General features: G+C 36.0%; 2 protein-coding genes, 1 long non-coding RNA gene and 3 other non-coding genes across 7 annotated transcripts; 2 read left to right on the plus strand and 4 right to left on the minus strand.

The window, feature by feature from the left end:
• Positions 1-7935: 7935 nt before the first annotated feature.
• On the plus strand, positions 7936-12328 carry LOC114264783 (rop guanine nucleotide exchange factor 1). 2 transcript variants are annotated; one of them, XM_028205489.2, is made up of 6 exons: positions 7936-8090; positions 8171-8539; positions 9236-9352; positions 9440-9978; positions 10695-11048; positions 11677-12328. In XM_028205489.2, exons 2-6 carry the CDS (start codon positions 8251-8253, stop codon positions 12106-12108), a joined length of 1731 nt encoding a protein of 576 aa, XP_028061290.2. In that variant the 5' UTR covers positions 7936-8090; positions 8171-8250; the 3' UTR covers positions 12109-12328. The 2 variants fall into 2 exon arrangements, with proteins under 2 accessions (XP_028061290.2, XP_028061289.2); XM_028205488.2 differs by having other exon boundaries at positions 7966-8539.
• Positions 12329-12727: 399 nt separating this feature from the next.
• LOC114264852 (U1 spliceosomal RNA) lies at positions 12728-12891 on the minus strand. Its single transcript, XR_003630120.1, has one exon. It is a non-coding gene; the product is annotated as a U1 spliceosomal RNA (small nuclear RNA).
• Positions 12892-17787: 4896 nt separating this feature from the next.
• LOC114264853 (U4 spliceosomal RNA) lies at positions 17788-17939 on the minus strand. Its single transcript, XR_003630121.2, has one exon. It is a non-coding gene; the product is annotated as a U4 spliceosomal RNA (small nuclear RNA).
• Positions 17940-18251: 312 nt separating this feature from the next.
• LOC145815484 (uncharacterized) lies at positions 18252-18873 on the minus strand. Its single transcript, XR_014358403.1, has 2 exons — positions 18754-18873; positions 18252-18570 (listed from the first exon to the last, which is right to left on the minus strand). It is a non-coding gene; the product is annotated as an uncharacterized LOC145815484 (long non-coding RNA).
• On the minus strand, positions 18751-18868 carry LOC114264854 (U5 spliceosomal RNA). The gene has a single exon (XR_003630122.1). It is a non-coding gene; the product is annotated as a U5 spliceosomal RNA (small nuclear RNA).
• A 15810-nt stretch (positions 18874-34683) lies between the features above and the next one.
• LOC145815380 (transcriptional elongation regulator MINIYO-like) lies at positions 34684-43689 on the plus strand. Its single transcript, XM_082912005.1, has 10 exons — positions 34684-35063; positions 35616-36633; positions 36966-37093; positions 37213-37397; positions 38539-38644; positions 38728-38991; positions 39596-39784; positions 39945-42239; positions 42399-42608; positions 43397-43689. The coding sequence occupies exons 1-10, from the start codon at positions 34824-34826 to the stop codon at positions 43577-43579; spliced, it is 4818 nt and encodes a 1605-aa protein (XP_082768131.1). The 5' UTR covers positions 34684-34823; the 3' UTR covers positions 43580-43689.
• The last annotated feature ends 28400 nt before the right edge of the window (positions 43690-72089 follow it).

Consider the following 72089-nt stretch of genomic DNA (forward strand, 5'->3'; position numbering starts at 1 on the left):
CCCGGGTTTACCCTTGTTGTATAGTGATCCGGACATGTGTCCGTGGATGTTGGTGGTTGTTTATTATCTTGTTTACATCCTTTCTTGTTTTGTATTTGAGTTATAGGATGTGTTGAGCGGGTTTGTTACAGGTTGGTTGAGTTTAGAAACCAAAACTAGTTGCCCAGATTTTTGGCCTGTACGCTCGAGCGGAGGTGTTGGCGCTCGAGCGTAGATTACATCCATCCAGTATCTTGTTGTGCAGTGTTGTGAGCACGAGCGTAGGGTTGGGAGCTCGAGCGGAGGCCTGGTTCTGCAAAAGTGCTGGGCGAGTGCATTCTGCGCTCGAGCGGGAGGTTGGCCGCTCGAGCGGAAGTCTGTGAGTGGCCGCTCGAGCGGGGTGTTTTAAGCTCGAGCGGAAGACTGGGTTTAAGTCCCGAAATTGTGACTTTTCAAATCACTTTTTCACTTTCTCTTCTCTCTCTTACTTTTCCAAAAACACCATTGTTGAGTCTTTCTCTCTAGATACTACCTTCTCTCTAGGTTTTGATCTAGTAGGAGTGATTTACTCACCTTTGGCCTTTACAAAAAAGTTGTTGATCGTCGAGGGCTTCATTTTAATCTGAAAATCACGGGTTTTGGAGCACGTTGGGTTTTGTCGTCTTCTCCTTTGGGACTCCGAATTTGAGGTAGGGATATCCTACTCCTCTCTATGGGTTTTGTCTTTAAATTTTGGTATTTTGAGATGTTGGGCTTGGTTTGGTAAATTTGTGAAAGTTTGGGGCTTTTGTGTAATTTTACAAAAAGTTGGGGTTTTATTCATAATAAACCTAGATGCATGTTTGGCATAGAAAAATAGAATGATTGTTGAATCATTGATGAAAATGGGACCTAAGGGTTGAAATGGTAATTATGGAAAATGACCTAATTACATTGTTTAATTAATTGGGATAATTAATTGGTGAGAAATGAGGAAATGAAATGTTGATTGAATATCCATTTGTGCATTTATTTTCTGTTTTAGAAATAACTGCTTGGGGCTATCGGTGGAGGATAGTCGTGATTGTTGTAGACAATGTATGTTGATTAGGCAAACTGAAACTAATCAATGGAATGTGTTATGGAACTTGACAGTTGCTAGAATACATTAATTGTTTGTATTGTGTGATTGTATATAGAACCAATGTGTTTATATGCGTTATGTGTAGAGGAGGAGATAGGGGATGTACTCCGCGGTTTAGGGGAAGATAGGGGATGGACCTCTAAACCGGATAGGTATTTGGAGGAGATAGGGGATGTACTCCGTAGACAGAGCTCATATGCTTGTCTAGAGAAGTGAAGATAGAGCTCATATGCTTATCTTTGTGAAGTGAAGTGTGGATACAGCTTGTATGCTTATCTGTGGATATTGTTGATATACATATCTGTTGTAGAGTGTGGATACAGCTTGTATGCTTATCTGTGGATATTGTTGATATACATATCTGTTGAGAATGTGGATATAGCTTTTATGCTTATCTGAATGTGAGATATAGTTTTTATACATATCTGTGGAAATGATGATAGAGCTAGCATGCTTATCTGTTGAAAAAGGGAAAATGAAAAGTAATTGGGACTTGTAAGTCGTTGACATAAATATGTAATTTATGTGATTGAATCAGTGTTGACCAACTATCAATTGCTAATGTTTTAGTCATTGTCCATGGTTGGTTTAGTGTATTTCTACTGGGCTGTGGCTCACCCTATATGGGAATATCATTTTCAGGTACAGGAAGCATGCCACCTCCAAGGACATAGCTGGGAGGCTTGTGGCGGGCATAGTTTTGTCGCTTTACTTTGATGTATTACATGTAATTGCAAGCCAAGGGCTTAATGTGTAAACGAGTTAGAACTCTTTGTTGTAACCAAGTGTTAACTTGGAAAGCTGTAAGCCCGTAGGGCATTTTGTTATGAGATTAACATGTAATACTTATGTAATGGAATTCTAATGAATGATAGAAGGTGGTTAGTTTATCTATCAACGCTCGTCTTATTTGTTGGGTTTAATGTTATTATTTTGAGGGCGTTACAGTCGCCACCTAAATGTTTTATTTTGGAGAAATTTAGGAAACCCTGACTCGTTTGCCTAAGGCCACGTGTTCGTCATCACCAAAGTTACCTCGGCTCGGGAACTTGGGTACGATTGGGAAAGGTCACTTCGTGAGCACCCCCGCTCGCCCGATCAAAGATCGGCCTCTACTAACCATGATATCTATTTTTGAAAACATTATGCGTTCTTATTCCGGTTATTAGCCTAGATTTACTATGTGATGCGCACAGCATACAAGTATAGACTGGATCGTCTGAATTGGAACAAAACATTTCATGTTTATTTTTTAAAGTGGTTTGATGGCGCTACCCGCAAGTAGGCTAAGACGTGGATTTGCCACCCTCAGGTGGGCTTAGAAAAACATGATTTTGCCACTATCTAGTGGGCTTAAAACACACATTTGATGAATTGTTCCAATTCAAATAAGCCAACCTTCACCCACAGGCATTCAGGCAGTTATATCACATAAGCATATAGCCTCATGGTAAGCATGCTATTCATGACAGTCACTCACACGCATGCAAGGATGCTAAAGCATAAAACTTACCGAGTACTCCAAGCCAAAACAGAAGCTAATTAGAAATCCATGCATGATCCTAATTATACAGAAATGCCTAATGCAACACATGCAAAAATGCAACTATAGCAGGCTCGGCCATTCTAAACATGGCATATGAAATGCTACAGCTAACATGTATTCAACTTGGAATTGAAAATACAATGCAGTTAGTATGATGCGCCGAGCCTGGTGCATGCAAAACAAATGAATGAATGCAAACATGCTATCATACTGTATGCTAATTGAAACATGCCCTAATCTAACCATCATAAGCGGGTAAATAAAAGGGAGAAAGACGTGGGGTTGGAAGACATACATCACACACACGCACACTTATTACAACATTGCCCTCGCGCAGAGGGTCCGAATAAATAATATACAGTCCCGAATGAATATTACAGTCCAAATATGTACAAAACCCTAATTAATTAACAAATTAAATTAGGAAAGCAATAAATTGGCATGCAAGCCAGGGACTGCCTCAAATCTGCTCCGGATGATGAATGATACATGCTCGGGTTGCCTTGTGCGGAGAATCCCTCGCGATGCCCCGGTTTGCCTCTGTTTACAATTGTTCTCGGAATGCGTGCCAAGCTCCGGAAAGCTGTTGATTTCTGATTTGCTGCAACAGAGAGCAACAAAGGGGCATGGCAAAGTATTTTCGTATATGTATGCATGACTACTCTTCAGGGAGTGTAGTCCTCGATCTTTGTGCCACCAATCACGCATATCGATGCATGATGGCCGAGGAGTCGATTTGCATGACTCAATATGAAATGAATGCACATATAAACACAACAAGACCAAGACTCCATCATGGATAATCTGGAATGTCGGTGACTGGGAATTGAGACACGTTCCGTCACTCGAAGTACGAAACGTCCCTCGTTTCCCGTGCTCGGGCTAACTCTTATCCCAAGCACAATGCAATATGCATGACATGCATGAATGTAACTAATATAGAACCTAGCATGCACAATGCTATGAGATGGCATACACAATGCACGATGTAACAAGGCATACGCAATGCTCTAACATACAACCTACCATACGCAATGCTATAAAATGAAATGGCATACTCAATGCACAATGGACTTACACCAACATGAGTGGACCTCAGCCACACTCACATCAGTAGCCATTCGATGAAAATGAGACACTCGAGATGCGTACACACGTGCACACAAACCGAGGACTAAACCTAAGGCACAAATGCCACTCTAACAAAACATGGCAGGGCATGGAATATGACATACAAGCATGCAAATTTCAATACCGAAATATGATACAAAACAGCCCCGAAACATGGCAATATGGTACCGGATGCATGAAATGAGACCCGAAACGCAAAACTAGGCACACGCAATGGCTTATAGCTATACAAAGCATGCATTATTCGAACATGAAGTGTGAAGAAAGAATCAAGACAGTCCCAAAACAAGCATATTTACAGTTTTAAGTAAGGCCAAAAAGTGAACACAAATAGGGCTAAGTTAACATGCAAAAATGGCCCCAAAAGAGAGATAATGAAACAAGTAGCATCTTCTGGCCCTAAATGGCCAAGATCCCTTCAACAAAGTTGAAGAGGGGATCAAAATAAAGCACTTTAAAGTTTACAACAAGCCACGAAAACAAACACAAGTATGGCTAAACTATTGTGCAAGAAATGGGCCAAAATGGAGACAAAGAAGCAAGTGATGGTTTCTGGCCTCAAACAGAGGAGGACCCTTCAACAAAGTTGAAGAGGGGCCCAAAACATGGTATTTTACAGTTAGTGACAAAACCCAAAACAGTGCACATGCAAGCTTAAAATACTATGCAAAATAAGGCCTAAAAAGAGGTTTAAACACAAAGAGCAAAAAAGGAGCTTCAAAAATAAAAAGTCCCTTGATAAAACATGAAGAGGGGGTCAAAATAAGGCTATTTACAGTTCGGACTAGAGCCCAAAAATACAATCACAAGGGGCTAACAAAACATGCAAAAATAAGGCCAAAAGAGGGATAAAGAGGCAAGTGACAAAAGGAAGCCTCAAACAGTGAAGAGCCCTTCAACAATGTTGAAGAAGGGCTCAAAATAAGCCACTTTACAGTTTTTAACCAAGCTCAAAACAGTTTACAAATAGGCCTAAAATACTATGCAAGAAAGAGGCATACAAGAGAGGTAAAGAAGCAAGTGTAAAAAGGAAGCCTCAAACAGGGAGAGGCCCTTAAACAAACATGAAAAGGAGATCAAAATAATGCTATTTTCAGCTAGGGTCGGAGCCCAAATATGCAAGTAAGTATGGCTTAGATATAGAACAAAATAAAGCACAAAAGAGGGAGAATGAAGACTCACCCTTGTAGACCAAACTTCAGCAGCTCTTGGCTTGAGAAAAGGTGCTCCCAAGCTCTGGAAAACCAGCTCCAAGTGTTGGAAAGGATGGTGGTGGTGTGGTGCTATGTGGTGGTGTAGAAAGGGGTGTGGGATTTGAGGGGTTTTGAGGGTTGGATTGTAGAGAGAGAGATGCAATGCAAGAGCCTTAAAGCAAATTTTGTAACCCCCTAAAACACAGCTGGGGGTGCTGGTTATATAGGCAAAAGAGGGGGAAAAAAGGGGGGGAATGGAATTCAAATTTCCCCCCCAAAGTGCAGCCCCCCGGATACACAATTTGGGGGGAAACAAAATACAGATTTGTAATCTACCTGGAGAGAGGATAATGGCCGGCCGGTTTCCTAGGGTTTAGGTGGCCGGTCGGCCTTCTCCATGGCCGGTCGGCCAAGGGTCAAAAGGGTCAAGCAGTATTAGTGGCCGGCCACCCCAGATTGGTAGCCTCCCATGTGTGCACAACACAACCATGTGGTCAAAAACTGGAGAAAATAAACCAAGAGAGATAAAAGCCCACTTTTTGGAGGGGTTCAAAAGGGTCAAACACAATTACTGGCCGGCCATGTGATATTGGTGGCCTCCCAGGTGTGTACAACACAAATATGTGGTTTAGGGCTGGAAAAAGTGGCCTTAGGGTGGTCAACATTAGCTTTCAAGTGAGAAAAACGGGCGATGGAGGGCAATGGAGGAATAAAATTGGTTGTCAGAACAATTACTGACCTCCCACCCTTCTACGACCTTCCTAACAATGAAACAGAGGTCCTTGCCAAAAATGAACTCAAACCGATGCAAAATGGAGGTTCGGGGGCCGAAACGCGCAGCCCGAGGCCCCGAAAGCTGACTGTTAGGCACTGGAAGTGGTGTTCGACCACGAAGTTGGTTTTTCGGACCGCAGTGTCCTTCAAAAGGGATTAAATAAGATGCATGCCAAAAACCGGAGCAAACGGAGGTGGTTAAGCGGTCCCAAACCGAGGCACACGGCCGTCGGCTCCAAAAAACGGGAAACCGGGCTCCAAATGGGAAAAATGGCCTACGACTACGAAACGTAGCCTACGGCCACTGAGAGATGATCTACGAGACCTCTCCCTCCCTTCGGGAAGAGAAAACAGAGAAAACGGAGCCTGGTTCGCAAACCGAGGGAAGACACGAAAGAGCCCAGAAGTCCGGAGGCAAGGCTCGCAGCCGAGACTCTGAAACTTTTGAATGAGCACAATATGCACCATCACCGAGTGCTCAATCGGCGACGTCTGAGTCTTAAGGTCGGTCAAAAATGAGGTGTCTACATTATGGCGCTGCTATTTTGGGCGTAAATATGTCAGATTGAAGTTTCCAAATCAGCGATGCATTTTGTTTATGCTTTCTGCAAACACGTATCAAAGACATCGATTTTTTTGTGGGGTGTGACCATCGCAACGTTATACATGTGTTTACAAACCGCCGACATCGCGAACAACATGTCAACATTTACTCCCCCAAACTAAACCCATTAACATAACGAATAAATAACCAACAACATTACCGTTGCCGCAATCTAAGAACACAACACCATGGCCTTCAACATTGAAGCATATGGCTAACTACACCATTACACAACGCGCACGCCTTAACCCCCCTTCCCACGCAGCATTCAAATACTCATGAGCCTCGTCATCCCTAAAAATCTAGCCATACATGATCTTCCCATGTAGTGCACACCGAGATCAACGTAATCAAGAGAATTCAAACACCCTTCCAAAAAACGTTTCCAGCCACAAAAAAAGAAAAAAGAAAAAGAAAGGGTATATTAGTCACAAAATCCATCCTATAACCACATAGTGGGACCCTTCGGATCACATTACCAAAAAATCAGGACTTTGATATGTATTAATATAAAAAGAGGACTTGATAGACTAAAACTCTCCCAAATGGGAGTTTTCCATAATTTTCCCTTCTTAAATTAAGTTATATTTAAAATTAAATAAAAAAATATTACGTTAACTGTTATATGACATACAAAAATAAATTATTATATTAAATTATGAGTTTTTGTTAGAAGAAAGAATTATAAATGATAAAATATTTTTATGTCGCATAAATGTCAATATTTTTATTTTCTATTTAATTTTGGATATAAGTTAATTTTTGAAATAAAATTTAAAATATGAAGAGTTAAAGTGAGAAACAAAATTTTTTAGAGTAAATTATAAATATATCCCTTGATATTTCCTTAAAATATAGATTCACTCTAGTGATTTTAAAAATTCTATTTCGGCTTTTCAAGTTTCTAATCGTATAATAAATTATCAAGATAATTAACAAATTTAATGATGTTAAAAATATATTTTAATTAATAATTTAAGTAATTTTATTATTATATAGAATAATAATTATAAAATTAATTTTTTATTAATGTTATTAAATAAAAAAATTTGATAATAAATTATTTATAATTTATAAAATAATGAATGATAATCCGTATTTTAAAGCAGATGTATTTAGCCTCCGTTTGGAAAGTTAGTTTGGAGGCTTTTTTTGCTAAAATAGTCCAAAAAAAACACAAAATAAGTTTTTTAGCCTAATAAGACAAAATATCACATCTAACCCATAATCATTATATTATTTCTCTCACAAAAAAGTTAAAAAATTCAAAAAAATCAAAAGTCCTTTCCAAATCAGACTTTTTAGTTACAGACTAAAATAATCAAAAAAGTTAAAAAATCAACCCACTTTCCGAACGAGCTCTTATATTTTGTTCAAAATTTTAATAATCAAAAAAAAAAAATTATATGATGTTTTAATGGTATTTTGATCAGTGAAGAGAATGAAATTCTTCAACTTATATTGAGTGATTGAACAGGGACATTATAAATTATGATCAACTAATAATTTTATAATATTACGTGGCAGAAAATCATTGGATTAAGAAAAGTATAATGTCGGGTGACCATCGCTAACGCCAAGCTCTGCCGTTACGGAAAAGATTGGACAACTCTGCAAACGCCGTACCCTTTTACTTTTGCAGCTTCTGTTCATTACACAGAGAGAGAAAAAAAAAATTGTAGAGAGTGAGTGAGGACTTCTTTTGCAGTTTCATCATCATCAGGGAAAGAAGAGTACGTTGTGAGTAAACCTGCATTTTGCTTTATCTTCTTTTTACTTTTTCTCCACCACCACCATCACCATTTCTCTGCAATTCACAGACCACGCGAGACATTCATTGACGACGAGATGTGCATCTAAGCTTTCACAGAACAAGTCAGAGTCTTTTGATCGATTGTCTATGGGGAGTGTTTCGTCTGAAGATGGCTCGGATCGGCAGAGTGAGCTCTGTGGAAGTTACAGCTTGAGTGCCGATGTGAGTGAGTCCGAGAGTTCGAGTAGTTTCTGGTACCGCCTCTACGATGCCGATGGAGCTTCGAGTTCGATGCCATCGTCTCCGTTCAATTTCCGTCCGGTGACGGGAAATTCCTGTTTTCCGCCGGCGGCACCGCCGTTTATGTTTCCGGTGATCGGCGGCAAAGATGTGGTTTGGGGCGATAAGCCGGAGAAACGTGATACTGATTTGTCTGGTCAGCGCATTTCTTTTTTAAATCTATTTTACTGTTTAATTTGTGATTTTGATGCTAAATTGAAGCTAATTCGTGGTACATTAGTGAGTTTTAGATCTTACTAGCCTCAATTTTACAATTAATCTGTTAGATCTATGCTACCTGCATCGTAAATTAACAGGAACGTGGTACGAATTGTGTGCTACGATAGGTAGACTTTTATTTAGAGCAATTTTATTTTAACTACTATTAGACATCTAATAAATTTTTTTTTTTTTTCATTTTTGATGTTTTTGTCAAATCAAAATTTGTTTGGGATGATCTAAATAAGTGTACTTTTTGTCTTTTTATGAAAAGTTGTGCAGAAAAGTAAAGAGATGATGCGATGAAAAAAAAGATAAAAAAATAAAAAGTGTGTACTTATTTAGAGGATAGTCAAACTTGGCCTTATTTTCCTCCTAAGTTAACATTTAAGAAAATATATTGGAAAAATCTTTGAGGATAGCTTCAAATCATTAAATTTATCGTTTACCGTTTTGGAATAAATTTATTGTTTACAGTTTTGAAATAAAAGTGTAGCATACGTACCAATACATAATTTAGCGTTTTCTGGTAATACTGTGTTAGATTCATGTGTTATATATTCTACCATAAATCTGTGAGTAAAACCTTTTCTATGTATTTGCTAACTTTCTAGTTAATTTCATGAATTTATAGAAGTTGACATGATGAAGGAAAGATTTTCTAAGCTTCTACTTGGGGAAGACATGTCTGGAGGGGGTAAAGGAGTCTGTACTGCCCTTGCAATCTCAAATGCGATCACAAACCTCTCTGGTCAGACAACAATTACTCTTTGTGTGTGATGCTTGTGTGTATTAATGTTGCTTAGTCACTCAAATCTGCTTTTGTTTGCAATTTTAGCCACTGTGTTTGGGGAGATCTGGAGGTTGGAGCCATTGGCATCACAAAAGAAGGTAATGTGGTGCAGAGAGATGGAATGGCTGTTATGTGTGAGCGATTCAATTGTGGAGCTTGTACCTTCTATACAGCAATTTCCTGGTGGAGGAACATACGAAGTCATGGCCACGCGACCAAGGTCTGATTTGTACATGAATCTGCCCGCTCTAAAGAAACTCGATGGCATGTTAATTGGCATCCTTGATGGGTTTCAAGAGACAGAGTTTTGGTACGTTGACCGGGGCATAATTGTGCCTGGTGTAGATGATTGTGATGTGTATGTATCGGGCACATCTGGTGGGAGGCCTTCAATTAGGCAGGAAGAGAAGTGGTGGCTCCCATGCCCGAAAGTTCCTCCAAAGGGTTTATCAGAGGATGCAAGGAAGAGGTTGCAGCAATGCAGGGATTGCACAAACCAGATACTCAAGGCAGCAATGGCGATCAATAGCAGCGTTCTTGCTGAAATGGAGATTCCAAGTGCCTATTTGGAGACCTTGCCTAAGGTACCGGTTGCAATTTTGTGTTTGTTTAATTCCGAAATATATATTAGCTACATACATGTGTACATGTTGGCTCATTCCCTATTGTGTCTCCATATGAATATTGATAAACTTTATTGTATTACAATGTCTGTGCTGAACAATACTTTAATGATCATCAATTGACCATCATATTGGATGAGTATATATTGGATACTTAAAGAGAAGGATTCATGCTACATATAAAAATTGCAGGGTGTCTAAAATGCATGAGTATGAATTGACCATTACTCTGATGCAGATGATGAGACCTATAATTTGCAAAATTAGAAAACGTAACTAAAATGGTTTTAGGGTTCTCATGAATGAAAGGGCGGATGGGAGGTGAGAGAATAGGAGTTAAACACACAGTGAGTCTGACAGCGTAGAAATAAAAAAGAGAGAAACTTGTGGGTTTGTACGAAATTGTATCTATCAAATTACCTGTTAATCCTTATGTGATAAACTCATTGCACAAATGAATCAATCAATTTTTTAAGGACTGCTTTCAAAATAAAAAATGTGATAGGGCTTCAAAACAGTCTTCATAAAGTGGGGGTGCTGCCGTGTGATAATAGTATAGATTGAATTGAATACAGGTCTTACCATCAAGTCTATGTTATGCATCATAGTTATAGTTAATAATTAATAGATAGGAATGCATTTAACTTTTTGGTTGTCTTATTCAATTGTCATTGCAGAGTGGAAAGGCTTGTCTAGGTGATATCATCTACCGCTACATAACTTCTGAGAAATTCTCACCAGATTATCTTCTTGAATGCCTAGACCTGTCATCAGAGCATCATACACTAGAAGTGGTGAACAGGATTGAGGCAGCTGTACATGTGTGGAAGCAGAAAGACCAAAGAAAACATACAAAACACCCTAAAGCTAAGCGTTCAAATTGGGGAGGCAAGGTTAAGGGCCTTGTCTCTGATGGTGACAAAAGTCAGTTCCTGGCACAGCGAGCAGAGACACTTTTACGTGGCCTGAGACTGCGTTTCCCTGGCCTTCCACAAACTGCGTTGGACATGAGCAAAATTCAATACAACAAGGTACTTTACTCCCCTCTTTAGCATTTAGTGAGCAAAAACAGTTAAATGTCCAATTAGTCTAAGTATAGGTTAAAGAACAAGGAAAAGTTTGAACACTTGGAACATAGTTATCACATAGCTATTTGATTTTTATAATTGTTGAAGATTTGATTAAATTTAACAGGGGTCTAGTTCAGTGAGAGGCCTAGGGAAGCAGCCATATGATGAGCCTTTTACCAGCACAATCTACTCTACTCATTGCACAAACAGCAAGCATTTCCATCTTCCATGATGCAATAATAGTTTACTTGAAGCAGAGTCATTGAACAATTTGCTGGCAATACCTGATGAATTGCTGAATGGGCTGAATCTTGTTTATTTCAAATAGCAATTTGGATTTCTCTGTTTAACTGATCATTTAGTGCCATCTACTGTATTCTTAAGCCAAATATGGTATCATTTATCCTATCATAAACACTTGGAAATGAACCATTTGGCTTAGCCCAGTGTCAGAACATATGCATCTTATGAGGTCGAAGGTTTGAGTCTTCCCTTCCCCTCCAACGCACCTAAAAAAAAGAACTTGTAAATGATGTATCTGTATAACGATGTATTAATCAGCCTTATTTTTATTCTTTTTTTGTTGCAGGACGTAGGACAGTCGATTCTTGAAAGCTACTCAAGGGTAATGGAGAGCTTGGCCTTCAATATAATGGCAAGGATTGATGATGTCCTTTATGTAGATGATGCAACTAAGCAATGCGCTGTAGCCGAATCGAAGTCCTTTTTCAGCAGGGGAGGTTTGGGTGGTCTTCCCGTTCAAAAACGGATGTCGCCTAGTCCCTTCTCAATTCAGCATAGCCCTTATACCTCTGCATTTGCTACTCCAACATTCTGTTCTTCCCCTCCGCCAGTCCAAAGCCCCGGTAGAGCACCACAACTCTCAAGTAAGAGCAGTATTAAAGGACCACTTTGCCAGAAGTTGGAAAAACCAATGCCTGCTGAGTTGGAGAAATCTTGGTCATATTCTGGGAAACATAGTTCCAGAAGAATTTCAGGGGATGCTCCTGGGGGCGATTAAGTGAAATCTTAGGATGTTGCTTTACCTGATTAATGTCACTTATGGTGGTAGGGCTGAAGATAGTTGGCAGTTACAATCTTTGTATATTTGTTTTGGTAGATATAGCATGGTTTAAAGTTCTGACCAATGGGGTTTACCTGACTCTAGGATTATATTATTATTGTATTATCTTGACTTTGACTACTGATTATCGCTTTAACTCAAAATCGTTGACTATAAATCTGTTGCCAATTATTGTTACCCAGCAAATGATAGACAGAAAATAAAAGGAGAGTGACGTTATATGGTCAGCACCACCTCTGGCACATGTCAGTTAGTAATTGACTTGCAGCTTAGTAGAGAAGTGCACAAGATCAAATGACACAAGACCAACACTTGACAACCATGTGTACATAAATTTCATGTGCTACTACTATATGGTTTTTAAGTCATATACACGGCCTATTCCATCCCAAACCTGCATAAAGGTCCCAAATTTTAATGAACATATATACATAGTAGCAATAAAAAATTATTTTCACATGCCCCAACTTACAATCAAGAAATATAGTATATTTTTTGGAAGCCCAGACGCTGAATTTAAAGACCAATATTTGATGAGTTTTAGACTTTGAATTGAATAGGGGCCGCGCGAACGCAGGCCCCCACTGGCACAAATTATGACGTAGGCTCTACCAACTTGGGTAGACCTTAGGCGGACGCCCCTCCCAATTGTGCAATGGAGGTCGTCAACCTAGGCCATGGGCCTTCTTGATCACCCATTGACCCCGTCCAGGTAAGTATGTTTCTTCTTGCTCCTTTGCATCCTTATATTCACCGCCCTCATCCCACTCTCTCCCCATATTCCCAATGTGGGACTAAACTAGCTCAACAACACCCCCCCCCTTCTCTCTAAACCCCTCTTCAATCTGTCTTCTTTCTGGTTTCACCCAAGCACTGTAAAAACTCTCTGATTCAGAATCAAGTTGGTTGTAACAAAATTCAAATGTCAACTATACAATTGGCAAAAATCAAAACAATGTCCAGCGCGGAGAGGGAACTCATAAAAGTCTTGCATCTCACGTGGAAAGAAATGATGCTCTGCCAAAACTTGGTGCAAATGTGGTGTGGCTGCTGTGAACGGTGCAAAGCTAGGTGTTCTGTTACGAATCCATGTTCTTTCGACCTCCAACCACCATGTTAATGGAGCTGTGAAATGATAAGGATGGATGGCCGCTCCCCTCTTCTCTCTTCTGAGATCAAATCTTTCGGCCTTGAGAAGGAGCCTTTCATGGCTTGATATGCCTCATCAACATGTTTACAAATTTTTAGAATGAAATGAAGTTCAGTTCAAGTCCACAATTGAGTGAATTTAAGTGACCTTGGTGCAAAATGAGACACGGTGTTAAACTTGGAAGTGTTCTGCTAACAAGGATGTTTAGATGTAGCTGTGCAATGACAACTGCAGAAGTCAGTCTGTCTGTTGCACAACATGATTAAAGTTTATGAATGATTCTGTCATGGTACACAATTGGGAAGATATGTATGCCTCTTAAACTCAATTTATACTTCAATTGAATGGCTGCTTTGTTATCAATGAAATTCAGAGCCCTTTTGTGTAGATGAAGCTATGGCATAAACATGTATGAATAGAATAGAGGTCCACCCATGGGAGACACTTGAGTTTGGAGAGAGTCACAAAACAGAAAAAATAAACTGATAAATAAAACAGGATAGGAGACACGGTATGGTCGTGTCAGACCGTTGTAGCAGACAGTTTACGGGGTCATGTCGGACCGTTGAAGCAGACATTGTGTGGTCGTGTCAGATGTAGAAGACAGTTTACGGGGTCATGTCGGACCGTTGTAGCAGGACAGTTTACGGGGTCATGTCGGACCGATGAAGCAGACATTGTGTGGTCGTGTCAGATGTAGAAGACAGTTTACGGGGTCATGTCGGACCGTTGTAGCAGGACAGTTTACGGGGTCATGTCGGACCGATGTAGCAGGACAGTTTACGGGGTCATGTCGGACCGATGTAGCAGACAGTTTACGGGGTCATGTCGGACCGTTGTAGAAGACAGTTTACGGGGTCATGTCGGACCGATGTAGTAGGACAGTTTACGGGGTCATGTCGGACCGTTGTAGAAGACAGTTTACGGGGTCATGTCGGACCGATGTAGCAGACACTGTGTGGTCGTGTCAGACCGTTGTAGAAGACAGTTTATGGGGTCATGTCGGACCGTTGTAGAAGCTTGTGGTGGTGCACCAAGGGGGCGACTTAGGGAGTGCGCCATGAGGTGACTTGAACATGATACTGTGTATAACCCCCCCTCAAACTCAAATAGGTGTGAAGAGAGAAACCTATTTGAGGTTGAAACAAAGGGATTGATAAAGCTGACCGGTGTAGAAGACACTGTATGAGTGTGTAGATAGGCTGCCCAAAAAATATACATGTAGATATATATCGAGCCCTCAAAAGTCGTGCCCTCAAAAGGTGTGCCCGCACCCTCAAAAGGCGTGCCATCAAAAGGCGTGCCCGAATGCATCAAAAGGCGTGCCGTGAAAAGGCGTGCCAGTTTGTCGGCGAGAAGAGGCGCGCGATGCGCGTGGCTGCCTCGGCTATTTAACCAAGACGGAGCTGAGGCCGAGGCAGAGGCTGAGACAAGAAACTGAGAGAAACCTCTGAAGAATTCTGCGTTGTGCTGAGAGAGAGAGGCTGTAACACTGTTGTGCTGAGAGAGAGAGTCTGTAACACTCTGTTGCGAGAGAAAATGGCTTCGTCGTCCCGTAGTCTGCTGACTCTCTTTCCCGACCTCAACGAGTCAACAAGAGATATAGCGGGTGCGGTGTCCCGTGAACCTCAACCAAACACCACGGGGTTTGCTCCGTTGAACTTTCCGATGCAGTCGGTGGAGCAAAAAATGGCAGTGCAAACGGATGTGGAGGCTAATCAGTACACTTTGAAGGCATGTGTGGAGTCCATGACGGCGGTCACAAACTTGTCGCACCGGCTGCAGAGTAGGACAAATGAGGTGCAACAATTAAACTCCCAGCTGGCTCTGCTCCAACGCATGTATAAGGATGCGCGAGCAGAGATAAGCGTGCTAAGGGCAGAAAACAAGGAGCTGAAGCGGAAGGCCACCGTGATGTTCCGATTTGGAGGGCCGCCATATGCTGCAGTGGAGGAGTATGGGGGAGTGAACGTGCTCGGCGGCGTGGAAAACACGGAGGCAACACTGTCAAGGCCCGCTCAGGACGGAGGCAAGAAGAAGAGACCGGCGGCAGAGTAGAGATAAAAAAAAAATCCCACTGTGGGTGTGGTTGGTTTGTTTGTGGTTGTTTTTTTTTTTTTTTTTTTTTTTTTTTTTTTGTTGTTGGTGTAAAATGGTGAGCGGGGTGAGCCCCGACATGAATAAAATGAATTTGGTGTGCAGTCCGTCTTCTTCTTTTGGTTTTGTTGTTGTTTTTTTTTTTTTTTTTTTTTTGTTGTTTTTTTTGTTTTTTTTTTTTTTTTGTGTTTTATATATGTGGGTGTGGGTGGAAGGGTGGATAAAAAAAAAAAAAAAAAGGGTCAAAGAGCACGTGGAGTCTGAGTATGTGCATAATAAAAATAATAAAAAGAAGGAGTGGAGAGAGGGTTTGATATGTTGAAATAAAAGAAGAGAGTGGGGTGTGGTGAGAGTGGGGGAATAAAGTAAAAACATAACATAAAATAAAAATAAAAAGGAGGAGTGGGGAACCGAATGGGGGTGTGGTGAGAGTGGTGGAATAAATATATATATAAAAAAGGAAAATGATGGGAGCATTGGCATGTGTTTTCAAATTGCCAAAAGGAAGAGAGAGGTGTGGTGTTAAAGGAAGGGGAATCATGGATGGATATAATTAAAAAGGGGTCTAGTGAAGAGAAAGGGACCAAACCACCAACTCTTCTCGGCTGCATAACCGGCTTTAGCAGAAGACAATTCATCAAAATCTGCGCTGTCAACAATGCTAGTTGGTGCAGTCAAAACCGTGGCAAACAGATAGCCAGATTACCAGGACCAAAAGTAATAGGATTCCGAGAACAACCACCTTAAATTTTATTTTATTTATTTATTTATTTTTTTTATTTATTTTTTTTTTTTATTTTTTTTTTTGTTTTTTTTTTTTTTGTTTTGTTGTTTTTTTTTACTTCCTAGCTATGCACGTCTCTCCCAAAAAAAAAATGTGTTTGTTGGGTGTGTATATGATGTGTCTGCTGTGAGGGCCGTGAGGGAGAGAGAGGTGTGTGTTAGCTGGGTGTCATGTGCATGGGTGGGAAGATCTTGGGTGTGTATGGAGTGGGTGGCTGGGTGAGTATTGTGTGAGAGAGAGAAGCCTAGAAATCTAGAGAGAGAAGAGAGCTGGGTTTGGTGTGTGTTTTCCGGAAGAGAGAGAGTTGCCGAGAGGGAGAGAGCTGTGAGCAGATGAGCAGTGCGTGAGAGCTACAGATCATGGTCGGCGGTGGTGGTCCACCAAGAAGAGAGAGAGCCCAGGTGCAGAGAGAGAGAGGAACATGAATCCATCGTTGTCGCCGGACCTCTCGACGAGCTCCTGGAAGACGGGGTTGTCAACGACGTCGGAGCCGACGAGGTAGCGACGGCGAGACTTGCCGACGTAGACGGGGTGGAGGTCTCTGGAGATCTTGTCGTTGTTGTTGTGGAAAGAGGAGGAGTAGTCATCGTCGGAGGAAGAGTGGGTTGAGGACGAGGCTGCGGCGACGACGGAGCCGCCGTAGGTGGAGCTTGACCAGCCGGTGCGTGTCTCCATTGGATTATTGGATCGTGAAGCTGGCCGAGGGCGTTGATCATGGGTGTGAAGCTGGCCGAGGGCGTTGATCATGGGTAAGTTGCCTGCGTTGCCGATGTCCTTGATGTTCTCGACGCCAGAGGGGAGAGACGGGTGCGATGGGAAGGGAAGGACCAGGGTCTGGATTGAAGATGGGTGGTGGGTTGAGAGGAGAGGGTGCAGGATTGGGAGGTTCTTTGGTGTCACCAGAATGGTTATGGTGATGCCACGGAGGGCTAGTTGGTGGGTTAGGTCCAGCATGGGTAACATGTGGCCTTGAGCTGGGTATGGAAATATCAGGATATGAACTGGCTGTAACTGAGGATGGGGACGCGCAGTTATCACTGTAAAGTAGAGAGAGAAAGTGTGAGAGAGGTCTTGCGAGTTGACGGAGGTTTCAAATTGGTTGAGGTCCGGCAGGTCTCAAATTGGTTGAGGTCCGGCGGGCGGTCAAGGCAAAGTTGCCGCCCGCCGGAAGGCGAAAAACACCAAGATCTTTAACCTATAGCTCTGATACCATGTAAGATAAATTGATAGAGAGAGAGAGCAAGTGAATAAATGAGATGTATTATGATTGATATTCTGAATGTTGTGTATATTACAAGGATTTATATAGGAGAGGATTTGGGAGTAGGTGAAGGTGGTAGTGGAGGTGGTAGGTGGAGTGGGTGGTAGTGGAGGTGTTAGGTGGAGTGGGTGGTTTACTATTTACAATTTACATTTTACATTAACAGGCCCCCAGACTTTTCCGTCAGGACAACCCATGCATGGTCCAAGTTTTCAAAATCCAAAAAGCAAGGGAACCAAATTTAATTAAGACAGCCCATGGGCCTATATGACTGAATACTTGTCTTCAAGTGAAACATTTAAAACTGGTGCATTGTAGAGCTTTAACCCTTGGTTAGAGGGAGGCCCTTACAGAAATTCTCAGAGGCCCGGGCTGAACCCAGGCCAATGAGGGGGTTTGGAAATAGTTTTCAACCAGCAATTGACGCGCCTCGGTTATTACCTCACTAGCTGCGTCATTGCCCCAAGCGCAAAGATGCCTTCCTCTTCTCTCTTCTTGCTGTTTTTATACAAACATTCCTAACTCAGTCCTCCATATGACAAACCGATGCGGGACTCACTTGGTTTGGTCACCAAATAATACCCATCCATTAAACTCGTGGATTAATATACAGTAGTGTTACATGTATCAATTAATATACACACTAGTATACCAATTAGTGTTGTGATATTATTATTGATCATATTTATTATACGAGTTACAAATACCCAAAACCTACAAATGATATCACATTATGTGTACATTAATTAGTACATATAGTATTATTCTTTAATATAATAATAATCTCCTTTGGTACAAACTTGACTTGAATTCATTCACATCTTACTAGGATTACATATTTATTTGCATTATTATTGAGCAAATACAAAATATAAGTGCTTACTAAATCATATAAACCTTTGGACTTCACTCTGTGAATTGATTTCAGCCATTGGCATGCTTATGCTTTTTTTTCTTTTTCTTTTTTTTCCGACACGCTCCCATCGAGAATTAAAACTGAAAAAATCTCCATCCAGTTCAGTAGTTTTCTATTTTGAAAGAAATTGTCTGTAGTTCCCATGAAATTTCTCATAGCTTGGGCATTAACAGCATCTAAGTTGCAATCCCCTGCAGAAAAAATGAGCATAAACAATTACAACTCAGCTCTACTGAACATAATCAGCTTGGTACCCTCCCAAACAATTCGTGTGTAAATTCCTCATATTAAATAGCAATTGCAGGACATCATCAACCCATTCAGGTAAAAATTAAAGATCAAAAATTTTTAACTTGGAATTTTAGGGGACCAACCCTTCATAGGGAAGGAACCCTCCAAAAATGGGCGTATGCCGCTATTTGCGACGAGCACACGGTATTCTTTAGTAAAAGGCGAAAGAATAGTTCGCTTTGTGCTCACCGCGCGGCTGCGTGATTTTTTAATGTCGCCTCTCCTTCATTTTCAACTGAGTTCGTGGCCTCTCTGTTTCATCATTACTCGATGTGGGACAGAAAAGCAACATCTTCCACTTCTCACTTCTCAGTCTCTCTGCTTCTTTCACAAGCCCCTTTCTCCATCTTTGAGCCTTGTATTCTGTTTATACTCCCAAGTAATTCAAATGCGTTCTATTAATTGAGCTGATTTCCTACTAGGTTGTATATGGATTTGGGTAAATTCTAATTATTTCAGTTGGAACACTTTCATCAATTAAAAAATATATAATAAGCATATATTCATAAAAGACATTCATCATCATATCTACTCCAACAAAAGGAAAACTTACAAACAAACAAAAAAAGAAAAAGAAAATTTCATTAGGAGGAAAAGCAAAACTGGCCCATATTAACTAAATTTTGTTGGAAGAAAGAAAAATCTCTATAAGCTAAGATGGTCTCGGAACACAAAAAATCTTTCAACACTAAACGGAAGTGTACCTACATTAAAATACTATAGGAGATGGTCTCATAATTTGGAAAAAAAAAGAAAAAAAAAAAAAGAATGGAATTATGCTTTTCACTCCTCTTGTTAATCAATTTGTAATACGAAAATGTACCAGATGTGAAATTTAATCGACAAACTTTTAATAAGAAGGAATGAGATCATGCATGATTCAATGGGTTGTAGTGGTTATTGATTGTAAAGGAATTTGTGATGGTCAATAATAAAGAAATAAGAAAATTAAAAATCTTAAAAGATAATTGGGGCTACTATAGTGTGTGGGTGAAAATCTGATCACACTGCCCGTTTAGTGATCAGCTGGAGAGCACAGGCAGAATAGATGCCTTTAGCAACCTGTAACAGAAAGAAAAAGCTCCGGCGGTGGTTCTTCCACCCGGGGCACTCCGACGATCAAGTCAGTATATCTCTCAAAGATAATCAAGTGCTAAACTGAATACTCAAAACATAAATTACATACCTTAGACCCACGGGGGTGCCTCTCTTTTATAATATACTCAATCCAAGTCCCAATAGAAGTATGACTTCTATGAACTTCATCTCAATGTTTACTTTGGATTCTTAAAGAGATAAAGATAAACTCCCTAAGAGTTCTATCCTTATCCAAGGTCAAGTCCCCTCTCCGTCTTAGGACTCTTGTCCCTTATCTCGGATTCCGATATCCTCGGAGATAACCTCGGCTTCTCCAAGATTACCTCGGCTTAACTACCAGGGCACGTGGCACCTCGGCTGACACGTCGGCGTCACCATGCCACGTGTTGGTATTCAGAAAATACATCCCCACAACTGCCCCCTAGGTTCTATTACCTCGACATTTTGAGGTGATGGAACCTATTCCGATATTTTGTCACTTCTTTTCTGAGTAATGGTTCAAAAACTGATTAGCCAATATTATCTACTTTCAGCCGATGTGTTCTCTTCGGAGAACAAGGCTTCGATCGTACTCTCCCACGTGTATGAGCTGTCATGCATATCTAACCGTTCCTTTCACGTGTTTTGTCTTCATTGGAGCGTGTCAGTGACGCGCCTGAAGGCTGTCTGTTCGTTCGTCTGCGCCGTCTGACGCGTGCGTTGCTCTAGGCGCAATAATTGCCCTATTTTTGCCGCCGTTTCACGTTTTTGACAAAACTTTTCCTTTGCCTCTATTTTTCCCTTACTTTTTCATTCTGTCTTTTTGCTCTTTCTCTCTCTGAAAGCTCTTTCTTCTTCGAATCTGCCATTGCTTCAATCTCTCTTCTGGAACTGCCCTTAATCCCTCATTCTTGCGAAGCCTTCTTTGCTATTGCAACCAATTTCTGAGCTCGGCGAACACTGCCTCGGCTTCACTTGTTCCGGTAAGATTCATTCCCTTCAATGTTAATTTCTCTTTCTGCGCTTTTGTCTGCCTGTTGCCATTACTGATCTTGTTCGAAGCCTTGGGTTTATTTGTATCTTGAATTTGTGGCTATTCCTTGAACTTCTATACTTTTTCACCATTCTCTTTGCCACTGTTCTTGATTTTTTTTTTTTTTTTGTATCTTTATTGTTTCTGAGAGCTATACCTCTGTTCTAGAATCTGAAACTTCGTCTTTGTTTTCTCTTTTTTGTATCTGCCCCAGATCTGTGCCTTCAATCTTGGTCTTTAGAGTTCTTAGGTTTGGGATTTGTGCGTAGAACCTTCAAATTTAGGGAAAACTGAAATAAGCCTTACCAGCCATTTCTTAGATTTTTATCGAGGTTCTTGTAACCCTTCATAAAAACGCCCATCTTCTGAAACATATTTTAAATTGACATAATGGGTATGTGGAGGCATAGGGTAAATACCCCAACAAAACTTGAATACTTTAGGTAGGAATTCTCTATCCCAGCTGATGTTCATCTTAAACTAGCTGGGGACAGTGATACCATCATGCCCACAGACCATACGATGCCCTTCCCTATAGTAGCATTCACCGAATGTGGACTTCGACTTCCACTTGATCCCCTGTTTCGCGAAGTTCTTTACTTCTATAGGCTGAACCCCATGCAACTTATTATCAATTCCTATAGGGTAATTAACGGTATTATTGCTTTAGCTAGGCAAGAGAACCTTAGAATTACTCTAGCCGACCTTCAATACTGCTATACCATGTGCCCTCTTGACCTGAAGGATAGGGGTTTCGTTTATTACCTTAAACTGAGATCTACTCAGTATAAAATTGTAGCCGACCTCCCAGACTCCAACAAGGGGGCTGGAGATGATTTTCTCATTGCTTCTAGAAATTGGGAATTTGGCCCAGATGAAGATGTCCACCTCTACCCTCTTCCTCGAACAATTACAGAGGGCAAGAGTAAGAGCCTTGAGTCAACACTTAGTTGTTTTTATTTAAGTCTTTAATATTTTTTTTGTTTTTGACGTTTGTTTCTTTGTCCTGCAGATCTTCGTCAGCCACCGAAAAATTTTCGTCAATCCTTCTTCCCAGGAACAGATCTAAAAACACTCCTTAACCTTCCAATCCATAAACGAAAAGCCCCACTGTTACTAAACTTCATCCCTACATACAAATCCACTTTACCTGACGTCCCAAGAAAAAGGAAGAAGAGTCTTTCTCCACCCACAGCCACAACCTTAACTGCTTCTACATCCCGAACAGATCAAGAGTCCACATCTGACCCAGCCGATCTTCCATCAACTTCGGCCCCCTACTTAATACCAATTCCTGAACGTAAACGTCGACGAAGGCTTGTAAAGACTGCCAAGATGGTTCGTCCAAGGCCTGTCGTTCAAGACCTTCTCGCCGATCTTCCAATTGACGCCGAAGCCGCACCAACGCAATCAATGCTCCCACCCAAACCAAAGAGAGTTAAAAAAGCTCAGCCTAAAGCCAAGGCTACAGATGCCGAAGCTGAGGATGCTGCGCCTATTTCAAAGCTGGCAGAAAGCAAAAAATCAACCTCTGTTTCCACCAAGAGGTCAGCTGAGGGTCAACCCTCAGGGTCTACTCAATCAAAGAGGCCAAGGTCATCGTCTGCGACGACCTCGGCTTCAAAGAAGCCCGACGTCCCCTGGGCCCCTGATCTATCCCTAGAGGATAGGCCCATTATGGTTAGTGAAAGTGCTGACGACATTAACGTTGGTGTCACCCTCAGCACTGCTCTTCTCCTTCCGAATGACTTGGAACGAAATGCTAAGCTTAGTGAGTATGAGAATTACGCTCTCATGCTCCAACACTCCGTTCAAGTAAGTATTTCTGTTTGTACTTGTGATTTTTTCTTCCGTTCTTTACCGAGAGTACTATCTCACATTTCTGTTTTTTCTGCAGGCCATTCAGCATGCCCATTCATTTTCAATGCAATCTTTTGAAAATCGTCAAAGGTTGGTTGATATGAAAAGGGAAGCATCTTCCATGAAGAGAGAGATAAAGTCCCTTGAAGCAAAAATGAAAAAACTGGAGAATCAAGCCGAGGCTGCAACTAAAGTTCAAACTTTAGCTCTTGAGAAGGCCGAAGCTGCTGAGGCCGTTAGAAAAGTTGCTAAGGCCGAGAAAAGAGAGGCCGAGGCTCAGAAGGCCCAAGCGGAGAAGGAACTCCAGCAAGCTCTAGCCACGAAAGAGGCCGAAGTCAAAGAGGCCGATGAAAAGGCCTACGCCCAAGGTATGGCCGACGTCGCAGAAGATTATAAGCTTCAAGTCAGGCAGGCATGCAACAGGGGTTTTTCCCTAGGTTGGATGTCCCTGATAAAGAAGCTTGATCTCCCTGTTGACTCGCCCCTTCGGAATGCTGATGCCATCCCTTTGCCATTTCCTCCACCTCCACCTCCACCTGAAGGTGAATCAGAATCTGATGCTGACGCCGAGGATGAAGATAAGGAAACCAATGAAGAAGCCTTGGTGAGAAAACCCAAGGATGCCGTCGTAGCCAAGTCCCCTCCTCCTACTGAGCAGGTTATGGACTTAACCTTGGATGAGGAGGGTGATGAGGTCAAGGAGGCAACTAGGGAAACTGCTACTGGGCAGCTATCGTCCAATCTTCTCTTGATAGAAAGAAGTGTTGAGGAATCATTAGCAGAGATTGATGCCGAGATACAAGCGGATAAAGTGGCCGACGAGGTTCCACCAGAATCGTCCGAGGTCCCAGTCCCTGCAGTGGCTAACATTGAAGAAGCTTGAGAAAATTGCCTTTTGTATTTTTTCCTTCTTTTTCTGTACTTTGCACTTTTGTACTTTTCTTAATTTCTAGACAATGCAAAACTTCTTCTTATGGCCGACGTGGTTTTTTCAATATGTAATTGCAACTGTTCTTTTCTATGGATGTTTTAATCTTGTGATGTTCTGTTGACTGGTTTCTGCATAGTCTTGTATTTAGAAGTTCTTTGCATGCTTCTTCATGTTGCTTCCTTTGTGTAATCTTCTCGGGGTGACATACCTCGGGTATAACTATAAAATTTAAACTTCGGCAAGATACCGACCTGCAAACTTTTCATGAATTTCAACAAGTATAAAACATATATTTCTGAATGTAAATTTTGCAAGTTTCTTCTAAAATAAGTATCAAACAGTGATCTTGATCTATCTTACTTGTAAATTGTTACAAATTTTCAACAAGTAGTAAACAATATACTTAGCCTTTATGTCAACCTCTAAATTTCTGTACACCTCAGCGGGTGATCATATGTCGGCTTAACATAGACTTGTGAATTGCTACAAATTTCAACAAGTGTTAAGCATCTTCCCTAGGATTTAAGCAACCCACACATTGCTATGAGAACTTAAGCAATAACCTCGGTGTATCTTCGACTTGTAAATTGCTACAAACTTCAACAAGTGAAGATAAGGAATCAGCTTAATTCCAACTTGTAAATTGCTACAAATTTCAACAAGTGAATTAAGGAATAATCTCGGCTTAACTTCAACTTGTAAATTGCTACAAATTTCAACAAGTGAAGATAAGGAATCAGCTTAATTCCAACTTGTAAATTGCTACAAATTTCAACAAGTGAATTAAGGAATAATCTCAGCTTAACTTCAACTTGTAAATTGCTACAAATTTCAACAAGTGAAGATAAGGAATCAGCTTAATTCCAACTTGTAAATTGCTACAAATTTCAACAAGTGAATTAAGGAATAATCTCGGCTTAACTTCAACTTGTAAATTGCTACAAATTTCAATAAGTGAAGATAAGGAATCAGCTTAATTTCAACTTGTAAATTGCTACAAATTTCAACAAGTGAATTAAGGAATAATCTCGGCTTAACTTCAACTTGTAAATTGCTACAAATTTCAACAAGTGAAGATAAGGAATCAGCTTAATTCCAACTTGTAAATTGCTACAAATTTCAACAAGTGAATTAAGGAATAATCTCAGCTTAATTTTGCCTGAGCTTGACTTGGGTTCACATTAATTATGTCTTTAATACTCATTAATGCATAACTTTATCACTCATACATGTTGAAAGGATTCTGAAAAGACTTTATTGATGATATCGGCCAAACAATGATGTATATCTAATGATAGAAAAATTTCAAATTACAAGTATTCCAAGGTCTGGCAATGCTTTGCCCTCATTGTCCTCAAGCCGATAAGCTCCATTGCCTAATACTGAAGTAATTCTGTAGGGTCCTTCCCAGTTTGGGCCAAGCTTGCCCTCTCTGGGATCCTTCTTGTTCCCGACGACTTTCCTTAGTACTAGGTCGCCGACTTGAAAATCTCTTGGATTAACCTTCTTGTTGTAAGCTCTGGCAAGCTGTTACTGGTACACTGCGAGCTGAATTGCAGCTTTCTCTCTTCGTTCTTCCAACAAATCCAGGTTTCGGGCTAAGAGTATGTCATTGGTGCCATTCTCTACTCCCTGGGTTCTGATCCCTGGGATGCCGATCTCCAATGGGATGACTGCTTCTGTGCCATAGGCCATGGCAAAGGGGGATTCTCCTGTTGATCTTCTCGGCGTAGTCCGATATGCCCAAAGTACATTGGGCAACTCGTCCACCCACTTTCCTTTTGCTGCCTGCAGCCTCTTCTTTATTCCATCCAGGATTACTTTGTTGGATGCCTCTGCTTGCCCATTGCTTTGAGGAAAACTTGGTGTTGAGAAATAATTCTTGATCTTGAATTTTGCACAAAAGTTTTTGATAAGTTTGCTGTCGAACTGTGTTCCGTTGTCGGCAACTATTGCTCTTGGAATCCCAAATCTTGTGATAATGTTTCTCCATATAAAATTCTTGACGTCCACATCTCGGATTTTGGCAAGAGGTTCTGCCTCTATCCATTTTGTAAAGTAGTCTGTTGCTACCAGCAAGTATTTTCTCTGCCCAGTTGCCTGGGGAAGTTGTCCAACCAGATCCATGCCCCATTGGGCAAACGGCCAAGGGCTGGATACTGGGTTTAGGTCGGCAGCTGGCTGATGTATCAAAGGTGCAAATCTTTGACATTGTTCACACTTCTTTACATAGGCTTCGGCATCCTTTTGCATGTAGGGCCACCAATACCCCTGGGTAATGGCCCTGTGGGCTAACGATCTGCCCCCAGCATGGCTTCCACAAATTCCTTCATGAATCTCGTAAAGAAAATCTTCAACCTGCAAAGGGTGTACGCACCTTAAAAGTGGTCCAGTGAAGGACCTCTTGTAGAGATGACCTTCTGCTGTTAGACTGAATCTGGCCGATTTCAGTCTAATTTTATGTGCTTCTTTATGGTCTTCTGGCAGCTTCCCCTCTTTTAGGAATGCAATGATTGCATCCATCCAGCTTGGTCCCAAGTCTACGCACATTGCTTCTTGTTTGGTGCTTTGTTTGTCTATGCTCGGGGCCGACATGTAATCGATCATAATTGTCCTTGTTTTTCCAGTTTGAATTGAACTGGCCAGGTTAGCCAACGCGTCGGCGTGGGTGTTGTCATCTCGGCTAACTTGGAGTAATCTGCAGTTCTGAAATAGGGCTGCCAGTCGGACAACTTCCTTTGCATATGCCGACATTCTTTCGTCTCTGGCTGTAAATTCTCCTATTGACTGGTTAACAATGAGTTGTGAATCACAAAAAACAATTACCTCGTCTGCCTCTGCTGCTGCTGCTAGCTTTAGCCCTGCAATTAATGCTTCATATTCTGCTTCATTGTTGGAGGCTTTGAACCCCAGACGGATGGACTGTTCTACAATTTCTCCATCTGGAGATATCAGCAGTACTCCTGCTCCTGCTCCCAGGCGGTTTGAACTTCCATCGACGAATAGTCTGAATGAATCGCCGATGTAGATGCTGCATGGTCTGAGCTTTTCTTTCTCTTGCTTTTTTGTCTTTGACTGGGATTCTTTTTGTTTGTTGGGGCGATGCTCATCTCGGCTCGACGGAGCCCGAGGTGTGATGGCTTCAGGTGTGAGTTCTGCGACGAAGTCGGCCAAAACTTGGCCTTTTATTGCTGTTCTCGGCCTAAATTCTAGGTCAAACTGGCCCAGTGTTACTGCCCATTTTGCTATCCTTCCTGTTAAGTCTCCTTGATGTAACAAGGACTTTAGTGGGTGCTCTGTTAGGACCACAATCTTGTGTGCCTGAAAGTAATGGCTCAATTTCTTTGAAGCCATTACAGAGGCTAGCATTAATTTTTCCAGTGGTCGGTATCTTGTTTCTGCGTCAGCCAAAGTCTTACTTACATAATAGACAGCCTTCTGCTCCCCTTTTTCCTCTCGGATTAGCATTGCACTGACTGCGTGTTCAGAGACTGCTAAGTACAAAAACAATTCCTCCCCTGGAACTGGGTTAGAAAGGACCGGGGTTGTGGTCAAGTACTTTTTTAGGTCGGCTAAGGCAGCTTCACATTCTTCTGTCCATAGGAAGTCTGTGGCTTTTTTCACCAGGTTAAAGAAGGGTCTGCACTTGTCTGAGCTTCTGCTGATGAATCTGTTTAGGGCTGCGGCCCTTCCAGTAAGCACTTGAACTTGTTTTGCCGATGTCGGACTCTGTAGTTCCAGGATGGCCTTGATTTGGTCTGGGCTGGCCTCAATGCCCTTTCTTGTTACTAGATATCCTAGAAATTTACCTGACCCAACTCCAAAGGCACACTTCGAGGCGTTGAGTCGGAGTCGATATCTTTTGAGTATGTCAAAGACCTCTTTTAGGTCGGCAAGATGACCTTTTGATTCCTTGGTCTTTACGACCATGTCATCGATGTAAACTTCTACCATTTTGCCAATCAGGTGTTTAAACATCTTTGTCACTAACCTCTGATAGGTTGCTCATGCGTTTTTCAGCCCAAAAGGCATTACCTTGTAACAGTACAGGCCTTTCGGGGTGATGAACGCGGTCTTCTCCTCATCTGGAGGGTACATAGCAATCTGGTGGTACCCTCTGTATGCATCTAAAAAACTCATCCTTTCATGTCCCGAAGTGGCGTCTACCAGTTGGTCGATTTTGGGCAGAGGAAAGCTGTCTTTGGGGCAAGCTTTGTTGAGGCTGGTAAAGTCTACACAAACCCTCCACTTGCCATTCTTCTTTTTTACTACTACTGTGTTGGACAACCATGTTGGGTACTGAACTTCTCGGATGGCCCTGGCTTCAAGGAGTCTGTCTACCTCTTCCTCTACTGCTTCGACGTGCATCAACGTCGACCTTCTGGCTCGTTGAATCACAGGCTTTGCTGATCTATCGACATTCAGACTGTGGCAGGTGACCTCGGGGTCAATGCCAGGCATTTCATAAGGTGTCCAGGCGAACGCCTCTATGTTTGCCCTTAAAAAATCTTCCAGTTCTTTTTCCTCTTCTCTAGCTAAGCCTGAGCCGAGAAGAAAAAATCGTTCTTCGTCGCCCTCCTGGACGAGAATTTTCTTTAGCGCCTCTTCGCTTTTCTCGGCTGGTTCTTTCCTGACGTCTTCTAGGACTTCCATGTCCTCGTCTTCAACTTCTGCTTTTTTTGGCTCCCGTATACTACAAGTGGATTTTATTGCTGCCATGGAGCAAGTTTTGGCTTGTAGTTGATCCCCTCTAACTTCTTCAATCCCATGCTCTGTTGGGAACCGGAGTAGTTGATGCAACGTCGAGGGAACTGCCCTCATTGCATGCAACCACGGCCTTCCCAAGATGATGATATATGGTGAGGGTGTGTCAATTACCAGGAATTTCGTCCTGATCTTCTTAGTGCCGGCTTGTACTTCTAAGTTTGTTGCACCCAGTGGCCATGTCGGTGTTCCATTAAAGCCGACCATCGGGCCGCTTGATTGTTCTAGGTCATCGGGGTGAAGGCCTAGCTCTTTGTAACATCTGACATACATGATGTCACAAGAGCTGCCTTGATCTATTAGGATGCGTTTTACTTGGCACTCCCCAACCTGGAGGGATACTACCAAGGCATCATTATGCGGATGTTGGACCAGTTCTAAGTCGGCTTCAGTAAAGGCTATCATTGGCCCTTGGCATTCTTCTGGCCGATGTCTCTTTTCCCCGACTTGGTAGATATGTTGTAAATGTCTTACCCTCTGGGTTTCTCCTCTGACTTCGTTTTCGTTGACCCTTGAGTGGATCACATTAACCACCCTCGGTTCTCCTGCTTGTGGTAGCTGTGCTGGGGGAGGGGGTGCTGCTGGTGCTTAAGGCAACCTTGCCTGCTCTTCCCTTGTTCTGGCCTCATCGACCAGGTCCCTCAGAAGGCCTTGTCTTACCAGGTCCTCCAAGTGTGCTTTTAAGGCTCTGCAACCTTGAGTTGGATGCCCTTCTTCATTGTGGTAGGCACAACGTCTACCAACGTTCCTTCCCATGAATTCCCCCGGTGCTTTTGCCGGGGCCCTGAAATAAGGTTGATTTCGAATCCGATCTAAGATTTTATGGATTGGGATCCGGAATACCGTGGTTACCGCCTGTTTATTTCTTAATTCTATTTCTTGTTTGGTCGGCCCATTGTTGACTCGGCCTCGCTTTGGCTAGCCGTTTCCCTTTTCTTGTTTCACCTCTTTGTTTCCCGATGTATCTTCTTCGGCCCTGGCGTATTTCTCAATTCTTGCCATGAGTTCTTCCATGCTTTTTGGCAATGTTTTTGCCAAAGACTTCCATAGTGGGCAGTCATCTTTCAGGCCGTTCTTAAAAGACACGACTGCTACTTCCTGGTTGCATTCGGGTATTCGGTTGAACACCTCGTAGTACCTCTTCGCATAGGCCCTAAGGCCTTCTTCCTTGGTGATTCGTAGAGCCATCAAAGCATCAACCCTCAGGGGTTGCAGCTTGTTGGTCACGAACCTGGCCACAAATATCTCGGCCAAGCCTTCCCATGTCTTTATGCTTTCTTTTGGTAACTTATGGAACCAATCAGATGCAATTTCCCCAAAGGATGAGGGGAATACTTTGCAGAGCAACGGCTCGTTCCCGCTATATAATGCCATTGAATTTAGGTATAGCCCAACATGAAAGTTTGGATCTGACTTACCATCATAGATTTGAAACCTCGGCATACTGAATCTCTTAGGCGGTTCGAATTTGTCCAGTTCCACCGAGAAGGCTGTCTTCGGTTTTACTGGGAAGTTTACCTCGGCTTCTGCATTCTGCTGCCTCCTTTTGAGGTAGTCCCTTAGGTCTTCTTTGCTCCTCCCTGGAGCTCGGCTGTCTTTGGATTTTAGTCTTTTTGGTACACTGCTTTCGGCCTCGTGGTGGGTCCGTTTGGGTCTTTCTTCATGGGTTGTGTCAAAATGGAGTACTTGCCCCTGAACATGTCGATGTTCTTTGGGGTCTGGATTCTTCATGTGGTGTGTCCTTCGGGACTCTTCTTGCCTCGGCTTTTCCCGTCCGACTTCTCTGGAAGGCCGGTGAGAATGCCTTCCGCTCCTGGTATGCTGAGGGACCTCGGGGATTGTTTTTCTTCCACCCTTCTGAGTGTTGGTCGCTGGCATCGGCGTATCTTGCAGCGGGTATGGTGGCTGCATAACATTATTCTGCATCATGAAGTTGACGACTGACTGAAGGTCCGCCAACTTGTTTGCTAGTTCTTTCACTTCTTCATCCCTCTGTAGGCACCTGTCCCTCCATACCTGGAGGTTATCTTCATTGTAGTACTTTCCTCGGTTTGTTCTTTTTGACGTGTCGCCTTCTGGGATGACATCGTTCTCTCTGTGACCCTGGTCACGGGCTTCTGCATCGTGGTTGTCTCCTTCAATGTCAAGGTCAATTGGTCTGCCACTCCCAGTGGGGGCGTCATCCCCAATATTTTCCTGCTGTCCGTTACTGGCCATCTATTCTTCCTTCGTTCCCACAGACGGCGCCAAATTGTGTGGGTGAAAATCTGACCACACTGCCCGTTTAGTGATCAGTTGGAGAGCACAGGCAGAATAGATGGCTTTAGCAACCTGTAACAGAAAGAAAAAGCTCCGGCGGTGGTTCTTCCACCCGGGGGCACTCCGACGATCAAGTCAGTATATCTCTCAAAGATAATCAAGTGCTAAACTGAATACTCAAAACATAAATTACATACCTTAAATCCACGGGGGTGCCTCTCTTTTATAATATACTCAATCCAAGTCCCACTAGAAGTATGACTTCTATGAACTCCAATTTACTGCTTACTCTGGACTCTATAAGAGATAAAGATAAAACTCCCTAAGAGCTTTATCCTTATCTTGGTTAAGTCCCCTCTTTACCTTAGGACTCTTGTCCCTTATCTGCTTATCTCGGAGTTGCCGAGGTTATCCCCGAATATATCGGAATCCGAGATAAGCAGATAAGGGACAAGCGTCCTAAGGTAAAGAGGGGACTTAACCAAGATAAGGATAAAGCTCTTAGGGAGTTTTATCTTTATCTCTTATAGAGTCCAGAGTAAGCAGTAAATTGGAGTTCATAGAAGTCATACTTCTAGTGGGACTTGGATTGAGTATATTATAAAAGAGAGGCACCCCCGTGGGTCTAAGGTATGTAATTTATGTTTTGAGTATTCAGTTTAGCACTTGATTATCTTTGAGAGATATACTGACTTGATCGTCGGAGTGCCCCCGGGTGGAAGAACCACCGCCGGAGCTTTTTCTTTCTGTTACAGGTTGCTAAAGCCATCTATTCTGCCTGTGCTCTCCAGCTGATCACTAAACGGGCAGTGTGGTCAGATTTTCACCCACACATATAGTAGTCATTGACGACTGTAAAAGTTGGGGATTGTGATAATGGGAGATGGTTGGTAACTATGAAAGAAGGTTGTGACAATGGGGTGGTTAGGGGTTAACAATCATGGTTAACAATTTTAAAAGTTGCAGAGAGCAAAGCCATAATGAGGGTTGTGGGTAGGGCTGTGCAAAATACCTCCAAATCCACTAAAACCGTTCTGATTCGCATCTATCCGCACCGCTCTAACCGTTAACCTCGGTTTAAACTTTAAAATTTATAATCCGTCAACCGAACCGTTCTGCTCCGCTATAATTAATACATATATATTTTTTAACTTTCAATAAAATATCAATGTAAAAATGAGTGTGAGAGAGATTTAAGATATGAAATTTATTACAAATTAGTGGTTATATATATGAAACATATTATGTAAAATTACTTTATGTTATATATCTAACAAATATTATACAAATTGGTGTTATGTAATATGCAAATATATGATAATTAATTAGAATAAACCACAATTTGTCAATCTACTAATCCGCCAACCCGCCATTCGATTTGTAAATTTACTATCAACTCGCCCAAACTGCACCGCGCACACCCCTAATTGTGAGTTGTTGTAGCCAAGCTTGAAGATGTTGGTGAGGGTGGAATAAGAATATGGTGCCCATGCGTGATGGTGGTAGATGGTGGTGGTGGTGGTGGTATGCAATAGTTTTAAGGTCTCCTTTTGTTCTAAAATGTGAGAATATAGAGGGACACACAATAGTTAGACAAGGAAAATAGGAAGATGGATAATTTTAATATTTTACGTTTATGGAATTGCCAATGAAAATATATAAATGGATAAAAATAATTGTGTATTAGTTATATTTGTTTATATTATTATTACACTACAAGAATAACATTGCTATGTGTGAGAGGTAAAATCAAAAATCTATGCCACAACCCGTCGCCTAAAAGTTATCTCGCTAAGTGAGTTTGCTTTAAGGCTAAGAAGTTGGACAGACGATCTAGGGGATGGAGCAAGACAGATTGGTCGAGCTTAAATACTTTAAAAAATCGAGCAATACCATGTGTCAACTTGAATTTTGAAGCTAACTAGCTATTTGGATAGACAATTTAAACATTGGGAAACTAGGCCAACATCTAGGCCACTTATCGTGGACTTATTCACTCTTTGAAAATTGTGATCACAGAACATGATTTCATTCAAAATGGAACAGTAAAGAATTAGTGAATGTGATCTCTTGAGTACCCAATGACCATAAATTAGGCCCACATAAGCAAGTCATTCAAGCCTAAGAGGTACAAACAACATCAATGATTCTAGTTATACTCTTGGTGCACTTATTACGATTACTTAGGTATCGGATAATCTTGCAACTAACCATTCCAAACAGAGACTTACGACACTTGAACAACATTGTCAGATTATTCTAATTTCTCAAACAGAGAAATTAGGTTTGAGGTTTTTTTGGTTAAAATAATTATAAAAAAACATAATAGGTTTTTTAGGTCAATAAGACAAAACATCACATCAAATTCCATAATCATTACATTATTTCTCTCACAAAAGTCAAAAAAGTTAAAAAATCAATCATAAACGAGATTTTTTAACCCCAGATTAAAAAAACCAAAAAGCAAAAAAACCAATCAACCTCCCAAACAAACCCTTCGTTTTTCTCCACATCTCATGATAATCACATATTTATCAATTTTTTATTTATTTATTAGTACTTGTTTACCCACTATTGTTAACATAGGTGGTGTTATGAACTACATTGACTAAAATAATTAATAATACAAAATCTCATGTCTTATTCATCAATTAATCAATCAATTTTTCTCTCACAATAATTTATTAAATTTAAAAAAAAAAATCACAGATCATCCATAAACACAAATCAGCATGCTTGGTTATCATTTTTCAAAAACATTTTTCAAAAAATTATACTTTCTTATTTTTCTTATTTTTTTGTTTTTACTGAATTTTTTAAAATATTTTGAGCAATTTTTTTAACTTTTAGACATACCTAACATATATATACCTAAAAGTAAAAAAAATTGAAAAAAACCTTTTTAAAAATTCACTAAATACCAAAAATATATATAAAAAAAATTTAGTACATTTTTTTTTTATATTTTTATGTATTTATTAATTTTTAAAAATATTTTTTCATAATTTTTTTACTTTTTAAATACATTTAAGTAAGGTGCATCTAAAAAAGTAAAAAAATGTTTAAAATTTTAAAAGTATTCACTAAAAACAAAAAAATACGAAAATAAAAAAACTCAATTTTTAAAAAAGTTAATTCAAAAAACTCAAAGCAAACACATTAAATATTTTTTATTAACTAAAATAATCAAATAAATTTAAAAATTAATTGAAATAACCAACCTTCCAAAGGAGGAGTCCAGATCCCCTCCTTGAGCCCCTCCTTCATTCCCTCCTTGCAGGGGCATTCGGGTCCACTTTGAAGCCCAGTTTTGATAATCCGAACCGTTCATATTTTTAGATTTATTCAGTATAGTATACCTGTAAAAAATCAAGTTGATCGGATATCAGAAAGTATCCGTTCAGAAAATTGGGACTACAAACTATTTTTTAATAAACAGTTTTCCGAACACATACTTTTTGATATTCGATCAACTTGATTTTTTACAGGTATGATATACTGAATAAATCTAAAAATATGAACGGTTCGGATTATCAAAACTGGGCCTCAAAGTAGACCCGAAGGCCCATGCAAGGAGGGAATGAAGGAGGGGGCTCAAGGGGAGGATCCCAATTCCCAAAGGAGGGCATAGCCTTGGTAAAGTATGAGTAATGTAGTGTCTCAACCCAAAAGTTAATAATGTTTCGTTTGAGAAGTTGCTATTTTAGTTTTTGATTATTTTAGTAAGTTAAAAATTTTTGTGTTTGGGAAGATGATTGGATTTTTTTATGGTTGGATGTGATGTTTGTGAGACAAAAAATGAAATGATTATGGGTTTGATGTGATATTTTGTCTTATTAGCTATTTTAGCCTATTTTGTCTTTTTGTGAATTTTAGCTTAAATTAAGTTATTTTTTTTCTTCCCAAACAAATGTAGGGTTATTTTGAGAAAGTGATTAAAAATTAATTTTTTTTAAAAAAAATATGTATAAAAAAAGAGGTAATATAATTCAAAATAAACTAAAATTTTTAAGTTTTTGAGTTTCCAAATTGATCCTGTCAACCCGAAAAGTAAATATAAATAAACAAAACACTGTAAAAATGTTGGTTAATGTAATTTTGTTGAAATAATGGGATTACTTATATATTCCACAGTAATAAAATTCAGCAGAGGTGTAGTTCACATCATCGTGACTTCCCGGTCCTTGCGGCAATAGCTTCTACAGCCGTCTACGAAGTAAACAGTCTTGATGGAGAAAGCGATTCGCGGCGGCGGCGGAGGAGGAAAAACCCCTGCGAAACCCTCGCGGCAAAAGATTTTTGGAGCGAGCTCTCTTCAAACGTCAGAAGACGATGCTTCACACCTAGTTGGCAGCATAGTCGAGAAGGGAATCTCAGAAAAGCCCCAAAACCGGCCTATTCCGCCGACTTCGGCCCCTCGTCCAACCGTTCTTCCTTTTCCCGTGGCTCGTCATCGCTCTCATGGCCCTGTAAGCCCCTCCCTCCTCTGTATGGTTGCTGAGAAAGCCAAGGAAAAAGAAAGAAACTGAAAGAAAGGGTTTTTTTCTCAACATAGGCTAAAAAACTCCCAAATATAGGCTATAAAGTAGTTGAAAAAACTGCAAAGGGGTCATTTGTTTTGTTTCTCTTCTAGAAAATCCCCCAACATAGCCACATTTTAAATTTTTTTTTTTAATTTTTTATATCAGCAATTAAAAGGTGCATCTTATATCGATATTAAATGCGAATTAGATATTTTTGGCTATAGATTATCTATCAGAAAAAACAGAAGAAGGAAGTAAATTATAAACAATTCTACATTGTTGTGGGGTAAATATGAAGTTCCAAAAGTCAAAAGAGGTTGCGGCAAACCAGAGCACTGAAGTTATAAAAAAAACAAAAAAAAGTTTAAATTTTTATTTTTATTTTTTTGCAATTTTGATTTTTAAAGAAGCATTAGGAGCATCTTTTTTGTGTTTGTTTTTTTTGTTTTGATGGTTTTTGGTAGCTTCATAAAGTTATAAAAGAGTTTGGTTTTGCAGCATTGGGCTCCAATGGGTAGTGGAAACAGTGGTGGTGGTGGTGGTGGTGACGACGACGACGAGAATGATGCAGAAGATGAAGATTTGACCGAGTTTGATCCAATAGTAGTTTCTGCTAATCCAGTTCAAAGGAAAGAGAAGAAAAGTTTGGATTTGAGTCGGTGGAGAGAGCTAATGGCCAATGACAATCCTTACGTGGCTCAGAAAAACAACAATAATAGGTATTTAGTTTTGGAATCGAAAAAGCAGAAGAAGACTAATGAGTTAACTGAAAATTCCGACCAAGTAAGCAGCCGCGTTGGTGCCATGAATGGTGGACTGCCACAGAAAATGTCACCAGATAAGGATGCAAATTCAGAAGATGTGACTATGAAGGCGATCGATCCCGAATTGTTAGAAGAAGTTTCACAAAATGTGATTGCAGAAACAAGGGGCAAGGTTATGGACCCTGGATCGTTAGAAGTGTCCAAAAGGCAAAGGCGAGTGGATACTGAGAAGCAAAAGGTGTCAACATCGCATAAAACTTCCAGTCATACTTCCATCAACATGGAAGAGTCCACAAGTCTTGAGAGTCAAATTGATGCCGAGAATTGTGCCCAGTTACAGAGAATGTCAGCTGATGAGATTGCAGAAGCACAGGCTGAGATCCTGGAGAAGATGAATCCTGCAGTAATAGAGGCATTAAGAAAGCGTGGACAACACAAATTGAAGAAAGAAAGAGTCTCCAGCTTAGACATGGCTGCCAAAGGTGAGGTGGGTAATCTGCAGGATGAGAAAAAGTTGATCAAAGATGCAAAATGTTCTCCACTCTCTGAGAGGGATATCTCCCGTGATGTGACAACAGCGGCTTCAATAGATACAAGGAGCGGGCTGAGTTATAATGCTATGCAGAATTCGAGTTCCAGTTCTGGCAGTTTGTGGGATGCTTGGAGTGAGACAGTTGAGGCTGTCAGGGAATTGAGGTTTTCATTGGATGGTAATGTTGTTGAAAATAATTTTGCTGAGGTACCAAAGACTGGTAAGTCACTATATTCTGATTATTGTTGTGATAATCGTCCTTACTGTCATGGTTTTGATTATTACTTGCGAAACCTCTCTCTCTCTCTCTCTCTCTCTCTCTCTCTCTCTCTCTGTGGTAGTCTGTTGTTTGTCATTTACGAAATTATGCATTTTATGTCAAACTCTTTGCATCTTCAAGCAGTCAAAAAGCCTGAGTCTTAACTCTTAAACTACTATATTGTCACGCAGTAATTTATTTTCCAATAAAAGGACCTTTGTTCCCCCGTGTGTATCATATTGTAGCCAATGCATCTTCTTACAGATTCTTGCCCCCTACTTATCATATTGTAGGGAATTTATCTACTCAAAGTGGGTATAGCTCCAACAATGTTTCTGAACGTGATTTCCTTCGAACTGAGGGAGATCCTGCTGCTGCAGGTTACACCGTCAAAGAAGCAGTAGCTCTCACTAGAAGTGTGGTTAGTGGACATTTATCTTGGTGCTAGATTGCTTTTTTGTCAGTAGGTTTTTCAAAAGTGACTATATTTAAACAGCTATATATGTTTCCCCAACTTGTTTGTTCAAACACCAATTTCAGGTTCCTGGCCAACGTTCTCTTGCATTGCATTTACTTGCATCCGTGCTTGATAAAGCATTACACAACATTTGTCAAAACCAAGTTGGGTTAAATGTGAAAAACGCTGGCGCCAACAATTTTATTGACTGGGCTGCCGTATGGGCTTATGCACTTGGCCCAGAACCTGAACTTGCTTTATCTCTGAGGTAAATTCTCAATGCTTCTGTGATTCATTTTAATGACCCTTTATCATAATTGACTGTTCTGCTTCTAGCATGTGCCATTCTATCCATAAACTTGTTATCTAATAGTTATTATATGCTTATTTATTGGTTTCAGATTTAGGTTATATGCTAACTAGCTTGAATTGAACAACTATTCACCATTTATTACCTGGTAGTGAGTTCTAATGTCTTTATCTTGATGTCTCTATTCATAATACTTGCGGAAATGATATTCAAGTACAGCTGTTTTTGAATACTGTTTGGTTATAGAATTACCCTTGGTCAAAAGTAACTCATATAATGCACTGTAACTGCTGATTGATTACAGATAGAAATTATAAATAAATCATAAAAAGCAATCAAAACCAGCAAAAGGATCTGTGATTTCTTATCACACACCAAGAGGATTAAAAAAAAAAACTAACAATTACTCCCTCTGTCCCAATTTGTTTGTCCATTATAGGAAATCTAACTTATTAAGAAGATATGCAATCATTACATTTTAATTCAAATTTAGAAATATTTTTCCCACCATTGCCCTTCTACTTGAATTTTAAAATGTGTTTATAATGATTTATAGGGGGTAGTTTTGGAAGTCTAACAATATTTAGTATCCCGAAATAGAAAGTGGACAAACATTTTGGGACGAATCAAAATGGAAACATGGACAAACAAAATGCAACGGAGGGAGTAGCTACATTTATAAAGTCTTCTACTATGCTGCTTGTTTTGAGACGCTATGGCTTTGGGGGTCGACCCCAGTAACAAAGAAGAAAATTCATAAAAACTTGAGGATCCAAAATCTTTGACCTATTTTGGCTTCTCATAGTTCCGCTGGCATACACGTGAGATGATGGTATATGTTACAGTAGTATTTTACATGATACATATTGCTTAAAAAATGTCGATATTTAGACCAACTTGCATTTGTGATTTATCTTCTTTCTGGTTCAGAGTAGTGTCTTCCATCGTAGATAGGTGCATGAGCTTCAATAACTCGGTTAATAATTTTGTAGGCTTGTTTACAATTTGTTTTCCAATTTCTTGTCACCATCTATGTACTTCAAATTCTAAGTAGAGAAATTCTTGTTGCATTTTAACTGTACACTTACTTATCTTGTAGAATGTCTCTTGATGATAACCACAATTCAGTAGTTTTAGCTTGTGCGAAAGTTATTCAGTGCATATTGAGCTGCGATATCAATGAGAACTATTTTGACATCTCAGAGGTAATTTGCTTTCGTCAGGATTTTTATTCCCCTAACTTTATCGACATTATTACAAATTCAAGTTTGATGTATTCTGCTTTCAGAAAATAGCAGCTTATTCAAAGGACACATTTACCGCTCCTGTATTCAGAAGTAGACCAGATATTGATGTTGGGTTCCTTCAGGGTGGCTTTTGGAAGTACAATGCTAAGCCTTCTAATATTTTGCCTTTTGGTGAGCATATTGTGAATGACAATAATGAAGAAGGTGAACATACTATTCAGGATGATATGGTTGTAGCTGGACAAGATTTTGTAGCAGGTTTGGTAAGGATGGGTATCCTTCCAAGGATTTGTTATCTTTTGGAGGTAAGCATGATGTTGATGGATTTTTTTTGTTTTCTTTATTAATTTGAAAGAACTGCACAGGAATATTTCATGAATTCTGCATTTAGTAATTTGAATTTATACATATGTATATATTTTCATTAGTTGTCGATAATGGGCTGCACGAAATCGGGATGTATCCCTCTTCATTCAACTTTGTGTGTTCATGGAATAATTGTAGAAAGTAAAGAAACAAAGTTTAGGAACTTTAAAATAGTTTTAGTGGCATGAAAACACATGATTGTTTCTTCTAATGCATCTCTTTAGTTGGTGAGGGGAGCTCTTTTTGAATCTATAAATTGGAATTGGATAACCATAAATGGAAGTTTTGTGCCAAGTAGCACTAACCATGCCATTTTCAATTACAGTGTCTTACATGTCTTAATATATACATCTGTTATAAGAAACATTAAAAGTACAGTATTTGAATATGTGGGAAGACATGGTTACTGTGTAGACTTTCCGGGTTAAACATGTTTCTTTTAACCTGTTCTCTGATTGCTTATATGATTGTGGCAATAGTTAACAGATTTGTGTGGTTGCTGGTTCTCTAGTTTTACATGATATATTGATTTTTATGGTCCAGACAGACCCTTCTGCAGCTTTGGAAGAATGTATTATTTCCATGCTTATAGCAATAGCGAGGCATTCCCCTACTTGTGCAAATGCAATCATGAACAGTGAAAGACTTGTTCAAACAGTTGTGGACAGATTTACAACAAAAGAGCCAATGGAAGTCAATCCTTCTAAGATAAAATCGATTACCCTTTTGAAGGTAAGCAATTTCTTGCTTTTACTTTGAACAATCTGTCTTTATGTTTTAATATATATATATATATATATATAAATATTCAGGTCAATTACTTTGGCATTTAACAGAAGGCATATTCTTACACTAGTGTTCTTTGTTTTTCATTTTTTGGGTAAACAAAAAGGTGTTGGCACGATCCGATAAGAAGCATTGTATTGATTTTATGAAAAATGGAATTTTCCGGAATGCAACATGGCATTTGTATCAATATGCATTCCCGCTTGACCAGTGGCTAAAATTGGGAAGGGAGAATTGTAAACTCTCATCAGCATTGATAGTTGAACAGTTGCGCTTTTGGAAGGTCTGCATTCAGTATGGATATTGTTTATCTTACTTTTCAGATTTCTTTCCTGCTCTCTGCATGTGGTTGAGTGTACCAACATTTGAAGAACTCGTCAAAAACAATGTTCTCAGTGAATTTGTTGCCATCACTAAGGAAACATTCCTTGTTTTGGGGGTTCTAAGTGGAAAACTTCCAAATTTTTATTCACATAATCAAACATCTGAAGTTGCTGCTGAAGACATGGAGACTTGGTGCTGGGTCCATGTTGGTCCAATGGTCGATTTAGCTATAAAGTGGACAGCATTGAGGAGTAATCTATACATTTCTAAAATATTTGAGTGGAAGAACGGAAATAAGGGAAATTCTCTTATCCAGTATTCAACAATGAGTTCCTTGTTATGGGCGATTTCAGCTGCCCTGCACATGCTTTCTGGTGTGCTAGATAGAGTGATCCCAGAGGATGCAATCAGCCTGCCTGGCGGCCATTTGCCATGGCTACCAGAGTTTGTCCCTAAGATTGGACTTGAAATTATTAAGAATGGTTTTCTGAGCTTTTCAATGACAAATGCTACAGAATATGGATTTGATCCCGTGCAAGGTAGCTCTTTCGTTGAGTATTTGTGTCATTTGAGACATCAAGGTGAACATGAAACTTCAGTGGCTTCTGTTTGTTGCCTTCATGGTTTAGTTAAGGTTGTTGTTTCTGTTGATAAGTTGATCCAACTGGCTAAGTCTGAGATTCTAACTCCATCATCTCAAGACCTCATTATGTCAAGAGAAGGTTTGATTCTTTCTGGTGGGATAGTTAAGTCGTCAATTCTTGAATTCAGAAGTGTAATAACTATTTTCATGAAGTTAATTTCTTCTGAGTGGCAATTGATGCAGTCAATTGAGATATTTGGCAGAGGCGGCCCAGCTCCAGGGGTTGGACTGGGTTGGGGTTCTGTTGGTGGAGGGTTTTGGTCTAAAAATGTTTTGTTGGCACAAACAGATGTAGGATTGCTTATTCCCTTGCTTGAAATCTTCCAAAATGTATCTGCTACAGATCTGCATACAGGTGAAGAGATGACCTTTACTACTCAAAGGATAAATTCTGCATTTGGTGTATGTTTAATTGTGGGACCAAGCTTTGGATTTATAATGGATAAGGCATTGGATACCTTGCTCCAAGTCCCTGTTCTAAAGTATTTTGATTTCTGTATTCACCATTTTATTAGCCTTAATAAGGGATTAAAACCATTTGTGTGGAAGTACAAAGAAGAGGACTACCAGCTTTTCAGTAAGATTTTGGCTTCTCATTTCAGAAACAGGTGGTTGACAGTAAAGAAGAAGAAGCAGAAAGCAGTGGATGGAAGTCGTGGTGTTGGGGAGAAAATGTCTAAGAAGGGTGGTAATCTGGATACTATTCATGAGGACTTGGATACATCAAGTATGACCAGTCAAGATCTCTGCACTTCTTTGTCAGTAGAATGGGCTCATCAGAGACTGCCTCTTCCCATGCATTGGTTTCTCAGTCCAGTCTCAACTATCAATGGCAGCAAACAAGCTAATCTTCCTAGCACTTCTAACATAATAAATCCAGTGGAGGACCTCATTGATATTATTGAAGTTGCTAAAGGTGGACTTTTCTTTCTTTTAGGTATTGAAGCAATGTCTTCATTTGTTTCCACTGAGATCCAGTCACCAATTTGGAGTGTACCAATAACTTGGAAATTGCATTGTTTGTCTGTAATCTTACTTGTTGGTATGGGCGTGCTTGAAGAGGAGAAGAGTAGGGATGTGTATGAAACTTTGCAAGAGCTCTATGGGAAGCTTCTTGATGAATCATGGTCAAGTAAAAGCAAAGAATTCTTGGCAGAAACTGGAGAAAATTACAGTGTGGAATTCCTGAGGTTTCAATCGGAGATACACGAGAGCTATTCTATGTTTATGGAAACTCTTGTGGAGCAGTTTGCTGCTATATCTTATGGTGATGAGATTTATGGTCGACAAGTTGCAATTTATCTACACCGTTGTGTTGAATCTTCTGTACGCCTTGCAGCCTGGAGTGCACTATCTAATGCTCGTGTTCTTGAACTTTTGCCTCCTTTGGAAAACTGTTTTGCCAAAGCTGAAGGGTACCTTGAACCTGTTGAGGTAACACTGGAAACTAATTCTTGCTAGTACATTTTTTGTTTTAAAAAAAGGCACCGACTCTGCATGTGCTAATATGTGGTACTTTATTAGTTAGATGTCCCAAGGACAACAAACTTCACAGTATCAAAGTACGGAGTTTAATTTTCAGTCTTTGTACAGGATAATGAAAAGATTTTGGAGGCTTATGTGAAGTCATGGGTATCTGGTGCCCTTGACAGAGCTGCAACTCGAGGAACAGTGGCTTTTACTCTGGTTCTTCACCATCTTACATGTTTTATGTTTGGCTATTGCAATGATGATAAGTTAACACTCCGAAATAAGCTTGCCAAGTCTCTCCTGCGAGATTACTCTCGTAAACAGCAACATGAGGTATGAATTTTTTTTTAACAACTATTAAACTATATATGCATCTGATCACATGAGAGATTTTTTCTTCATGCATGATAACCTGCCGACTTTGAAAACATGTTGCTTGTATTTGTGTGCATTTGGTAAGTGTGACATGCTGCTAAGTAACTGTGTTTGTGTACAATTGTAAAATTGTGAAATCATATGCATCTATTTGATTTGAAGTCACACTCACTTGTAGGCTCCTGTTCATGGGTCTTGCCAGTGTAATTTGTGGCTTTAACCATGGAGTTGTCAAAGCTACTCTTCACCACTGATAAGTGTGAGATTATATTCTCTCTCTCACACACACACATATCTATACTATTATTAAAAGTGAACAATTCACTTGGTATCGAAACTTTGTTGGCTTCTCCTTATGCCACGTGTCCTCATTTTCTTATTTGAAATAAAAAAATTTAGATAGTTGACACTAGTAGGACTTGAACCTTAGACCTTAGGTTTAATAAACAAGGCTCTTACCACTCGCATGACATACCATATATTGTAAAAATTGTGTTTTATTTTACTTGTTTTAATTGACATGCATTGAGTGTGTCAGCTACTAGTATATATATATATATATATTATTGTATGATCAGATCAAAGGGGGAAACACAACTTCTGATGATTGAGGAACCAGTCATATGCAAGATAGTTAATGTGTGGCATCATGGACATAACCATCTTCTCATTTTCTCCTTTGTTTGTAGAAAGCCCCATTTTGTTGGTATTTATACTTGCCCACTTCTGGTGGAATGTAATAACAGGGCATGATGTTGGATTTTATTCAATACCAGAAGCCTGGACAAAGGGAAGGTTCATCCGTAAGTATGGGCGAAGTTGAGAAAAGATTCGAGTTATTAATAGAAACTTGTGAAGGAAATTCCTCACTCTTACATGATGTAGAGAAACTCAGGTTGTCCTTCCAGAAGAAACATAAAGTTGCTTGATCAAGTACATTTGTATATTATGCGTGTAAATTTTTGAAATAGCTTTGTTTAACATATGTTTTAGTAAGGTTCAGGAATGAGGAAAGAGATGCTTTTTTGTTGCTTTCTAAGTTCCCACAATGGTTCTCCAAAGATTTTACACCTGGCACTTCATTTCTCCATTAGAGCAAAGTTGACTTGTCAAGGATTATTCGCATCTTTGAATTCTAACAAACTCTAGTGTAGACATTTTCATGACAAATGTTTGTAACATTGGTGGCAATCTGAGGTAAGTTTGTCGGAGATAGTTCTTGGAGTGAAAATGTTGGAAGCATCTTCTCATTGTGTGTTTGTAATGGTCTTTTTCTTGGAGTGACAAATGTTTCCCTTATTTATCGCTTGTCCCCTCATCAAGCTTAGCCCAAGTTTTCCAAGCATGTTGTATTCATATCTTCATAAATGACATTAATGGCTGTGCGGCATGAATTGTTGGTTTTGCCAAGTTTGATGACCAGAATTATTGCATTAATGAGTGCAACAAAACGTTGGCTGGTGTGGAGTTTGCGGGTACAGGAGGCAAACCAAGCACATGAGAGTTGAACTAAAGACAATCAACCACAAATCCCATACATAAATACTCTTGATGAAGAGTATTTATAAATCTCAGTATTTTTCCCTTCACAAATCTTTCATCAAACGTATACTTACATAGAACTTGATCAAGCGTTTCTTCAAGTTCGTTACTAACTTGGGCTTTGATACCAAAAATATTTAGTAGATATATTTTCTAACTAACTAATTGCGGAAGTAATGTAAGCCATGAGAGAGTTTTTGGGGATTTACAATGCTCTATTTTTTTTGCTTCAATGGCTCTGTTTGGTAGAGTTGTGGGAAAGTGGTTATAGATTATAACCTACAACTGTGAGTATAAGCTTGTAACCTGTTTGGTATAGCTGTGGGATTATAGATTTAAGCAGCGGAGTAGTATTTGATAAATAAGTTGTAAAATAATTTTTTGTTGTGTAATTGTCATTTTTATCCTTATAAATATAAAAATTGTAATTTTGTCATTTTCTTCACTTTAAATTTTGAAAAAGTTATTTTATTAATGAAAGTTGATTAATTAGTACCTAATTTGGTACATTTCTACATTACCTCAATTTTATTTTATTTTTAATATTGAGTTCACAAGGGAACAAAAAAATGTCATTACAATAAAATATAGCAAACTACTATTAAGGCAATAAAAATAACTGAAAGTCTTGATGATAGCACACCTTCATCAAAACTTCAATTTTTTTATAGTTATATATCACTAAAATATTTTATTAGATTTTTTTATCTTTTTATTTTTTATTTGACATGATAAATCAAATATATATGTATATATATATATATATTATTGATCTTACATATACATATAATTTTTATTACATTAAAATACATGTGAAGTCAAATAAAATGATGAAATACCTTTAAGTGATAACTAACATTTCTGTTACCTTTATTGCAATTATAATTATTATTAGGCTCATTAATCCCCAAAAAAATCATTTAATTGCATGAAATAGGTAAGCTTTTATTTCATATAAATGTAGCACATGAAAGGACACATCCATTGTAGACAAAAAGGTAAATTGAATAGAAAAACAAAAAAACATAAAAGAAAGACAGTAAAAGCACATGCACATGTAGTTGATCTTTTAAATAGTGTGTAAAAAAGTACACAATTTGTAATGGTTTTGAGCTCCGTCACTTGGGTTGGGTGCCAAGAACAGTAACATACATAACTTTAATACTAGAATTTTAAATAAAATTTTAGTAATGTGAGAGAGAGAGTAGGGAGATAGGAAGAGGAGTCTGAGTTCCACCTTTATATGAGTACTTTTCACATCATTAAAATTACATTAGGTCATTTCTAATGGTTTATCAAACCTTGTATCAGATTTGAAATTTGATGAAACAGTTACTTTTTTTCACTCCAATGGTTTCACCAAATTGATATCAAAATGAGAATGGAACAAAAATTTCATCAAATTGAGAACACGTATCAGATTTCAGTATTTCACTGTGTTTGACCGTTGGGGTGGGCCAACTGGTCAACCAACCGGATGTCCGATCGGTTGACCCACCGATCGACCGGTTCCCTTTTAAATAGGTAGGTTCAAACTGGTAAAAAATGTTCAAACAGGTTAAAAGAAAAAAAAAAATTAGCCTTACCGGTCGACCCACCAGTCGACCCTTCCCTTTTGAATGCACGGTTGAAGCAAGCCATATCAGATTGAGAAAATTGGCTTCTTTGTTTCAAATTTGGTGAAAATTTTGGTTTACCGCTGGAGATGTTCTTAGAGCTGCATTAAAACTTTCAAACTAGAGCTCTCCAACATAAAAAATGATAGAAACCTCAAAAATTTTATCAAAAGTTCTACCGAATATCTCACATGGGTGTGAGACCTACATGAGACTCACATTGTGTAGGTCTTATACCCATATGAGACGTTTGATAAAAATTTTGATAAAATTTTTAGTATCTCTAGCATAACTCCTCAAACATTATTCTTATTATTATAACTTATAGTTACAAGAATGTTATTGTTACATAGTTTTGAATGTGTTTTATGTATAATGTATTTTGTTTCTAAGCCACTTTTCCCTTTTTTTTTTTTGTGTTTTTTGTTCTAGTTCTAAGGTACAACGGAGTTTTTGTTGTTTATTACAATAGGGGGTTGTTTGTTTGGTGAGATAGAACCATTAGATTGGACTTTATGTCCAATGGAATAATTATTTCAACATTTAGATAAAAAAAAAATTTTAAAAAAAACTTGGATTAATAGTTTCTTGGGATAACTCTATCACATTGGGGGTTGTAGGATAGAAATTGGCATATTTGCCAATCTCCTGATTAGCTGATTAGCTAATTAAATGATGAAATTGACCCTCAATTATATAACATTTATTTCTTTAATTTTTTGAAACATTTTTATTAAACATATTAATTTTTTTTTAAACATGTATATATTAATTTTGTGATATATAAAAAAAAAATCGGGTAAATATTTAAAAGGAAAAGAATATATAGCGTATTTTTTCTTCATTTAAATATTTTTTATAAACATTTTGATTTTTTTAAAACATATATATATTAATCTCGTGATATAATATATATATATATATATATATATTGTATTAGCAAATTATAGCATTGTGATTGTAAACAGTTCAAAAAGATAAAATAATCTTTTGAGAAATTATTGCGTTTAGTAGAGATTTAGAATTATGATTTAAGAATAGAGTTGTATTTTGAGTTTGTGAGTTTTGGAATTATGATTTGAGTGTGGAAAATTTGTTTTGTTATGAGTTTTAAAAATAGTTTAAATTGAGTGATGTAACATATAATATTGAAAAATGAGTGTAGAATTAATTTTCTAAAATTATAACCAAACTACACACTCAAACTAAGGGGCAGGATTAAACTTCAAAAACTTTACCAAGCAAAATTTTTCGTAACTTTCTAATCAAACGTGAGATTTGCTAAAATGGTTATTTTGAGACATTAATCTCATGACAAAATAAAAATCGGATACACATTATTTTAGTTATTTCAACCTCCTTATTTAATCCGTCAAAATAAACATGGACTAGTAGTAATCATACTTTTGATTTTAGTTTTCAGAATTTATTTTTCAAAAAATTTTACTTTTTCATTTTACTTTTTTTTTACTGAATTTTTTTAATATTTTAAGTAATTTTTTTTAAAAAAATTTTAGACACACCTAAACACACTTAAAAAAATATAATATTTATGAAAAAAAACCTTTAAAAAATTCACTAAATACTAAATATACAAAAAATTAAAATTAAAATTTAATACATTTTTTTATATTTTTGTATATTTATTAATTTTGTAAAATATTTTTCACAGATATTTTATTATTTAAGATGCATCTAAAAAAATTTATTTAAAATTTTAAAAATATTTACTAAAAAAACAAAAAACAAAATATTTTAAAAAATTAAATACAAAAACTTGAAACTAAACCTACCGAATAAGTTTTCAAGTAATACTAATTAATAAGTCACCGTCCAAGAAGGAAGGAGTGAGCGAGTGCGTGTTCATTTCCTTGAGTGCTCTATGCCTAGGGATGGCAATTTGAAACCGGCCCGACGGGGATCCCCGATCCCGACCCCGATTTAAGCGGTTTTTCCCCGAAAAATACCCCCGACGGGGAGAAGATGGTACCTAAAAATCAATCCCCGATCTGTTTCGGGCCGGGGACGGTGATCAGTGTTTAAGCCCCGGCCCGGCCCGATCCCCGACCCCGTCCCCGTCCCCGGCCCCATCCCCGAATTCCCCGAAGTGAAATTACTTTTATACCCCTTATATATATATATAAAACCAAACCCGTATGATCCTCTCACTCACTGACTCACTCTCTTTTTAACTCTGATATGTCTCTCCCTCTGTCACTCTCATCTCAACTCTCTCTCACTCTCCCGTTGTTTTCTCTAACCCCGACCCCCTCTCTCTCACCGACGGCGAGCCCCGACCGCCCTCTCTCTCACCAACGGCGAGCCCCGATCCCCCTCTCTCTCACCGACGGCGAGCCCCGACAGCCCTCTCTCTCACCAACGGCGAGCCCCGACCGCCCTCTCTCTCACCAACGGCGAGCCCCGACCCTCCTCTCTTCTCTCCACACGGTATCTCTCTCTCTCTCTCTCACAGATCTCCTCTCTCTCTCTCTCTCTCACATGGATCCGTTGGTTTCAGATCTGTTGGTGGTGATGAAGATCATCGGTTGGTGATGAAGATGTTGCTTCAGATCTGTTGGTGATGAAGATCTATTGCTTTGATTTTTTTTTTTTTTTGATGTTCTTGATGGTGGTGATGAAGATCTGTTGTTTTGATTTTTTTTTTTCAGATCTGTTGGTGGTGATGATCTCTTGTTGAGATGTTGATTTTTTTTTTTTTTTCTTTTGATGATGTTGTATTTTTGGCCGGGGATTTTCGGGGTCGGGGAAACCCGATCCCCGTTACGGGGCGGGAGTGGGGGCGGTAGTTGGTTCCCCGTCGGGGATGGGGACGGGGACGGGGGGAAGTTCTGCCATCGGGGATCGGGGACGGGGAGGGTGATCCCCGGCCCCGCCCCGCCCCGCCCCGTTGCCATTCCTATCTATGCCCAGTTATGGAGGGATTCACTATAGAATTAATATTGAAAAAATTAAGTAAAATTATATTTATTTTGATAATAGTTGTTAGTATAATAATTGTTCAATTATTTATATATAAAATAATAAAATAAATAAAAATATATAAAAAAATTAAACAATAATGTTAAAAAAAAATGCCTTATATGTAAAAAAAAAAAAAAAAATTCTAGTCCCTTCACTATTTTTCTAATACCACCTCCACCTCCTCCATTCCAATCCCCTTTCCAACCTCCATCCTAATCCTCTCCTCCATCTCAATCCCTTCCCTAAATTTACAAACAAACACAACACTAAGGCTAGGTTTAGCATAACCTATAGAATCCATCTTTTTATCTTTTTTTCATCACATCATCTCTCTACTTTTCTGTATATCTTTTCGTAAAAAGACAAAAAAATACACTTTTCTAAGACACCGCAAACCAAAAATGAGTCCCACATCCATCCTATTCCCATCCCACCATCTACACTCCAAAACAAAGAGGCCCTATAAGAGTTTCTAGAGGAAGATAAGATATGTATCGGTACTTCTCTTAGGCTTTGTTTGGAAAGTAAGTTTGGACTAAAATAGTTATATAGGACAAAATTAATTATTTTAGCTAAATAGAATAAAATATCATATCTAATTCATAATTGTTCAATTTTTATTTCATAAAAGTCAAAAAAGTCTAGGATTTGTTTGGGAAGTGGGTTGATTTTTTGACTATTTTAGCCTGAGGCTAAAAAGTCTCGTTTGAGATAGATTTTTTTGACTTTTTTGACTTTTGTAAGAGAAAGAATGTAATGATTATGGATTAGATGTGATGTTTTGTCTTATTGGGATAAAAAACCTTCTTTTTTTTTTGGTTGTGTGTGGCTATTTTAGCCCAAAAAGCTCCAAACCTAACTTTCCAAACAAGTTCTATCTCAAACGAAACTTTTTATTTCTACGTTAAAATAGTCAAAAAGTCAACTCCCATTCCAAACGAACTCTTACTAGAATAAGGTCATGGTAACAAGTGCTCATATGTACTTATTAAGAAGTAATTAATTAATAAATAAAATTATAATATAAGATTTTTTATATTAGAATTTTATAAGATAAAAGATATGTAATATTTTCATAACAATTAGAGTTCCTTAACATTTTCATAGAAAAATTTTCAGTTCTTCACAAATAATATATTTTTTTTCACAAAAAAATTTCAATTATTCAAAGAAAAATTTTATAGAGAATTTTTTTTGTGATGAGTTGAAATTTTTGTAATAATATTATTGAGAGATCTTAATTAATAAAAAAAATATATATTAGATCTCTCCTATTATTTAAAATTAGAGAAGAATGTTTCATTAATTTAATTAATAATTAAAAAATTATTAAAATTATAATATATATTATTAAATTAGTGCTTCAGAAACACTTATATTAGATTTGAAAAGTTGGTAAAAGGCTGGCTTTTTTTTTTTTGGTTTAATATTTATTTATGGTGTTAAATCAAATTAAAATGACCAAAATATTTTTACTCAACATAAGAAATTTATTTTTATATTTTTTTATCATAAGCCCTAATTTGCAATTTTACACTTGCATTTTTTGCCCTTCCCAAACTAAGGTCAAGTTTGGCATCCTAAAAAAAATTCAAAAAATTACTATTCTATTTAAGTCACATCATCTTATTTAAGTCACATCACCTCTCTATCACATCATTTCAAACCCAACTCATACACAATCCATATTTCATAAAAAGTCAAAAAGTACACTTATTTAGGACATCCTAAACAATCCCTAATTTTATTACGTTTTTGGCCATTTAAGTTTTTAGAAAATGATAAAAAAAGTGACTTTTTATGAAAGTTCCAAAACGGCACCGTATTAGCATTAGTCGAGGAGGACAAAACGCACTTTTCGAGACCTAAGCAAAGATGTTAATTGTTGACAATCAAGGGATAATTTGGGCATAAACAAAATAAGAGTGGAGTGATTATGCAAGATTAATCATACATTTTCTAATTTTAGAATTTTAATAATGTGGTAGGGAATAAATAATAATAAAATAAGGTCAAACTATCATATTAGATTCACTCTCATTAACTAATCTTAAAAGTCAAAAAGTCACTAAAAAATTAAAAGTCTTATAATCTATATCAAAAAATCAAAAAAAAAAAAAATCTCTATATTTTTTGCGTATCTTTTAGTAAAAAATTAAAAAAATTATTTTAAATATACTAATTTTTTATATTATATTTTAATCAAAAAATTAAAAACCTATTAAAAAATTTTAATCCCAAACCTGACTTAGGCATAGTTTGGGAAGTTAGTTTTGGTGAGTTAGGGGCTAAAATAGTTGCAAAAAATAAAATAGGTTATTTTAGTCACAAAAAACAAAAATATCAAATCCAACCCATAATCATTACACTCCTCTCTCACAAAAAAAAGTTAAAAAAGCTAAAAAATCAAAAAATCCTTCCCAAACTAAATTTTTTAACCTCAAATTAAAATAGACAAAAAATTAAAAAGTCAAATAATCAACCCACTTCCCAAACGGAGGCTTAAGCTTCCAATCATTGTTGTTACGCAAATATCTTGTAACTCCTCCAACAAACAGGTACGTGGTTAGATATTTTTGATTTGAGAGCTAAAGCAGTCTACCCAGTTCTTTATTTATTTATTTAAAAAAGTTTTTCACAAGCCCACTTTTCGAGACGAGGCACATTCAACCACCAGTACCAAACTACATATAGTGTAGTTTACGGAATTACTTATTTATTTATTTGTTTTTTAAATTTATGTGTAAGTATTTTATATTACTTTTTTTTATAATTTATGAAATAAAAATAATTTAAAAGTAGGAGAAAAAGTGTTTTTAATTTTTTTTTAATACCAACTTTTAACTTGTTAAAAACTAGTAACAAAATTACAAAAAAAAATTTTAGTGTCTGTCATCACTTTTGTTCATAGTAATACCTCTAACTATTTTGTACAAAAACGCTCATGCCAAACAAGCTCTAAATATTAGAATTTTGATCGATTATGTTGAGATTTCTATTTGATTTCATAAGATTATTTTATATGATTGTACTTTTAAAAACTAACAGTCTATACCTATCAAATTGTTTAAGTATATTTAATATATATATATATCAACCATTTGTGAAGTTAAAATAAAAATTTATTGACGTAGATTTTTTAATAAATTTTTTTTATCACTCTTCATCAGCAATACCTCCACCGTCAAAATGCTTTTTTGGTTTAAATTATCAAGCCTCTTTGATTTAAAAATTACTTTGAAAACTTCATTTATTAATACATTATTTTTATCCTTTCTTTTTTTACGTGGGACAAAGTTTCATCAAGATAAATAAAGAAATATAAATTAAAGTTTTGAAAATTTGAAAATAACTTCAAATTTTCTAAAATAATTCAATAAAATTGACCATTGAACGACACCAGTTTTGAAAAATATTAATATGATGTATTCAATGTTCATGTCCAAGCTATATATTTGTTATTATATCATTTGTTTCAAATACATGGGTTGCCATCCCACATCGATTGCGGATAATATTCTCAATTATCTTGTTTCAAATATGTGTTGCCATCCCACATCGATTGTATATAATATTTAGAATAGACTTATAAGATAGCATTGGACACTTCCATTGTGGAGGCGTCCTTGGGAAATCAAAGGAATAAATTCGTGCGGCTCTCCAGCTATCATGCTTTAGGCCAAAGCGGACAATACTTCTAGGTGTTGGCTGGGCAATGTGTTGTCCATGCCTCAAGGTGGTAGTTGGGCTATGTGTTCGCCATGAACGCTACAAATAATGTACAAGATAGTCCACAATACCTCCTTCATCATAGAAGCGCCTTTTTATTAAAAAAGAAAGCCCGCATAATCAAATTCTCAATAAATTTTTTGACCCTTTTTTTTTGGACAAATAGATTTACTAGTCCGGTTATCAATAGATTCAATAATGAGAATCGACCATGATCAGATCGGGCTAGAAAAACACAACCTTAGAGCTGGCAAATCTGAATGGCCAATAATATTTCATGTAACCACAATGCACATGGTCTTGTCTAAATGCAAGCATCATAATCAGACATTCAATTTTTTTCATAAAATACTTTCACACCTAAAACTAATCCCTACTTTATAACAATTTGTTGGAAATGGTTGAAAAATTATGGGTAAAAACAGAATTTTTTTGCTAACTTTAGTCCATTATTTAGGTGGGACCCATACGTCTATTTTGGCGAGTCTAAGCGGTAACGCGTTCTATGCCGCGTTGTGATTCACGTGGTATATTTGGTTGCTCAAAACCATTATCGGGTGAATGGGAAATTGAAGCCAAAGTGAGCTCCACGGAAATGGAGTTTTGGTGGAAATTCCTTAAGGTTAGAAAATGGCTTGTCCCACATTGATTTGGTGGGATGTTTTGAGTGGGTTTATAAGGCACGGGATTGGACCTCGGGGCACACCCCAAGGGGTGCCCAAGTTTTGTAGAGAGGGAGGTTATGGGCAAAATGGGCTTGACCCATTGGATTCAAAAATCACCACACGGGCTTGACCCATTGTCTCAAATCATTTCTTTTTATACGGTCAAACTTATCGTATGACAAATAAATAATTTGAAATATGTGGAGGGAAAAATAGGGACATAAGATCTTGTGTGGCTAGATGATTGGCCTTACTAATGTCACGCACACAATTTATTAGCCTCTATAGTAAGGTGGTTGAGTAAAAGCCATGGGATATTTTTGAAATTTTAATAATACCATTGTATGGCATACTTCTTATAACTGTGATGTTAATAATATATTTGTAACGAGTTGAATCAAATTAAATTTATTTATTTATTATTTTTTTGGGTATCTGTTAAATAATATTCTTAATTTGTTTGTGGGTTCGGGCATTGACTCGAGTTGAGTTGGTATGAATTTACAAATCCTTTGAATTGTGTAGTTTTATAATAGCTCTAGTGTCGTGAACCATTCTATTTAAATTGATAAAAACAAATTATATTACGTCTCGATTTCAACTTCGTAAGGCCCGTTTGGCAAAATTTTTAAATTTTTATTTTTTGTTTTTTGTTTTAATTATTCTTAGATCTTGAGTATTGAATAATACATAATTTTAGGTTACGTTTGGTAGAGTTTTGTAAATATGATTTGAAAGTATGAGTTGTATTTTGAGTTTGTGAGTTATGGAATTATGATTTGAGTGTAGAAAATTTGTTCGGTTATAGTTTTTGAATAGAGTGTGGAATTGAGTTTTGAAAGTTTGATCTGACATGCGAAGTAAGAAAAAATTTTTGGTTATGAGTTTTGGAAAGAGTTTTCAAAACTTAATTCAAATTATTATAACTCAAAACAAAACATACTACTTTCACACTATTGAAAATTATGATCAACACTAATAGCCAAACTCTTTTTAGAATTCTATTAAAAAAAATTATTGTTAATAGAAAATAACATTAATCAATTTTTTAATTGAAAATACTACAGAGGAAATAAATTTTTTTCAAAATAAATACTCAAAAAATTAAAATCATAAATATTTAAATAATTTAAATAATCTAAAAAATTTAAAAAGTAAAAAATTAAAATAAATATTCAAAAAATTTAAAAAATTTAAATATTCAAAAATTTTAAATAATTTCAAATATTAATATTTTAAATTTAAAAACAACTCTACACTCAAATCGTAACCAAACACATAAAACAAAAGTCAATTATGAAATTATTTTTAAAACGCATAACCAAACGCATAACTCGAAACTCCATACGACTTTCACAACTCTACACCTAAATCGTAACCAAATACATAACAAAAAAATTAAAATACTTAAAAATATTTCTATAAAATAGAGTTTGAATTTATTTTAATAAAATATTTTAAAATTTAAAAACTGAGAATCGTAATATTTTGAAATTAAAATATTTAAAAATATTCAAAAAATTTAAAAAATGCATAACATATTTAAATATTAAAATATTTAAAATCTTAACAAAATTAAAATATTTTTAAAATTAAAATATTGATTTGAATTAAGTTTTGAAAAAAGTTTTGAATTATGTGTTTGGTTATGAGTTTTGAAAAGTAACAATTCTGTTTTAAATTGAGTTTTGAGAAATGGGTGTAGAATTATGATTTGAAAGATCCAAACAAACAACACACTCAAATCAACGGGTGGAACCATATTTTGAGAGACTTTCCCAACGGAGCCTCAATTTTTGAGACTTATTTGCTTATCATTTTGGCGCGCACCTCTGTAATCATTTTGTGAGTTCAAATTATAATAGAAAAAAGTTAATGAATTGAATATTAAGTTCATATGTAGCACTCACCAAACAAACAAACGTGCCATATGTATTGTAAAATTTTAATCTATTAGTTACGATTAATATAAATAAATGGAGAGGTGAAAAAAGACATTAGGGGCTATTTCGGAATTGATTCTTTTAATTGATTCTTTTTATGTTTTAAGAAAAGATGTATAAAAAGTAAAAAAGTGTTCTGATTTGATGTTTTGACATTTTGACTATTTTCATCAAAAACGCTCATGCCAAACAAGCTCTAAATATTAGAATTTTGATCGATTATGTCGAGATTTCTATTTGATTTCATAAGATTGTATTATATGATTGTACTTTTAAAAACTAACAGTCTATACCTATCAAATTGTTTAAGTATATTTAATATATATATATATATATATATCAACCATTTGTGAAGTTAAAATAAAAATTTATTGACGTAGATTTTTTAATAAATTTTTTTTTATCACTCTTCATCAGCAATACCTCCACCGTCAAAATGCTTTTTTGGTTTAAATCATCAAGCCTCTTTGATTTAAAAATTACTTTGAAAACTTCATTTATTAATACATTATTTTTATCCTTTCTTTTTTTACGTGGGACAAAGTTTCATCAAGATAAATAAAGAAATATAAATTAAAGTTTTGAAAATTTGAAAATAACTTCAAATTTTCTAAAATAATTCAATAAAATTGACCATTGAACGACACCAGTTTTGAAAAATATTAATATGATGTATTCAATGTTCATGTCCAAGCTATATATTTGTTATTATATCATTTGTTTCAAATATATGGGTTGCCATCCCACATCGATTGCGGATAATATTCTCAATTATCTTGTTTCAAATATGTGTTGCCATCCCACATCGATTGTATATAATATTTAGAATAGACTTATAAGATAGCATTGGACACTTCCATTGTGGAGGCGTCCTTGGGAAACCAAAGGAATAAATCCGTGCGGCTCTCCAGCTATCATGCTTTAGGCCAAAGCGGACAATACTTCTAGGTGTTGGCTGGGCAATGTGTTGTCCATGCCTCAAGGTGGTAGTTGGGCTATGTGTTCGCCATGAACACTACAAATAATGTACAAGATAGTCCACAATGCCTCCTTCATCATAGAAGCGCCTTTTTATTAAAAAAGAAAGCCCGCATAATCAAATTCTCAATAAATTTTTTGACCCTTTTTTTTTTGGACAAATAGATTTACTAGTCCGGTTATCAATAGATTCAACAAAGAGAATCGACCATGATCAGATCGGGCTAGAAAAACACAACCTTAGAGCTGGCAAATCTGAATGGCCAATAATATTTCATGTAACCACAATGCACATGGTCTTGTCTAAATGCAAGCATCATAATCAAACATTCAATTTCTTTCATAAAATACTTTCACACCTAAAACTAATCCCTACTTTATAGCAATTTGTTGGAAATGGTTGAAAAATTCTGGGTAAAAACAGAATTTTTTGCTAACTTTAGTCTATTATTTAGGTGGGACCCGTACGTCTATTTTGGCGGGTCTAAGCGGTAACGCGTTCTATGCCGCGTTGTGATTCACGTGGTATATTTGGTTGCTCAAAACCATTATCGGGTGAATGGGAAATTGAAGCCAAAGTGAGCTCCACGGAAATGGAGTTTTGGTGGAAATTCCTTAAGGTTGGAAAATGGCTTGTCCCACATTGATTTGGTGGGATGTTTTGAGTGGGTTTATAAGGCACGGGATTGGACCTCGGGGCACACCCCAAGGGGTGCCCAAGTTTTGTAGAGAGGGAGGTTATGGGCAAAATGGGCTTGACCCATTGGATCCAAAAATCACCACACGGGCTTGACCCATTGTCTCAAATCATTTCTTTTTATACGGTCAAACTTATCGTATGACAAATAAATAATTTGAAATACGTGGAGGGAAAAATAGGGACATAAGATCTTGTGTGGCTAGATGATTGGCCTTACTAATGTCACGCACACAATTTATTAGCCTCTATAGTAAGGTGGTTGAGTAAAAGCCATGGGATATTTTTGAAATTTTAATAATACCATTGTATGGCATACTTCTTATAACTGTGATGTTAATAATATTTTTGTAACGAGTTGAATCAAATTAAATTTATTTATTTATTTATATATTATTTTTTTGGGTATCTGTTAAATAATATTCTTAATTTGTTTGTGGGTTCGGGCATTGACTCGAGTTGAGTTGGTATGAATTTACAAATCCTTTGAATTGTGTAGTTTTATAATAGCTCTAGTGTCGTGAACCATTCTATTTAAATTGATAAAAACAAATTATATTACGTCTCGATTTCAACTTCGTAAGGCCCGTTTGGCAAAATTTTTAAATTTTTATTTTTTGTTTTTTGTTTTAATTATTCTTAGATCTTGAGTATTGAATAATACATAATTTTAGGTTACGTTTGGTAGAGTTTTGTAAATATGATTTGAAAGTATGAGTTGTATTTTGAGTTTGTGAGTTATGGAATTATGATTTGAGTGTAGAAAATTTGTTCGGTTATAGTTTTTGAATAGAGTGTGGAATTGAGTTTTGAAAGTTTGATCTGACATGCGAAGTAAGAAAAAATTTTTGGTTATGAGTTTTGGAAAGAGTTTTCAAAACTTAATTCAAATTATTATAACTCAAAACAAAACATACTACTTTCATACTATTGAAAATTCTGATCAACACTAATAGCCAAACTCTTTTTAGAATTCTATTAAAAAAAATTATTGTTAATAGAAAATAACATTAATCAATTTTTTAATTGAAAATACTACAGAGGAAATAAATTTTTTTCAAAATAAATACTCAAAAAATTAAAATCATAAATATTTAAATAATTTAAATAATCTAAAAAATTTAAAAAGTAAAAAATTAAAATAAATATTCAAAAAATTTAAAAAATTTAAATATTCAAAAATTTTAAATAATTTCAAATATTAATATTTTAAATTTAAAAACAACTCTACACTCAAATCGTAACCAAACACATAAAACAAAAGTCAATTATGAAATTATTTTTAAAACGCATAACCAAACGCATAACTCGAAACTCCATACGTCTTTCACAACTCTACACCTAAATCGTAACCAAATACATAACAAAAAAATTAAAATACTTAAAAATATTTCTATAAAATAGAGTTTGAATTTATTTTAATAAAATATTTAAAAACTGAGAATCGTAATATTTTGAAATTAAAATATTTAAAAATATTCAAAAAATTTAAAAAATGCATAACATATTTAAATATTAAAATATTTAAAATCTTAACAAAATTAAAATATTTTTAAAATTAAAATATTGATTTGAATTAAGTTTTGAAAAAAGTTTTGAATTATGTGTTTGGTTATGAGTTTTGAAAAGTAACAATTCTGTTTTAAATTGAGTTTTGAGAAATGGGTGTAGAATTATGATTTGAAAGATCCAAACAAACAACACACTCAAATCAACGGGTGGAACCATATTTTGAGAGACTTTCCCAACGGAGCCTCAATTTTTGAGACTTATTTGCTTATCATTTTGGCGCGCACCTCTGTAATCATTTTGTGAGTTCAAATTATAATAGAAAAAAGTTAATGAATTGAATATTAAGTTCATATGTAGCACTCACCAAACAAACAAACGTGCCATATGTATTGTAAAATTTTAATCTATTAGTTACGATTAATATAAATAAATGGAGAGGTGAAAAAAGACATTAGGGGCTATTTCGGAATTGATTCTTTTAATTGATTCTTTTTATGTTTTAAGAAAAGATGTATAAAAAGTAAAAAAGTGTTCTGATTTGATGTTTTGACATTTTGACTATTTTCATCAAAAACGCTCATGCCAAACAAGCTCTAAATATTAGAATTTTGATCGATTATGTCGAGATTTCTATTTGATTTCATAAGATTGTATTATATGATTGTACTTTTAAAAACTAACAGTCTATACCTATCAAATTGTTTAAGTATATTTAATATATATATATATATATATATCAACCATTTGTGAAGTTAAAATAAAAATTTATTGACGTAGATTTTTTAATAAATTTTTTTTTATCACTCTTCATCAGCAATACCTCCACCGTCAAAATGCTTTTTTGGTTTAAATCATCAAGCCTCTTTGATTTAAAAATTACTTTGAAAACTTCATTTATTAATACATTATTTTTATCCTTTCTTTTTTTACGTGGGACAAAGTTTCATCAAGATAAATAAAGAAATATAAATTAAAGTTTTGAAAATTTGAAAATAACTTCAAATTTTCTAAAATAATTCAATAAAATTGACCATTGAACGACACCAGTTTTGAAAAATATTAACATGATGTATTCAATGTTCATGTCCAAGCTATATATTTGTTATTATATCATTTGTTTCAAATATATGGGTTGCCATCCCACATCGATTGCGGATAATATTCTCAATTATCTTGTTTCAAATATGTGTTGCCATCCCACATCGATTGTATATAATATTTAGAATAGACTTATAAGATAGCATTGGACACTTCCATTGTGGAGGCGTCCTTGGGAAACCAAAGGAATAAATCCGTGCGGCTCTCCAGCTATCATGCTTTAGGCCAAAGCGGACAATACTTCTAGGTGTTGGCTGGGCAATGTGTTGTCCATGCCTCAAGGTGGTAGTTGGGCTATGTGTTCGCCATGAACACTACAAATAATGTACAAGATAGTCCACAATGCCTCCTTCATCATAGAAGCGCCTTTTTATTAAAAAAGAAAGCCCGCATAATCAAATTCTCAATAAATTTTTTGACCCTTTTTTTTTTGGACAAATAGATTTACTAGTCCGGTTATCAATAGATTCAATAATGAGAATCGACCATGATCAGATCGGGCTAGAAAAACACAACCTTAGAGCTGGCAAATCTGAATGGCCAATAATATTTCATGTAACCACAACGCACATGGTCTTGTCTAAATGCAAGCATCATAATCAAACATTCAATTTCTTTCATAAAATACTTTCACACCTAAAACTAATCCCTACTTTATAACAATTTGTTGGAAATGGTTAAAAAATTATGGGTAAAAACAGAATTTTTTGCTAACTTTAGTCTATTATTTAGGTGGGACCCGTACGTCTATTTTGGCGGGTCTAAGCGGTAACGCGTTCTATGTCGCGTTGAGATTCACGTGGTATATTTGGTTACTTAAAACCATTATCGGGTGAATGGGAAATTGAAGCCAAAGTGAGCTCCACGGAAATGGAGTTTTGGTGGAAATTCCTTAAGGTTGGAAAATGGCTTGTCCCACATTGATTTGGTGGGATGTTTTGAGTGGGTTTATAAGGCACGGGATTGGACCTCGGGGCACACCCCAAGGGGTGCCCAAGTTTTGTAGAAAGGGAGGTTATGGGCAAAATGGGCTTGACCCATTGGATCCAAAAATCACCACACGGGCTTGACCCATTGTCTCAAATCATTTCTTTTTATACGGTCAAACTTATCGTATGACAAATAAATAATTTGAAATACGTGGAGGGAAAAATATGACATAAGATCTTGTGTGGCTAGATGATTGGCCTTACTAATGTCACGCACACAATTTATTAGCCTCTATAGTAAGGTGGTTGAGTAAAAGCCATGGGATATTTTTGAAATTTTAATAATACCACTGTATGGCATACTTCTTATAACTGTGATGTTAATAATATATTTGTAACGAGTTGAATCAAATTAAATTTATTTATTTATTATTTTTTTGGGTGTTTGTTAAATAATATTCTTAATTTGTTTGTGGGTTCGGGCATTGACTCGAGTTGAGTTGGTATGAATTTACAAATCCTTTGAATTGTGTAGTTTTATAATAGCTCTAGTGTCGTGAACCATTCTATTTAAATTGATAAAAACAAATTATATTACGTCTCGATTTCAACTTCGTAAGGCCCGTTTGGCAAAATTTTTAAATTTTTATTTTTTGTTTTTTGTTTTAATTATTCTTAGATCTTGAGTATTGAATAATACATAATTTTAGGTTACGTTTGGTAGAGTTTTGTAAATATGATTTGAAAGTATGAGTTGTATTATGAGTTTGTGAGTTATGGAATTATGATTTGAGTGTAGAAAATTTGTTAGGTTATAGTTTTTGAATAGAGTGTGGAATTGAGTTTTGAAAGTTTGATCTGACATGCGAAGTAAGAAAAAATTTTTGGTTATGAGTTTTGGAAAGAGTTTTCAAAACTTAATTCAAATTATTATAACTCAAAACAAAACATACTACTATCACACTATTGAAAATTCTGATCAACACTAATAGCCAAACTCTTTTGAGAATTCTATTAAAAAAAATTATTGTTAATAGAAAATAACATTAATCAATTTTTTAATTGAAAATACTACAGAGGAAATAAATTTTTTTCAAAATAAATACTCAAAAAATTAAAATCATAAATATTTAAATAATTTAAATAATCTAAAAAATTTAAAAAGTAAAAAATTAAAATAAATATTCAAAAAATTTAAAGCGTAAAAATTTAAATAATTTAAATATTCAAAAATTTTAAATAATTTCAAATATTAATATTTTAAATTTAAAAACAACTCTACACTCAAATCGTAACCAAACTCATAAAACAAAAGTCAATTATGAAATTATTTTTAAAACGCATAACCAAACGCATAACTCGAAACTCCATACGACTTTCACAACTCTACACCTAAATCGTAACCAAATACATAACAAAAAAATTAAAATACTTAAAAATATTTCTATAAAATAGAGTTTGAATTTATTTTAATAAAATATTTTAAAATTTAAAAACTGAGAATCGTAATATTTTGAAATTAAAATATTTAAAAATATTCAAAAAATTTAAAAAATGCATAACATATTTAAATATTAAAATATTTAAAATCTTAACAAAATTAAAATATTTTTAAAATATTTAAAAAATTAAAATATTGATTTGAATTAAGTTTTGAAAAAAGTTTTGAATTATGTGTTTGGTTATGAGTTTTGAAAAGTAACAATTCTGTTTTAAATGGAGTTTTGAGAAATGAGTGTAGAATTATGATTTGAAAGATCCAAACAAACAACACACTCAAATCAACGGGTGGAACCATATTTTGAGAGACTTTCCCAACGGAGCCTCAATTTTTGAGATTTATTTGCTTATCATTTTGGTTCGCACCTCTGTAATCATTTTGTGAGTTCAAATTATAATAGAAAAAAGTTAATGAATTGAATATTAAGTTCGTATGTAGCACTCACCAAACAAACAAACGTGCCATATGTATTGTAAAATTTTAATCTATTAGTTACGATTAATATAAATAAATGGAGAGGTGAAAAAAGACATTAGGGGCAATTTCAGAATTGATTCTTTTAATTGATTCTTTTTATGTTTTAAGAAAAGATGTATAAAAAGTAAAAAAGTGTTCTGATTTGATGTTTTGACATTTTGACTATTTTCATCAAAAACGCTCATGCCAAACAAGCTCTAAATATTAGAATTTTGATCGATTATGTCGAGATTTCTATTTGATTTCATAAGATTGTATTATATGATTGTACTTTTAAAAACTAACAGTCTATACCTATCAAATTGTTTAAGTATATTTAATATATATATATATATATCAACCATTTGTGAAGTTAAAATAAAAATTTATTGACGTAGATTTTTTAATAAATTTTTTTTATCACTCTTCATCAGCAATACCTCCACCGTCAAAATGCTTTTTTGGTTTAAATCATCAAGCCTCTTTGATTTAAAAATTACTTTGAAAACTTCATTTATTAATACATTATTTTTATCCTTTCTTTTTTTACGTGGGACAAAGTTTCATCAAGATAAATAAAGAAATATAAATTAAAGTTTTGAAAATTTGAAAATAACTTCAAATTTTCTAAAATAATTCAATAAAATTGACCATTGAACGACACCAGTTTTGAAAAATATTAACATGATGTATTCAATGTTCATGTCCAAGCTATATATTTGTTATTATATCATTTGTTTCAAATATATGGGTTGCCATCCCACATCGATTGCGGATAATATTCTCAATTATCTTGTTTCAAATATGTGTTGCCATCCCACATCGATTGTATATAATATTTAGAATAGACTTATAAGATAGCATTGGACACTTCCATTGTGGAGGCGTCCTTGGGAAACCAAAGGAATAAATCCGTGCGGCTCTCCAGCTATCATGCTTTAGGCCAAAGCGGACAATACTTCTAGGTGTTGGCTGGGCAATGTGTTGTCCATGCCTCAAGGTGGTAGTTGGGCTATGTGTTCGCCATGAACACTACAAATAATGTACAAGATAGTCCACAATGCCTCCTTCATCATAGAAGCGCCTTTTTATTAAAAAAGAAAGCCCGCATAATCAAATTCTCAATAAATTTTTTGACCCTTTTTTTTTTGGACAAATAGATTTACTAGTCCGGTTATCAATAGATTCAACAAAGAGAATCGACCATGATCAGATCGGGCTAGAAAAACACAACCTTAGAGCTGGCAAATCTGAATGGCCAATAATATTTCATGTAACCACAATGCACATGGTCTTGTCTAAATGCAAGCATCATAATCAAACATTCAATTTCTTTCATAAAATACTTTCACACCTAAAACTAATCCCTACTTTATAGCAATTTGTTGGAAATGGTTGAAAAATTCTGGGTAAAAACAGAATTTTTTGCTAACTTTAGTCTATTATTTAGGTGGGACCTGTACGTCTATTTTGGCGGGTCTAAGCGGTAACGCGTTCTATGCCGCGTTGTGATTCACGTGGTATATTTGGTTGCTCAAAACCATTATCGGGTGAATGGGAAATTGAAGCCAAAGTGAGCTCCACGGAAATGGAGTTTTGGTGGAAATTCCTTAAGGTTGGAAAATGGCTTGTCCCACATTGATTTGGTGGGATGTTTTGAGTGGGTTTACAAAGCACGGGATTGGACCTCGGGGCACACCCCAAGGGGTGCCCAAGTTTTGTAGAGAGGGAGGTTATGGGCAAAATGGGCTTGACCCATTGGATCCAAAAATCACCACACGGGCTTGACCCATTGTCTCAAATCATTTCTTTTTATACGGTCAAACTTATCGTATGACAAATAAATAATTTGAAATACGTGGAGGGAAAAATAGGGACATAAGATCTTGTGTGGCTAGATGATTGGCCTTACTAATGTCACGCACACAATTTATTAGCCTCTATAGTAAGGTGGTTGAGTAAAAGCCATGGGATATTTTTGAAATTTTAATAATACCATTGTATGGCATACTTCTTATAACTGTGATGTTAATAATATTTTTGTAACGAGTTGAATCAAATTAAATTTATTTATTTATTTATATATTATTTTTTTGGGTATCTGTTAAATAATATTCTTAATTTGTTTCTGGGTTCGGGCATTGACTCGAGTTGAGTTGGTATGAATTTACAAATCCTTTGAATTGTGTAGTTTTATAATAGTTCTAGTGTCGTGAACCATTCTATTTAAATTGATAAAAACAAATTATATTACGTCTCGATTTCAACTTCGTAAGGCCCGTTTGGCAAAATTTTTAAATTTTTATTTTTTTTTTGTTTTAATTATTCTTAGATCTTGAGTATTGAATAATACATAATTTTAGGTTACGTTTGGTAGAGTTTTGTAAATATGATTTGAAAGTATGAGTTGTATTTTGAGTTTGTGAGTTATGGAATTATGATTTGAGTGTAGAAAATTTGTTCGGTTATAGTTTTTGAATAGAGTGTGGAATTAAGTTTTGAAAGTTTGATCTGACATGCGCGAAGTAAGAAAAAAATTTTGGTTATGAGTTTTGGAAAGAGTTTTCAAAACTTAATTCAAATTATTATAACTCAAAACAAAACATACTACTTTCACACTATTGAAAATTCTGATCAACACTAATAGCCAAACTCTTTTTAGAATTCTATTAAAAAAAATTATTGTTAATAGAAAATAACATTAATCAATTTTTTAATTGAAAATACTACAGAGGAAATAAATTTTTTTCAAAATAAATACTCAAAAAATTAAAATCATAAATATAGCGATCCCAGGTTTACCCTTGTTGTATAGTGATCCGGACATGTGTCCGTGGATGTTGGTAGTTGTTTATTATCTTGTTTGCATCCTTTCTTACTTTATATTTGAGTTATAGGATGTGTTGAGCGGGTTTGTTACAGGTTGGTTGAGTTTAGAAACCAAAACTAGTTGCCCAGATTTTTGGCCTGTACGCTCGAGCGGAGGTGTTGGCGCTCGAGCGTAGATTACATCCATCCAGTATCTTGTTGTGCAGTGTTGTGAGCTCGAGCGTAGGGTTTGGAGCTCGAGCGGAGGCCTGGTTCTGCAAAAGTGCTGGGCGAGTGCATTCTGCGCTCGAGCTGGAGGTTGGCCGCTCGAGCGGAAGTCTGTGAGTGGCCGCTCGAGCGGGGTGTTTTACGCTCGAGCGGAAGACTGGGTTTAAATCCCGAAATTGTGACTTTTCAAATCACTTTTTCACTTTCTCTTCTCTCTCTTACTTTTCCAAAATCACCATTGTTGAGCCTCTCACTCTAGACTCTACCTTCTCTCTAGGTTTTGATCTAGTAGGAGTGATTTACTCACCTTTGGCCTTTACAAAAAAGTTGTTGATCGTCGAGGGCTTCATTTTAATCTGAAAATCTCGGGTTTTGGAGCACGTTGGGTTTTGTCGTCTTCTCCTTTGGGACTCCGAATTTGAGGTAGGGATAACCTACTCCTCTCTATGGGTTTTGTCTTTAAATTTTGGTATTTTGAGATGTTGGGCTTGGTTTGGTAATTTTGTGAAAATTTGGGGCTTTTGTGTAATTTTACAAAAGTTGGGGTTTTATTCATAATAAACCTAGATGCATGTTTGGCATAGAAAAGTGGAATCATTGTTGAATCATTAATGAAAATGGGACCTAAGGGTTGAAATGGTAATTATGGAAAATGGCCTAATTACATTGTTTAATTAATTGGGATAATTAATTGGTGAGAAATGAGGAAATGAAATGTTGATTGAATATCCATTTGTGCATTTATTTTCTGTTTTAGAAATAACTGCTTTGGGCTATCGGTGGAGGATAGTCGAGATTGTTGTAGACAATGCATGTTGATTAGGCAAACGGAAACTAATCAATGGAATGTGTCATGGAACTTGACAGTTGATAGAATACATTAATTGTGTGTATTGTGTGATTGTATATAGAACCAATGTGTTTATATACGTTATGTGTAGAGGAGGAGATAGGGGATGTACTCCGCGGTTTAGGGGAAGATAGGGGATGTACCTCTAAACCGGATAGGTATTGGGAGGAGATAGGGGATGAACTCCGTAGACAGAGCTCATATGCTTGTCTAGAGAAGTGAAGATAGAGCTCATATGCTTATCTTTGTGAAGTGTGGATATAGCTCATATGCTTATCTGTGGATACTGTTGATATACATATCTGTTGTAGAGTGTGGATACAGCTTGTATGCTTATCTGTGGATACTGTTGATATACATATCTGTTGTAGAGTGTGGATACAGCTTGTATGCTTATCTGTTGATATTGTTGATATACATATCTGTTGAGAATGTGGGTATAGCTTTTATGCTTATCTGAATGTGAGATATAGTTTTTATACATATCTGTGGAAATGATGATAGAGCTAGCATGCTTATCGGTTGAAAAAGGGAAAATGAAAAGTAATTGGGACTTGTAAGTCGTTGACATAAGTATGTAATTTATGTGATTGTATCAGTGTTGACCAACTATCAATTGCTAATGTTTTAGTCATTGTCCATGGTTGGTTTAGTGTATTTCTACTGGGCTGTGGCTCACCCTATATGGGAATATCATTTTCAGGTACAGGAAGCATGCCACCTCCAAGGACATAGCTGGGAGGCTAGTGGCGGGCATAGTTTTGTCGTTTTACTTTTGATGTATTACATGTAATTTCAAGCCATGGGCTTAATGTGTAAACGAGTTAGAACTCTTTGTTGTAACCAAGTGTTAACTTGGAAAGCTGTAAGCCTGTAGGGCATTTCGTTATGGTGTTAACATGTAATACTTATGTAATGGAACTCTAATGAATAAAAGAATGCGGTTAGTTTATATGTAAATGCATGCCTTATCTGATGGGTTTATTGTTATTATTTTGAGGGCGTTACAATAAATATTTAAATAATTTAAATAATCTAAAAAATTTTAAAAGTAAAAAATTTAAATAAATATTCAAAAAATTTAAATCGTAAAAATTTAAATAATTTAAATATTCAAAAATTTTAAATAATTTCAAATATTAATATTTTAAATTTAAAAGCAACTCTACACTCAAATCGTAACCAAACACATAAAACAAAAGTCAATTATGAAATTATTTTTAAAACGCATAACCAAACGCATAACTCGAAACTCCATACGACTTTCACAACTCTACACCTAAATCGTAACCAAATACATAACAAAAAAATTAAAATACTTAAAAATATTTCTATAAAATAGAGTTTGAATTTATTTTAATAAAATATTTTAAAATTTAAAAACTGAGAATCTAATATTTTGAAATTAAAATATTTAAAAATATTCAAAAAATTTAAAAAATGCATAACATATTTAAATATTAAAATATTTAAAATCTTAACAAAATTAAAATATTTTTAAAATATTTAAAAAATTAAAATATTGATTTGAATTAAGTTTTGAAAAAAGTTTTGAATTATGTGTTTGGTTATGAGTTTTGAAAAGTAACAATTCTGTTTTAAATTGAGTTTTGAGAAATGGGTGTAGAATTATGATTTGAAAGATCCAAACAAACAACACACTCAAATCAACGGGTGGAACCATATTTTGAGAGACTTTCCCAACGGAGCCTCAATTTTTGAGACTTATTTGCTTATCATTTTGGTTCGCACCTCTGTAATCATTTTGTGAGTTCAAATTATAATAGAAAAAAGTTAATGAATTGAATATTAAGTTCATATGTAGCACTCACCAAACAAACAAACGTGCCATATGTATTGTAAAATTTTAATCTATTAGTTACGATTAATATAAATAAATGGAGAGGTGAAAAAAGACATTAGGGGCTATTTCGGAATTGATTCTTTTAATTGATTCTTTTTATGTTTTAAGAAAAGATGTATAAAAAGTAAAAAAGTGTTCTGATTTGATGTTTTGACATTTTGACTATTTTCATCAAAAACGCTCATGCCAAACAAGCTCTAAATATTAGAATTTTGATCGATTATGTCGAGATTTCTATTTGATTTCATAAGATTGTATTATATGATTGTACTTTTAAAAACTAACAGTCTATACCTATCAAATTGTTTAAGTATATTTAATATATATATATATATATATCAACCATTTGTGAAGTTAAAATAAAAATTTATTGACGTAGATTTTTTAATAAATTTTTTTTATCACTCTTCATCAGCAATACCTCCACCGTCAAAATGCTTTTTTGGTTTAAATCATCAAGCCTCTTTGATTTAAAAATTACTTTGAAAACTTCATTTATTAATACATTATTTTTATCCTTTCTTTTTTTACGTGGGACAAAGTTTCATCAAGGTAAATAAAGAAATATAAATTAAAGTTTTGAAAATTTGAAAATAACTTCAAATTTTCTAAAATAATTCAATAAAATTGACCATTGAACGACACCAGTTTTGAAAAATATTAATATGATGTATTCAATGTTCATGTCCAAGCTATATATTTGTTATTATATCATTTGTTTCAAATATATGGGTTGCCATCCCACATCGATTGCGGATAATATTCTCAATTATCTTGTTTCAAATATGTGTTGCCATCCCACATCGATTGTATATAATATTTAGAATAGACTTATAAGATAGCATTGGACACTTCCATTGTGGAGGCGTCCTTGGGAAACCAAAGGAATAAATCCGTGCGGCTATCCAGCTATCATGCTTTAGGCCAAAGCGGACAATACTTCTAGGTGTTGGCTGGGCAATGTGTTGTCCATGCCTCAAGGTGGTAGTTGGGCTATGTGTTCGCCATGAACACTACAAATAATGTACAAGATAGTCCACAATGCCTCCTTCATCATAGAAGCGCCTTTTTATTAAAAAAGAAAGCCCGCATAATCAAATTCTCAATAAATTTTTTGTCCCTTTTTTTTTTTTGGACAAATAGATTTACTAGTCCGGTTATCAATAGATTCAATAATGAGAATCGACCATGATCAGATCGGGCTAGAAAAACACAAGCTTAGAGCTGGCAAATCTGAATGGCCAATAATATTTCATGTAACCACAATGCACATGGTCTTGTCTAAATGCAAGCATCATAATCAAACATTCAATTTCTTTCATAAAATACTTTCACACCTAAAACTAATCCCTACTTTATAACAATTTGTTGGAAATGGTTGAAAAATTCTGGGTAAAAACAGAATTTTTCGCTAACTTTAGTCTATTATTTAGGTGGGACCCGTACGTCTATTTTGGCGGGTCTAAGCGGTAACGCGTTCTATGCCGCGTTGTGATTCACGTGGTATATTTGGTTGCTCAAAACCATTATCGGGTGAATGGGAAATTGAAGCCAAAGTGAGCTCCACGGAAATGGAGTTTTGGTGGAAATTCCTTAAGGTTGGAAAATGGCTTGTCCCACATTGATTTGGTGGGATGTTTTGAGTGGGTTTACAAAGCACGGGATTGGACCTCGGGGCACACCCCAAGGGGTGCCCAAGTTTTGTAGAGAGGGAGGTTATGGGCAAAATGGGCTTGACCCATTGGATCCAAAAATCACCACACGGGCTTGACCCATTGTCTCAAATCATTTCTTTTTATACGGTCAAACTTATCGTATGACAAATAAATAATTTGAAATACGTGGAGGGAAAAATAGGGACATAAGATCTTGTGTGGCTAGATGATTGGCCTTACTAATGTCACGCACACAATTTATTAGCCTCTATAGTAAGGTGGTTGAGTAAAAGCCATGGGATATTTTTGAAATTTTAATAATACCATTGTATGGCATACTTCTTATAACTGTGATGTTAATAATATTTTTGTAACGAGTTGAATCAAATTTAATTTATTTATTTATTTATTTATTATTTTTTTGGGTATCCGTTAAATAATATTCTTAATTTGTTTGTGGGTTCGGGCATTGACTCGAGTTGAGTTGGTATGAATTTACAAATCCTTTGAATTGTGTAGTTTTATAATAGCTCTAGTGTCGTGAACCATTCTATTTAAATTGATAAAAACAAATTATATTACGTCTCGATTTCTACTTCGTAAGGCCCGTTTGGCAAAATTTTTAAATTTTTATTTTTTGTTTTTTGTTTTAATTATTCTTAGATCTTGAGTATTGAATAATACATAATTTTAGGTTACGTTTGGTAGAGTTTTGTAAATATGATTTGAAAGTATGAGTTGTATTTTGAGTTTGTGAGTTATGGAATTATGATTTGAGTGTAGAAAATTTGTTCGGTTATAGTTTTTGAATAGAGTGTGGAATTTAGTTTTGAAAGTTTGATCTGACATGCGAAGTAAGAAAAAATTTTTGGTTATGAGTTTTGGAAAGAGTTTTCAAAACTTAATTCAAATTATTATAACTCAAAACAAAACATACTACTTTCACACTATTGAAAATTCTGATCAACACTAATAGCCAAACTCTTTTTAGAATTCTATTAAAAAAAATTATTGTTAATAGAAAATAACATTAATCAATTTTTTAATTGAAAATACTATAGAGGAAATAATTTTTTTTTAAAATAAATACTCAATAAATTAAAATCATAAATATTTAAATAATTTAAATAATCTAAAAAATTTAAAAAGTAAAAAATTAAAATAAATATTCAAAAAATGTAAATCGTAAAAATTTAAATAATTTAAATATTCAAAAATTTTAAATAATTTCAAATATTAATATTTTAAATTTAAAAACAACTCTACACTCAAATCGTAACCAAACACATAAAACAAAAGTCAATTATGAAATTATTTTTAAAACGCATAACCAAACGCATAACTCGAAACTCCATACGACTTTCACAACTCTACACCTAAATCGTAACCAAATACATAACAAAAAAATTAAAATACTTAAAAATATTTCTATAAAATAGAGTTTGAATTTATTTTAATAAAATATTTTAAAATTTAAAAACTGAGAATCTAATATTTTGAAATTAAAATATTTAAAAATATTCAAAAAATTTAAAAAATGCATAACATATTTAAATATTAAAATATTTAAAATCTTAACAAAATTAAAATATTTTTAAAATATTTAAAAAATTAAAATATTGATTTGAATTAAGTTTTGAAAAAAGTTTTGAATTTTGTGTTTGGTTATGAGTTTTGAAAAGTAACAATTCTGTTTTAAATTGAGTTTTGAGAAATGGGTGTAGAATTATGATTTGAAAGATCCAAACAAACAACACACTCAAATCAACGGGTGGAACCATATTTTGAGAGACTTTCCCAACGGAGCCTCAATTTTTGAGACTTATTTGCTTATCATTTTGGTTCGCACCTCTGTAATCATTTTGTGAGTTCAAATTATAATAGAAAAAAGTTAATGAATTGAATATTAAGTTCATATGTAGCACTCACCAAACAAACAAACAAACGTGCCATATGTATTGTAAAATTTTAATCTATTAGTTACGATTAATATAAATAAATGGAGAGGTGAAAAAAGACATTAGGGGCTATTTCGGAATTGATTCTTTTAATTGATTCTTTTTATGTTTTAAGAAAAGATGTATAAAAAGTAAAAAAGTGTTCTGATTTGATGTTTTGACTTTTTGACTATTTTCATCAAAAACGCTCATGCCAAACAAGCTCTAAATATTAGAATTTTGATCGATTATGTCGAGATTTCTATTTGATTTCATAAGATTGTATTATATGATTGTACTTTTAAAAACTAACAGTCTATACCTATCAAATTGTTTAAGTATATTTAATATATATATATATATATATATATATCAACCATTTGTGAAGTTAAAATAAAAATTTATTGACGTAGATTTTTTAATAAATTTTTTTTATCACTCTTCATCAG

The sequence above is a fragment of the Camellia sinensis genome, unplaced genomic scaffold (genome assembly GCF_055761805.1).
Source record: "Camellia sinensis isolate YWXY unplaced genomic scaffold, ASM5576180v1 Unanchor2, whole genome shotgun sequence".
Lineage (NCBI taxonomy): Eukaryota > Viridiplantae > Streptophyta > Magnoliopsida > Ericales > Theaceae > Camellia > Camellia sinensis.

Excerpts from the sequence above, each read along its gene's own strand:
- LOC114264783 (XM_028205489.2), top strand. The coding sequence starts at position 8,251 with ATGGGGAGTGTTTCGTCTGAAGATGGCTCGGATCGGCAGAGTGAGCTC. Across the intron at positions 8,540-9,235 it reads ACGTGATACTGATTTGTCTG|AAGTTGACATGATGAAGGAA; the intron begins GTCAGCGCATTT and ends ATGAATTTATAG. Across the intron at positions 9,979-10,694 it reads ATTTGGAGACCTTGCCTAAG|AGTGGAAAGGCTTGTCTAGG; the intron begins GTACCGGTTGCA and ends TTGTCATTGCAG.
- LOC145815380 (XM_082912005.1), top strand. The coding sequence starts at position 34,824 with ATGGAGAAAGCGATTCGCGGCGGCGGCGGAGGAGGAAAAACCCCTGCG. Across the intron at positions 42,240-42,398 it reads GGTACCTTGAACCTGTTGAG|GATAATGAAAAGATTTTGGA; the intron begins GTAACACTGGAA and ends GTCTTTGTACAG. Across the intron at positions 42,609-43,396 it reads CTCGTAAACAGCAACATGAG|GGCATGATGTTGGATTTTAT; the intron begins GTATGAATTTTT and ends ATGTAATAACAG.